Source organism: Elephas maximus, chromosome 21, assembly GCF_024166365.1.
Source record: "Elephas maximus indicus isolate mEleMax1 chromosome 21, mEleMax1 primary haplotype, whole genome shotgun sequence".
NCBI classification, from domain to species: domain Eukaryota; kingdom Metazoa; phylum Chordata; class Mammalia; order Proboscidea; family Elephantidae; genus Elephas; species Elephas maximus.
The window spans coordinates 55,541,608-55,613,696 of record NC_064839.1 but is presented as its reverse complement, the minus strand read 5'-3'; the positions used below and the strand labels follow the sequence as shown (position 1 = coordinate 55,613,696).

Sequence of the window (72,089 nt, the reverse complement as noted above, 5' to 3'; positions counted from 1 at the left end):
TCTCTCCAGTAGAAATGAAATTCATGTTGTTGAAGGATTGAATAGTAACTATACGCCCTTCCACAACGATTACAAACATAGAAATTCTTTCCTATGTGAATTCTTACATGTTGTCCGAGATGAGAACTTTGAATAAATGCTTTCCCACATTGTTGACATTTATGGTGTCTCTCTATTGTGAAAGTGTTCATGTTGTTGAAGATTTGTATAGTTGCTGAAGTATCTAACATAGTGATTACTGACATAGGGTTTCTCTCGAGTGTGAGTTCTTTCATGTTGTCTAAGGTCACAATATTCTCTAATAGCTTTGATACCTGGCTCACCTTTATATGATTTAATTCCCCTGTGAGTAATTTCCTATTCTATAATGTTAGAGCATTGTCTAAATACTTTCCCATAATGATGACATTTTTATTGCTTCTGGGTCGGTAGGAATTAGCATATGTGAACTAAACGATGAATGAAAACTGAAGGCTTTTCAATATTCATTGCAAATAAATGGTTTCTCTCCTATGTGAGTTAAACCTATTGAATAGCAGGGGAACAATCTCAGGCTGAGTTAGCTGGGCAAATCCCAATTGTAAGAAACCCTGGGGTAGTGCAGGTGAGATGTGGGAGTGCTGTTTGGATAAAGAGATGAGAGATGGAGACCTGAGTCAGGGGTTGAGATCAGATGAGACAACTAGCAGGTAAGTGGAGATTCCATTAAAAAAAAAAGTTGTATTTGGATGGGCTTCTGGAAGGAAGGCCCGAGCCGAAGAAAAAGAAGTTGAAGGAGTTTCCATCTGCACTCAGGCTCTCTGGTCAGGAATAGGCCCTGGGATCTCAGGCTTTCTTCCCAGCCTCTCAAGATCAGTGGTGGAGACCCTGCACACATTACAAAGTGACCTTGAATACACTAGCTCATCTTCATCTGTACTCCATCCTGGAGACCACATAGTGAGATACATCTTAACCCATACCACGTTGGACCTATCAGCCGCAGCCTTTTTACGTTTCACCTCCCAGTGGACTCCACCCCCCCACCTGTGATGTGTTCCCAGTCAGGAAGAATGGGATGTATCCAACAAACGCCATAGACACAGAAATAGCTGCCTGACGAAGCCTTCCCCACCATCCTAATATCAAGTTGAAAGGAAGTACAGATGCTAGAAAGCCAACTCAGTGTCCATGCCACCACTGTTATAATCTGGGTTTCTGATCTTTGATGCCAGCCAAGAGGTGGACTCTCCTTTGGCCCACTGCGACCTCAGACTTCTTGCAACATCTAGGAAAATCAAGAACTGACATAGCTACTAACAGAAGAAATCCAATGGAAGAAGGGAGATAAAGCATGAATGGAGGGACACAAACACTCATGTGAGATAAAGGTGGTAGAGCCAGATATGGGTGAGGAAGGTGCAAGGTCCTCCCCACCAAAGTCGTAGCATCCACACTTCTTCCCAGACATGTAACACTGGACACAAGAGTACTGACAATCTGCCTTCCTCAGACTTTCTGAGACACAAGTTCCCAAGGTATCTGACTTTACACGATCTACGCAGATGTCACAGTTAGGCACTGAGCCACAGGGAAAAATTTATGGAAGTTGTGTGCATGATGAAGAGTCAAAGGGGAGATAAATTCAGGCCACCTTGCAATTGAATCCCCACCCCCCTCGCACCTTTGATCTCTCTCTGGATGGGTAGAATCAGGACATGTAGCACAAAAGTCACAGACACAGGACCAGTTGAGTGACAAAGGCTTGCCCATCATCATAATGTCACTCCGAAGGGAACTGCAGAACCTAGCAAGCTGACTGAGTGACCCTGCCACAACTGTCATAATCTGGGTTTCTGATCTGCATTGCTTTCTTCTCGCTTGTACTAATTCCAGAGGCCTCGGTGAAAGGTGACTCCAGAGCTCGAAATGCATGCAATGCGGCATGTTGATGGTAAACAAGCCGAGACGGATACTTACTGGATAGAGCACTCAGTTCTTAGCCACCTTTACCACATGTCAGGTGATCCAAAAAAATGTATACAGGTTCCTAGGTGTAAACAACTTGAACCTGGTGGAAAGAAACCTGTCTGGGGCCCCATCCCAGGCAACAGGTGGCCTGCCCATTGAGACTTGAGACTACTCTGGCAATGTCTAGGAAAATTAGGAACACAAATCAGCTACTACAGAAGAAGTAATTCAGTGGAAGAAGGGAGGTAAAGCATGAATGAACGGGCCAAAACAATCATGTGTTTCCAAGGTGGGAAAGCTTTATGTGGGTAGGGACAGGGCCCGGTACTGACCAACAAGGTCTTAGGGTCTAGACTTCTTCCCAGACATATAACACTGGGCACAAGAGTACTGATATTTCTACCACCCTCACACCATCGAGGACACAAGTTTTCAAGGCACCTGACAGTACAGAGTCTACTGGGATCTCACACATAGTCACCGTGTGATGGGGGGATGTGGACGGAACTTGGGTGTATAAAGACAAGTTAAGGGGAAAATGAACTAATACTCAGTTAAATATTCAGAGACCATTCAGAGAGGACAGCAGGGTAGGGTGGTGGGTGACTGTGTGCTGTGAGACTGAAGAAATGAGAAGATGGAGTCTGAGTTAAAGACACAGGGGAGGGAACCGGCAAGTAAGTTCCGATTCCTAAGTTGAGTTAGCTTGGATGTGTTTCCTGAAGTAAGTGTCCAGTGCAAGGAACAGGGGCTGAAGGGCCTCCTATCTTAGCTCAGGCTCTTTCTGGCCAGGATCAGGACATGGAGTCTTCCCCTTTCCTCCTGGACAAACAGGAACCACGGTGGAGACCCTGGGCACATCACAAAAGGAATTCCATGCCACATTCTCTACTTCCATTTTGAATCCAACCCCAGAGACCATCTAAAAAGGTGTCCTCCTAGTTAATGCCCATTTAGGACTTATTTAGACTCAGCCGTTCCCGGTTCCACCTCCAAACTCTGCAGTCACCCACCAAATCGTGACTGTTAGTTCTGATAGGTGAAAAAGGACAATGTCCCAAACAGGACAGAATGACTGAAGCACTTGAGATTAATTTCCTCCATGCTAATACCACGTGGAAGGAGGTACAGCGTTTAGTAAGCTGACAGCAGTCCCTGGGTTCCCAGTTGTAATCCAAGTTTCCTCCTTTATTGCTTTGGAACTCTGTGCTGAACTCCAGAGATCTATGTGAGATAAAAATGATAGAATTTTAAAAGACCAAAGACTTCCTCATTGCACATACCTTTTTCACCAACATAAATGGCAACTATACATGGGGACCTCACCAGATGGAGTAAGAAGGAATGAAATCGACTACATCTGTGGAGAAAGATGATGGAAAAGTTCAGTATCATCGGTCAGAAGAAAGCCAGGGGCCAACTGTGGAACAGACCATCAAGTGCTCATACGCAAGTCCAAGTTAAAACTGAGAAAATTAGAACAAGCTTATAAGAGCCAAAATATACTATTCAGCATATCCCCCCGAATTTGGAGATCATTTCAAGAATAGACTTGATGCATTGAAGACTAATGATCGAAGACCAGACAAGTTGTGGAATGACATCAAAGACATCATAAATGAACAAAGAAAAAGGCCATTAAATAGACAAGAGAGAAAGAAAAGACCAAAATGGATGTCAGAAGAGACTCTGAAACTTGCTCTTCAACATCAAGCAGCTAAAGCAAAAGGAAGAAATGATGAAGAAAAAGAACTGAACAGAAGATTTCAAAGGGCAGCTGGAGAAAACAAAGTATTATACTGACACATGCAAAGAGCTGGAGATATAAAACCAAAAGGGAAGAACACACTCGGCATTTCTGAAGCACAAAGAACTGAAGAAAAAATTCAAGCCTCAAGTTCCGACAGTAAGGAATTCTATGGGGAAAGATTAATCGAAACAGGAAGAATCAAAAGAAGATAGAAGGAATACACAGAATCATGATACCAAAAAGAATTGGTCTATGTTCAGCCACTTCCAGAGTTATCATATGTTCGGGAACCCATGATACAGAAGGAAGAAGTCCAAGCTACACCAAAGGCATTGGTGAAAAACAAGGCCCCAGGAGGTGAAAGAATATCAATTGAAATGTTTCAAGAAATGGATGCAGCACTGGAAGTGCTGGCTCCTCTACACCAAGAAATTTGGAGGACAGCTACCTGGTCAACTGGCTGGAAGAGATCCATATTTATGCCTATACCCAAGAAAAGTCATCCAACAGAATGAGAAAAGTATTGAAAACTATCACGTTAAGCATTAATATCACATGCAAGGAAAATTTTGCTGAAAATCATTCCAAAGCAGCTGCAGCCATGTATCAACAGACAACTGCAAGAAATTCGGGCCAGATTCAGAAAAATACATGAACCCAGGGGTATCATTGCTCATGTCAGATGGATCCTGGTTGAAAGCAAACAGTACCAGAAGGATGTTTACCTGTGTTTTATTGACTATGTAAAGGCATTTGACTGTGTGAATCATAACAAATAATGGAGAACATTGTAAAGAATGGGAATTCCAGAACACTTAATTGGGCTCATGAGGAACCTCTACATACATCAGGAGGCAGTTGTTCTGACAGAACAAGGGGATACTGCATGGTATAAAGTCAGGAAAGGTGTGCATCAGGGTTGTATACTTTCACCTTACCTGTTCAATCTGTATGCTGAGCAGATAATCCAAGAAACCCGACTATATGAAGAAAACAGGGGCATCAGAATTGGAGGAAGACTCATTAACAGCCTGCGTTATGTGAATGACAAAACCTTGCCTGCTGAAAGTGAAAAGGAGTTGAAACACTTATTGATGAAGACTGAAGACCACAGCCTTCAGTATGGATTACACCTCAACTCAAGAAAACAAAAACCCTCACAACTGTATCAATAAGCCACATTATAATAAAAGGAAGAAAGATTGAAGCTGTCAAGAATTTCATTACACTTGGACCCACAATCAACACCCATGGAAGCAGCAGTCAAGAAATCAAAAGATGCATTGCATTCAGCAAATCCGCTGAAAAAACCTTTTTAAAGGGTTGAAAACCAAAGATTTCACCCTGAAGACTAAGGTGCACCTGACCCAAGCCATGGTAGTGTCAATCGCACCATATGCATGTGAAAGCTGGACAATGAATATGGAAGACCTAAAATTGACTCTTTTGAATGGTGGTATGGCGAAGACTATTGAATATACGATGGACTGCCAAAAGAACAAACAAATCTGTCTTGGAAGAAATACAGCCAGAATGCTCCTTAGAAGCAAGGATGGCAAGACTGCATCTTACATAATCTGGACGTGTTGTCAGGAAGGATCAGTCCCTGGAGAAGGACATCATGCTTCGTAAAGTACAGAGTCAGCAGAAAAGAGGAAGGCCCTCAACGAGATGGATTGACACAATGGCTGCAACAATGGGCTCACCCATAACAATGATTGTGAGGATGGTGCAAGACTGGGCAGTGTTTTGTTCTGTGCTAAATAGCGTCGCTATGAATTGGAACTGACTCAAGGGCACCTAACCACAACAACATGCAAGAGATGGAGCCTTCGTGGGGCTTGCAGATTATCAGGTTCTTTGCAAACACCCTGATCCCGTTCTGGGCTTCTTCCCACGTCCACCTCCCAGTAATGGCAGCCAGAGGTGGATGTAGGGGCGCCAAGGACACACATAAAGTTAAATCTCTGAGCACTATCTTCCCAATTGTGTATGAAATCTCAGTATCCAATGCTCTGCTGGTCATCAGAAATTATGAGGTTACTGTTGTCTGTGTCAGCATCTAAGGTCATATCCACTTGGTACTCCGGCATCCTTTTGTCCATACGTAGAATAGGTCCCAGCTGAGGCTCCAGTTCCTTGATACTAGAAATCACCTCATGCTGGTGGAAATCCTGTCTGATGTCTTTGTTCTTAGTAACCTCAGGGAAGAAAGGACACAATAAACCTTCCCACGAGGCTGCATCGCAGTGTATGAAAGGAGTAAAGCAGCAGGCATATCCACATTTCAGCTACATGGGGATTTGAAGATAACCCCAGCATATAGGACATCTGCTTGCTTTTGACATTCTTCAGCCATGGACACTTTCTATCAGCAGGTTCTTCTCTGGCCTCCGGTGTCTTCTACCAACAGTCAGTTCTGGAATCATGTCCACAGAATTGGAGCTTTTATAAAGAGAGTCCCTCCTCCCGCCTACCAACATACTGACTCTTTAACTCAATCAGACTTTGATTAAGTTCTGGCATAAATGAGATTTTTATTGATGCAATAGAGAAGTCACCACAACCAAAGTAGATAATTTTATCTTGAGAGTGATTTCTTTTAAATATGAAAAAATTGCTATAGTATCATCTAGACAAGATCCTGAATATTAAGTCTGTTCACCTGGATTGAGAACTGAAACATTTAAAATAAAGTATTTGGTATCAGTTGTAATCCCTTAAGAATGGAGCTAGTTTGAAATACTTCTTGTTCACAAAAGTAAAACCTCAGCTTTGGATAAAGGAATTAAAACCATATCAGAAGCTTTTTTAGAAATCACATTCATCACACCACAGTCATTTTTAAAAGGACTTTTTCTCCAGATTTTAAAGATCCTCTCTTAAAAGCATAGTAAAAATCTCCAAAACCGTTCCCCAATACTCCAGGTCAAGACAGTCAAGGTCCGGGATTTTTGTTGACTCAACAGGCACGACCACCAGATTAACAACAACATATATCTTTTGAGCCCTGGTGGCACAGTGGATGAGAGCTCAGCTGCCAATATTTAGACAGAGAGAAAGATCAAGCCCTGGTTAAGCAGGGTTCAGCACTTCGCTGCTAACAGAGATCGGAGGTCCAACCATGTGGAAATCAGCTTCCAAAAAGATGGCAGCCTTGGAAATCCTATGGGGCAGCTCTATTCTGTCCTATAGAGTCACATGCAAATCAAAACTAACTCTTCAGCAGCAGGTTTCGGTATTTTTGTTTACGTATGTATGAAAGTGTGCATGTATGCAAAAATGAATGTGCATACGTGTATACATAATGTTTATCTTTTTATCTCAGTAAATGTTATTTATTTTACAGCCAATTTACAAAGGTCTTCCATCGTAGATTTACGTCACACCGGAAAATCACATCAGATGACAAAATGGTAGACAATCACACAATACTGGAAATCACAGCCTAGCCATGTTGACACACTGTAGGGGGACACGAGTCAATCCATAACAAAGACCTTTGACTGTATTTTTTAATGGGGTTGTTTGTATATTTGTGGTTAAGTTGCAAAACTTGTTTTCTTTCTTTTTGAAATTTGGTTTTAAAACCCTTATTAGATGTGGCTCCTGATTATTTTCTCCCATTCTGTACTTTGTCTCTTCAATTTCTCGATATCTCCACATCTTTCTTATGCACCTTATCGCCCAACTAGTAGGTAGCTATGCTAAAGGAGTGAGGTCCCGGAGAAATAAAAAAGCATTCTAGAAACAGGTGCTGCACATGGAAGGAGAAGCAAGTTATTTGCTGTTCCTAAGGGAATCAAACTCCCTAAAAGGCCAGCCTCTTTCTCTTGACCAGGGTGGAAAATGTAGATAGCAAAACCTTGAAGAGTTAGCTTTGCCCACCATCACCCAGTGCTTCTCACACTCTGGGGAACATTTGATTCGTCTGCAGAATCTTTAACAATCCCCTTGCCCATGCCTCACGCAACACACAGTCAATTTCTATTTCTGGGCTGAGCACCCATGGAAATTAAAGTTCACCAAGTGACTCATATGAGACAAATCAGTCCACAAGAAGTGCTTCTCACAAATTAATCTGCACATGAATCAATTGAGAATATTGCTATTTTGATGCAGTAGGGAGGGGTTGCACCTGAAAGTCTGCGTTTCTGGCAAATTCTAGGTCCAAGAATAAACTGTGGGTATGGAAGTTTTGTTTTCTCTATCGTTAATCAAATGAGTAAACGTTATATGGACCTTTTTTGCTTAGATTCTGTGCAAATAAAAATACCGACATAAAATGTCATATTTGTGAATTTTATTCATATTGCAGAAAATGTACAATACACCTTTACAGTAAACGTTAAGAACAAAAGATCAATAGACTATTCCCAATAATGGTTTCCACTTAAACATTCCCACAGACTCAGTACAGGGCACTGCTTAAATGAGACAGATCCCACTGATGGGTTCTTTAAGTCTTTCCAAAATCTAGTCACTTTCACACCAAATACACTTAATTGCATAGCTTCCAGTGACATTATACTTGAATATTTACTCCCATATTAACTTAGTTTCTTACAAAATAACTAAATTACGAAAGCTATTATAAGCCTGTTGCATACAGTCTCTTTTATATACAACTTAATCTACAAAATTAAAATAGGCAGTCTCGGCATGTCTGTCTTTCGATATTGCCTACGATTCCACCATAGCACTCACACCACAACTGAGGATGTCATTCAACAAATACACCCTGCTCCCTGCACCTTTCTCCTCTTGGGTCATTTAGTCACAACCAATTCATTTGAGGCTTCAGGCTGAGGGTTCCAACCATAGATGTCTCACTCCCAGTCACTCTCCTTAAAAGGAGGCCAGAAGCCTCACTAGAATCCGGGAACTGTGTCTCTCACACTTCTCAAGAACACAAGGGCTCTCAACAAGAGGTGAAGACTACTCAGGAGGGAGAGAGGTGGGAGATGTTCTGAACCTGGAGCTCCACTGTCCATTGTCCAGTCTTGTGAAGACAATTCTGAGCGGCTGTCGTGGAACATGGTTAGAAAGTGCAGGTGGAAGGATAGGGCTGGCTTCGACAGTATTCAGTAGAGATGTGCTGTGTGGAGGCTGGAGGTCTGTCATCCTGGTGACTTGGGGTGGCCCTTGGGGTCCAAATTCAGTTGTATTGGACAGAGGCTGGCCACTTCGCATTTTAGGTTTCTGACTGTTCTGCTGCAGGATCTGGAGGGTCGTGAGTTTTGCTTTCTTTGCAGGATTCCACCAATTCTGTTCAGGAGTCTGGGCAGATCTTTTTCCTGGTGCCTGGATGCTGAGTGGAGAGTCCTGGCCCCTTCTACCTCTGGCAGGCTGTGAACTGGATTTGGAGATCCTATCAGGACCCTCGGCTTGTGCCTGGGGGCTCAGGACATGGCCCAGGGCAAGGATTTTTGAGGCCTCCTGGGAAACATAATAAGCACAAGCATCACATCTGTTGTCTGTTGTGTTCGCCATGAGGGTAGAGTCCTGGCCAAAGTGTTTGGTTGCTGGCTGAGAAAAGCCAGTGATATCCACCTCTTCTTCTTCAGTTTGTCCATGACATGAGAAGAAACTTGGAACATGATCTTCCATAGGAGACCATGCAGGGAAGATGGATTTCCGGTCAGGTTTCCTTACAGGTGGCCAGTTTCTGAGAGCAGAGTCCAGGACAGATCCCATCTTGGTAGTGTGAACGGGCATGGGCCTGCAAGGGTGCTGTGGGAGAAGACACCACAGGATATATATTAGGATTTCCTCCAAGTCAAGTGGAAAAGAAAAATCAACCAAACATAAAGGCGTGGAAGTTACCAACTTCTCTCTAACAGTAGAAGAAATACAGGCAGTCTCTTTGTATAGGAAGAGGTACCCGAACTCAGTTAGGCTCAGGGGAAATAAACTACAATATCAGCTGGATATATTGTTCCCATCAGGTTGAAAACTATAAACTTTTGTACTATCCTGTCTTGCTCAATAATATAGAATAAGCCCTTTCCTACAAACTTCTATGGAGTAGACATGGCTACAGGTCTTTTGAAGACGGATGGATGGCTAGTGTGTTTTCAAGAGATATTGGGAAATACGTAACACAACTTAAAAGATGCAGATTTTCCCATGTGCGAGACTACCTCTTGGAAGGCATCTGACTAAATCACTTACACCTATGCACGGAAATGCTCCCACTAGCGTGTTTTTGGTAGGAATGCAAGAAATATTACAAAAACAAAGAAGCAAAGGGAAAATGGCCCCTGAAATGTATACAGAAAATTTGGAATCCTGTGGGCCAGAATAGAATTGTAAAACACTTGTCACAGAAGGGGCATGGGAGTGAAGAAAATCAAGCCTACATAGAAGAGAAATAGAGTGGGAAACCCAGTTGACTCACCCTCAAGTAGTCACAAGATTCTGTCGATTCCTTCCAATTTTGCTGCTCTTTCTCCTTGGGTCTCTTGGGAAATTTCTGGAGTAGAGCTTTCCTCTCATGCTCTTCTTCCCTGATTGGAAAACAGAAAAAAACCTGTTAAGTGGACATGCCCCAACTTATTGTCCCAACCTAGGATTAGTATTCCAGGGGCCCAGTCCTATTCATGGTTTTGGGATGAGGGAGGTATTGAATCACTGTGATCTTTTCCAAGGCTGCCTATTCCCTCACCTCAGATTCATCCTCCAAACTCATTCAGCCCCCTAGATTTGTCCGTTCTGTACTTCAAGATAGAGTCTGCTGTTTTGTCCCTACCATGTGCAAACTTCCAAGATATGCCCCAGCCCCAACCCTTAGTGATTGTCCAGGACTAGAATTATCTCCTGAAAGTGGACACCTGGAGAGTATTGAGCTCTTGGCTATTTCTCTCCAGTTACCCTGTCCTTCTCTGGAGATGGCTGGGCACACACCATAGACATGAAAACACATCATCTACTTTAATACCCAAGGACTTTCCATGTTCCTCACCTTTGTCTTTGTTCCTTCTCTCTTTCCAAGTTGTTAAAGGGCCAAAGGGTCTGAGACTTCTGGGGCTTCTTTGGCTCCAGGTTCTCCTTCTTCATCTTTTCTGAACCCAAGGTCTGGGGTACTGTGGCCCCACTCCAGCACTTTATGGGGCACCACTTACTTCTTGTTGTGTGCCCAGAGGCTCCACAGTTCTTGCACTTCCTCTGTGGGTAGAGAAGAAGGGTGCTTGGTGACTCAGCAAAAATAACAGGCAGCTTTCAAAGGTCAAGATACTATCATATTTTAATAGTTAGGTCTTGTTTTGCTGGAGGGAACATCTGCACATGGCCCGATAAGTGTAAGGAATTTCAGGGGATTATGGTCCTGCTCATGTCAGAGCAGGGAACTGGGAGGAACAACTGGAGAGTCTAAGGGTGAGGATTATGAGTCAGATTTCAAGAAACTGAACAAACACTAGGCTGGAAAGGACACTAAATAGGGAGAAAGATAGCCCCTCAAAAACTACGAATGGGCTAATTAACCAGGTGAGAATGTCACAAACCAGACCAGCCTTGAATGAGAAAGAACAACTGAGTTAAGAACATAGACGGTTATATGTTCCAAACATCTCTCTAGAATGCATGCAGCCCTTCTGGTTCCTGGGAGGTCCAAGCCTCCACTTACCCTGGGGTCCTCCTGCTCTGGTTGGGGAGCCCTCTGGGCCACCAGTCCTCTCCGTTGCCTCTTCATGGTCTGGGCTTTATGGGGGGGGTCTGTGGGGCTGACGCTATGTGTAATCAACTGCCGTCTGCCTCAGCTCCTTCAAGCTTCAGGCCAGTCTTCCTCAGAAATTGATTTTTGGTTTCCTGAGTCACAAGATAAGGAAAATATCTTCTATAAATGGAGACGAAATTCCTCATGGACCTTCTTCTCCCAATGGGTATGAAGGTGCCTCTCTGCTCACTAAGTCAAACCTAAATCATCTTCCTCTGCTTGCAACATGATCTCATTCTCTGCCATGATTACCTCCTCCCACAAAGGGAGCCTCCCTCAGACAAAACTCTTGACACATAATTAGTGAATTAGGATTTGTGCCATTGAATGCCTGATTCTGATTTTTATAGTTTAGCATAATCATCTGTGTTAGGAAAAAACAGCCAAAGTTTCCCCAGACTTACAAAAGGATAGAAGGCTATGGGAATACTATGTCTGTATAGAAAAGTCTGGGAAAAAATGTTCTCTTCTTAAAAGCTAAAATTTCTACCTCTTACATGTTGCAGTTGAGTCGATTCCAACTCATAGTGACCCTATAGGACAGAGTAGACCTGCCCCATAGGGTTGCCAAGGAACAGCTGGTGGATGCCAACTGCCCACCTTGGGGTTAGCTGCCCAATGCTTACCTACTGCAATACCAGGACTCTGCCTTTTACTTGAGAGGAGGCAATTTCCAATGACAAATTAACACATAAATTATTGTCTCCCTTAGTAGATTGGGACCTTCCGAGTTTATGGCCTGGACTGTCTTGTTTAGCAGTTTATCTTTATCATCTCACTTTATAACTCGTTTCTAATAAATGCTCAATGAATTTACATTAACTAAGAACTTACGATTAAATTATTTAGTCTGTTAATTACTTTGCCAAAACTACAAGGACTCTACACCTGCTCATCCACTATCCCAGACAGGGCATTGGAATATCATTAATCTGAAACTCAAATCTTAAATGTAATAATTAGAATTCAGAATGATGCATTTCATCAGTCTTTAAAATGCTAAAGAATGCTTACCTCAATACCAAGAGTCAAACCACTGTAGATTTTCACAAGTACTATTCCTCTGAGCATTGAAAAGAACTAAAATTTAAAAAAAGAAAAAAGACTAACCTGAAGCCCAGCTGTCTTTGGCTGTCTGTCAATGGATCCTCAATAGATAGATACTGGGACGGCTCTGTGGTGCAGTTTCCAGGACTTCTGAGGAAAGGTCACTCTGAGGGTGTTTCAAAAATAGGGAGTAAGATTCCTTCCCAAAGAATCTGGATGGGCTAGTTAGCCAGGAGACGAGGCCACAAACCTGAAGAGAAGATCAGTCGCAACTGACCCAGAATGACAGACTGGTAAGCTTTTATGTTGTTTCAACGTCATGTGATTTATAAGCTCTTTAATTCAATCAGTCCAATCCAATCACATTCAATGAATCCAACATAACCAAATCTCACTTGATCTAATTAAATCTTGAGATGGGATCCCTTGTAATGTAATTCACTCAATCTAATGCAATCAGTCAATAAGTCAGTTTAACTTAATCCAATCACTTTTACCTGCTCAACTTAATCTAATACAATTACCATTATTTAATCATCTATTTGTTGTTTAAGATTTCCAATGTAAAAAAAAACAAACAAACAGAAATCTGGAACCTGAAGCAGCTACTAGCTAGAGAAGGAATCCAAAGGAAAAAGGGAGGGAAAGTGTGAAAGGAAGCGCCCAGACATTCACTTGAGACCAAGATGGTAGAGCTGGATGTTCGTGGGGAAAGTGTCAGGTCCTGACCACCAAGGTCATAGGGTCCAGGCTTCTTCCCAGACAAGTAACACTGGGCACAAAAGTACTGACCATCTGCCCTCCTCGGACCTTCAAGGACCCAAGTTCTCAAGGCACCTGACCCTGCACAGTCTATTCGAATCTCATAGATAGGCACCTGGCCACAGCAGGATACGGACATGAGTTGAGTACTTGATAAGGAACCAAAAACGAGATGGATTCAGGCTGAGTTGGAAGGGCAGAGGCCTTTGAGAGGGAACAGTGGGGTAGGGTGGGTAGGTTCTTGGGCTTTGCCAGGCTGAAGAAACGAGAAGATGGAGTCCGAGTTAAAGAGAGTTCAAATCCACCAGCTGCTCTTTGGAAACCCTATGGGGCAGTTATCCAATATCCTATAGGGTCACTATGATTCGGAACTGACTCCACTCCATGGCTTTGATTGTTTTCTTTACTTTTTTCATTTGGTTTGGTTTGGTTTGGTTTTTTAATCCAGAGGTAATGGCTGAGTTCCAGTCTCAGGTGATCTAATCATACCTTTAGATCCCCTCCCATGTAAACCATTCACTCTAAGGCAATCAATCTAATTAAATTCAATTTAAGTTAATCCAATGACATTTACCTAATCTTGTCAATCTAATTTGATCACAGTAATCTAAGCATGTAATTTGTCAATTTGTTCTTTAAGATTTCCAGTTTAATATTAGGAGTTGAAGTTTTTATTTATAATTTTAAAAAAATCTTCCAAGCCCTGAACTCATGAAACTTTTACTCTAAATTTTCTAGTGCATGTCTATATTTTTCCAATTCTACCATAAGTAGCCATTGATACATTTCAGGTATATATTTACAAATTATGAAAGACAGGCATATGATTACATTTGTTCTCATCCAAGATTAACAACCAAAAAAACCAAACCCGTTGCCGCCCAGTCCATTCCTACTCATAGCCAACGTATACGACAGAATAGAACTGCTCCATAGAATTTCCAAGGAGTGGCTGGTAGATTCCAACTGCTGACACTTGGATAACAGCCGAGCTATTAAAACCGCGCCACCAGAGCACCCATCCAACATTAGGGAGTAGTTATTACCTTACTGATGTGCAAAACTAACTCTGACATTTCAGAATTTACTATACGTGAAGCTCTGCTTAGGGGCAATATATTCTATTCATTAGTCTCTGGTTTTCAAACGGACAAACACTCTATGATCTCACTTATGCGAAAAAAGCAAATACTTGTTCCCATTGTGGTTAGGTGCTGTCAAGTCAGTTCCAACTCATAGTCACCCCATATACAACAGAGTGGAGAAGTGCCCCATCCTGCACCACGCTCACAATTCTTGCATACTTGAGTCCATTGTGGTAAGCACTGTATCTATCCATTTCCTTGAATGTCTTTTTCCCTGACCCTCCACTTTATCAACCATCATGTCTTTTCCAGGCACTACTTCCTCCTGATGGTATGTTCAAACTATGTGAGACAAAGTCTTGAAATCCTTGCTTCTGGCTGTGCTTCTTCCAAGACAAATTTCTTGCAATTCTGTCAGTTCATGATATATTTGAAATTCAACGCCAATTCAAAGGCATCAATTCTCCTTCCATCTTTCTTATTCATTCTGCAGCTTTCCCATGCATGTGAGATGATTGAAGCACCATGGCTTGGGTCAGGTGCACCTTAGTCCTCAAAGGGACATCTTTGTTTTTTAACACTTTCAAGAGGTCATTTACAGCAGATTTGTCCAATACAATGTGTCGTTTCAGTTCTTGACTGCTGTTTCCATGGGCGTTGATTCTGGATCCAAGTTAAATGAAATGCTTCACAACTTCAATATTTTCTCTGTTTATCAGGATGTTGCTTATTGGTCTAGTTGTGAGGATTTCTGTTTTCTTCATGTTGAGGCGTTGTCTTAGGCTGGATTCTCTAGAGACGCAAAACCAGTAAAACATAAAAATAGAGAGAGAGAGACAGAGAGATTTTTAACAAGGAAATGGCGCATACGTTTGTTAGAAATTGTAATGTCCCAAGTCCGTGAGGCTGGAAAGAGATTTCCTCTGACTCATGTAACACAAGGGGCTTGAGAACCCAAGATTGCCAGGCTGGAAAGCAGGACTACTGTAGGCTTCTCCTGACTAACATAGTCTAAATCACTTAGCACGCAGATAACCGTCCACGCCTTTGCCACCTGAATTAGGTAGAACTCTTTTTTTTCCTTTTTTTTTCCTTAGTAACATACGGTCGAGGGCACCATGGGGAAGTTAAATTTTACCCCATTCTTATAGCAATACAGAACAAAATGGAACAAGTCAGAGCTAATAAAAGCACCAGGTTTCTCCCATCTGTCATCACTAAGGAACCCCAAGAATTTGAACCTCCACACCCACCCAGCAGCAATGAATTTGAACATGGCACTGCAAAACAGGTCTACAATTTCATTTCTTCCATGAGTCAGAGACGGTTGCTGGGCATTTGAGCATCTGCCCCCACCTACCATCAACAAAGTAGATCACAATGGACCCAGGAAAGGTGATTTCGTCTGCTTTCCCCTCTCTTGGTATCAGGGTGGCACAGTGAGAATGAAGCACCAACCCACCCTGCTATAATGAGGAAGTGTGAGTCAGACTTCCACTTCATTCCTCCCTGGGGGCACTGGCACCCAGTAGAAAACTGACCTTGTACTCACACCTAGAGGCAACAAGCTAGTACGACGCTGTGCCCCATTTTCACCAGTAATTCACCAGCACTCCTTGTCACCTCAGGCTCCAAAGTACATCCCAAACCTGCTTACTTTTCCCATCTGGACTGGACCATTAATCCTCCCCTTCACTCCTTCAGAAGCATCATGAGCAGTCCTCTCTATTCACTGTTCTCATTCTATATTGGCCACAGGCGATTCCTTGGACATAAATTCTTTCTGCTCTGAAGACTTGAGAACAAAATCAACTTCCTCAAACAATGATTTTTCCTCTGCATGAAAAGAGTTCAATCACACACATCTTTGCATTAAAAAAATACCTTATGTTAGATGGGCCAAGTGTCTATCATTTTTGCAGATCTCTCCTGGTAGTCACCATTACAACAGCTAGATTATTGCTTGTGTCACACATTTAAACAATCTGTAATAATTTATCCACTTTAACCTTTCAATATCAGACATTTTATTTTGCAATTTACTCTTTTTGCCTATACTAGAAGGTAAGTTCTCTGAAGATAGAGACATTGTATCATTTCTACTTAAGCACCACATAAAAGTCATGGTCTGAAACATCAAAGACCTCAACAAATAGCTTCTAACAAATTGAACATTTGATGAGTAAGTTAATAAGATACCTTAGATAAAATACAAAATAAAGATAAACTGCAAAATAAAATTTGTGGTATTCACTCATGATGCAGGATTGTAGGGAAATTTCCTCCCCAGTTTCCTACAATATTCTTGACCTCACACCTTGCTTGGCAGCAGCATCTGTAACACTTGCTGAAGAACCTGTCTTGCAACCTACGCTACACCCATGATGCTTCTCCTACATGAATCATTAATGCCAAGGATTCCTAAACATACCTGAGTCACAATCCCCTTTAGGATCACATGATGCTATAGTTTGCAGCCTAGTTGAAGTGCTTTGTAAGTCCTCGAAAGTCATATCTCAAACAATTTATTCCTTAATAGGTCTCAAGGTTATAAGAAATACTACAGCAAAGGAAGGAAAGGAATTATTCTGAGAGGGGCAAGAACGTATGATGCAGCTCCAACCCTCTCCCTGGCCAGCTTTCATGAAAGTAACTTACAGAATGGAATCTACCCTTTCAAATATTTATTTCCTCAGGATATTCTTTTTCAGGTTCATTTCATTCAGTGCAAACAGTGGGCATTTGTAGAAAATGTTTGCATAATAGATATCAAAGGAGCACAGCTGCATGATTCAATACACCTGAGTTACTGTATTCAGCCCCAGCAGTTCTGTGGCATCCAGAAAACAAGACCCTCTCCATGTCTGCAAAGGTCTCCCACGTATTCATTCTATTCCCTGGAAAACAAATCTGAATGTAGAAAATGACCCATTTTCTGACCCCGAATTCTGGTGATGTTTCTGCCAAGGTGCTCAAAATCCATCAGGGCTGACAAAGGTGTTTCCTCTTAAAGATGAAACTTTCGTTCCCTTTTAAATTACGAGGGCAATATCAGAGGACATTTTAAGCATAAGAAGTAAATGCATCATGAGGATTTAGTCACAGAACATTTATTTTTCCACGTATCCATTCATCTTTCCCATGTATGTACACTTTGAAAACTAGGAAAATAGAGGACATGCATCACATTTTGTTCTCAGCCTTTCACCTAGCATCTACATTTATTTTCTGACTGACCCCAATCTTTGCAATTATGTTTAGATATGCATCAAAATAAAAAGTGTCCAAGAGATCAACAATGACAGCAAGAACATTGAAAGAAAAATTGCCCATTAATACTCAACACAATGTTTCCTCTTTTTTAAGATATCTACCAACATAATCCATTTTTCAAGAACTGCGAGTGTCTACGTATCTGCAAGTACTCATCTGTTGAAGTGGTTTACTTTGTTTTTGCAGTTTTTTTTACCAAGTACTATATTCATGATTTCTAAAAGCATTTTACCATTCTGTATCTTTATGGTATGTATTTATAATAATTAGGCATTGGACAGAGATCTGATTTCTTACCTCAACTGCATGCTGAAAATTCTTGTTGAGGATTTTCCTAGTATGAGCTTTCTTTATATTGCCTCAATGTTGGTGCCTGCTGATCCCAGCCTGCAGGGTACCAGTTCAAGCCAGGTCAGGTCTGGCAAATCCTTACTGCTTGTGAACCCTCTCTCCCTCCTCCCGTCTCTCAGTCCAATTCCACAACGTTGCCTTTATGTTCAGGTTTCCTAGATTGTCATATATAATCGATACACTTGTTTTTTTCAGATCTTTGTCGTAAGAGGGACCACAGGAAGCGTCTGACTACTCCACCATCTTGGACCCGCCTCTCCCAGTATGAGTTTTCTAAGTTGAACTCCAGATGAAGGCTTTTTCACTTGGACTGTAGAATTAGGATCTCATCAATGTGACATCTTTAGTGTTGACTTAGGGATGAGTGATCCCTGTAGACTTGCATTCATTCATTGCACTGACAGTGTTTTGTACATGTGGGAATCCGCTCATCTCCCAAACGTGTTGTTCCATGAGTAATGAGATTTCCATGTTTATTTCATAGAATTTTCTTTGTGGTATGAATTATCTGGTGCTCCCCAAGCAGCTTGTTTCTCCTGGCAAAGCCTTTCCTGCCTTCTTTATTTTCTCAAGATTTATTCCTACTCTGAGTTTCTTCTGTATTCCAATGCTGGAATACGCAAGATGAAGGTTATTCCACAGTTATTACAGAAGTAAGGTTTCTCTCCATGTGAATTCTCTGGGAGGTAAAATGGAAACTTTCTGGTAAAGGCTCAACGTCTTCTATTACAAAAATAGGATGTCTATATTGTATGAGTTTTCCAGTGTGTATAAAGGTGAGAGACAATGATAAATATAGTGTATCAACCCTGTGTGAGTTCTCTGTGTATATAAACTTTGGAGCCTTGTCTAAAGCCTTCTTCACATTCACTGTATTTATAGGTTCCTCTCCAGGGTGACTTCTCACACATTCTTGAAAGCCAGCACTTTTATTAAATGCTCTACCCCATACCTGACATTTATATGATTTCTCCCAGTATAAATGAATTCATGTTGTTGAAGGATTGAATAGTAACTATACACCCTTCCACAATGATTACAAACATAGAGTTTCTATCCTGTATGAGTTTTTCATGTTGTGCAAGATGAAAACTTTGAATAAGTGCTTTCCTACATGGCTGACATTTATGGTTTCTCTCTATTGTGAAAGTGTATAGTCACTGAAGTCTCTTCCACGGTGATTACTAACATAGAGTTTCTGTCGAGTGTGAGTTCTTTCATGTTGTCTAAGGTCACAATATTGTCTAATAGCTTTCATACATGGCTCACTTTTATCTGATTTTATTCCCATGTGAGTAATTTCATATTCTCTAATGTGAGCGCATTGTCTAAAGACTTTCCCATATTGATGACGTTTGTATTACTTCTGGTCAGTATGAACTAGCATATGTTGGCTAAATGATGAATGAAAACTGAAGGCTCTTCAACAGTCATTGCAAGTATATGGTTTCTCTCCCATGTGAGTTAAACCTGTTGAATAGGAGGAGAACAACCTCAGGCTCTGTTAGTGGGCAGAGCCTGTCTGTGAGTTAGAAACCCTAGGATAGTGCAGGTGTGAAGTGCAAGTGCTGTTTGGCTGAAGACATGAGAGATGGAGACCTGAGTCAGAGGCTGAGATCAGGTGAGAGAGCAGGCAGGTAAGTGGAGAGTCTTAAAAACAATAGTTGGATTTGAATGGGCTTCTGGAAGGAAGGGCCCAGCAGAAGAAACGGAAGTTGAATGGGATCCCGTCTGCACTCAGGCTCTCTGGCCAGAAACAGGCCCTGGAATCCTGGACTTCCTTCCCAGTCTCTCAAGATCACTGGTGGAAACCCTGCACACATTGCAAAGTGACCTTGAATAGACTCCCTTGCCTTCATCTGTTCTCCACCCTGGAGACCACCTAGTGTGATACCTCATAACCCATACCACATTGGACCTATCAGCCATAGCCTTTCCACATTCTACCTCCCAATTGAATCTCCCCATCCACCTCTGATCTGTTTCCAGATGAGTAGAATTGGAGGTATCCAAAAAAGGCCACAGACACAGGAACAGCTGAATGACAAAGACTTGCATACCATCCTAATACCAGGTTGAAAGGAACTACAGAGCCTACCAAGACGACTCTGTGTCCCTACCAAGACTGTCATGACCTGGGCTCCAGACCTTTGATGCTAACCAAGAAGTGGACTCTCCTTAAGCCCTTCAGGGCCTCAGAATGCTGGCAACATCTAAGAAAATAGAGAACTGACATACCTACTAGCAGAAGGAATCCAATGGAAGAAGGGAGATAAAGCATGAATGGAGGGACCCAAACAGTCATGGGAGATCAAGATGGTAGAGCCAGATGTGGGTGGGGAAGGTGCCAGGGCCTGGCCACAAAAGTTGTAGGATCCATGCTTCCTCCAAGACGCGTAACGCTGGGTTCAAGAGTACCGAGAATCTGCCTTCCTCAGAATTTCTGGGACACAAGCTGCCAAGCCATCTGACCTTACACAGTCCACTCAGATCTCACATATGGGCACTGGGCCACAGGGAAGAATGTATGGGAGTTGTGTGCATGCTGAAGAGTCAAAGGGGAGATAGAATCAGGCCACCTCCCAACAGAATCCTGACCCTCTCTCCCACGTGTAATCTGTCTCCAGATGGGTACAATCAATACATGTCCCACAAGAGACACAGACACAGGAGGAACTGAGTGACAAAGGCTTGCCTATCGTCATAATATCAGTTTGAAGGGAACTGTAGAACCTAGCAAGCTGGTTGAGTGACCCTGCCACAACTGTCATGATCTGGGTTTCTGATCTGTCATGCTTTCTTCTCAAGTGTACTAAATTCCACAGTCCTCGATGAGAGGTGACTTCAGGCTTAAAATGCATGCAATAGAGCTCTTGAGAATTGCTGGGCTGTATCCCAGTCCCAGATTCCCCCATCATTTGCCAGTGCCCCTTTCCAAGCTCTGCCAGTGGTATCTGGGGAGATTGCCATGAGGGTAAACAAGCAGAGACTGAGCCTTCCTGTATACAGCAGTCAGTTCTTCACCACCCTTGCCACATGTCTGGTGATCCAAAAAGGTATGCACATGTAATCAACTTGAACCTGGGGGAAAGAAGCCTGCCTGGGACCCCAACCCAGGCAACACGTGGCCTGCCTTCTGCCCATAGACACCTGAGACTATGCTGGCAATGTCTAGGAAAATTAGGAACCCAAAGCAGCTACTAGGAAAGAAGAAATTCAATGAAAGAGGGAAGTAAAGTAAAATGAAAGGGCCAAAACATTCTTATGGGACCAAAGTGGTAGAGCTTGATGTGGGCACAGACAGTGCCAGGTACTAACCAACAAAGTCTTACAGTCAAGGCTTCTTCCCGGACATGTAGCACTGGGTACAACAATGCTGTCATTTCTACCACTCTCAGACCATCAAGGCCACAAGTTCACAATGCATCAAACCATACACAGTCTACTGGGATCTCACAGATAGTCTCTGTGTAGTGGGGGGATGCGGAGGCGAGTTAAGTGCATGAAGAGAAGTGAAAGGGAAAATGAACTCAGACTGAGTTAAATAGGCAGAGACCATTCAGAAAGGACAACAGAGTAGGGTGGGAGGTCCTTGTGTGCTGTGAGACTGAAGAGATGAGAAGATGGAGCATGAGTCAAAGACACAGAGGAGGGCACTGGCAAGTACGCTGGGATTCGTAAGTTGAGTTGGCTTGAATGTGTTTTCTGAAGTAAGTATCCAACCTAAGGAACAGGAGCTGAAGGGCCTCCTATCTCAGCTCAGGCTCTCTCTGGCCAAGATCAGAACATGGAGTCCTGGCCTTTCCTCCTGGACCCACAGGAGCCAGGATGGAGGCCCTGGATGGCTTGCAAAAGGACCTCCAAGCCACATCCTCTACTCCCATTTTGAATCCATCCCTAGAAACCATCTCAAAAGGCATCCTCCTGGTTCCTCCTCATTTGGGACTTATTTAGACACAGTCCTTCCCTGTTCTGCCTTCAAATGCCACTGCCACCCACAAATTGCGACTCTTATTTCTTTTAGGTAGAAAGGGACAATGTCACAAACAAGACAGAACGACTCAAGCACTTCATTGAGAATTGCTTTCCCCCCACCCTAAAACCAGGTGGAAGGATTTGCAGAGTTTAGCAAGCTGACAGTGGGCCCTGGGATTCAAGTTGTGATCTGAGTTTCCTTCTGCATTGCTTTCTCACTAAGTGTGCTGATTTCCAGAGATCTATGCAAGATTCTGTGATAAAATTTTGAAAGACCCACAACTTCTTCATTGCAAATCCCTTTTTTCACCAACATCAATGGCTACTATATATGGGGACATCACCAGGTGGAGTAAAAAGGGATCAACTCGACTACATCTATGGAAAGAGATGATGGAAAAGTTTAGTACCATCAGTCAGAAGAAGGCCACGGGCCAGCTGTGGAACACGCCATCAATTGCTCAAACGCAAGTTCAAGTTGAAACTGAAGAAAATTAGAAGAAGCCCACAAGAGCCAAAGTACAACCTTGAGTATATCCCACCTGAATTTACAGATCATTTCAAGACTAGATTTGATGCATGACTACTAATGATCGAAGACCAGACAAGTTGTGGAGGGACATCATATATAACCAAAATAAGAGGTCATTAAATAGACAGGAAGGAAAGAAACAACCAAAATGAATGTAAGAAGAGACTCGGATACTTGCTCTTCAACATTGAGCAGCTAAAACAAAAGGAAGAAATGATGAAGTAAAAGAACTGAACAGGAGATTTCAAAAGGCGGCTGGAGAAGAAAAAGGAAAGTATTATAGTGACATATGCAAAGAGCTGGAGATACAAAACCAAAAGGCAAAAACACACTCGGCATTTCTGAAGCTGAAAGGACTGAAGAAAAAATTCAAGCCTCAATTTCCAACAGTGACGAATTCCGTGGGGAAAATATTAAACGACCCTGGAAGTATCAGAAGAAGATGGAAGGAATACACAGTCATTATACCAAAAAGAATTGGTCAACATTCAACCACTTCATGAGGTAGGATATGATAAGGAGCCAATAATACTGAAGGAAGAAGTCCAAGCTGCACTGAAGGCATTGGTGAAAAACAAGGCTCCAGGAGTTGACGGAATAGCAGTTGAAATATTTCAGCATATGGATGCTGCACTCGAAGTGCTCACTCTTCTATGGCAAGAAATTTGGAAGACAACTACTTGGCCAACTGACTGGAAGAGATCCATATTTATGCCTACTCCCAAGAAAGGTGATCCAACAGAATGCACAAATTAATGAATACTATCATTAATATCACATGCAAGCAAAATTTTGCTGAAGATCATTGAAAAGCAGCTGCAGCACTGTCCCAAAGGTTAATTGCAAGGAATTCAGGCCGGATTCAGAAGAGGACATGGAACCAGGGGTAACATTGCTGATGTCAGATGGATCCTGGCTGAAAGCAGACAATACCAGAAGGATGTTTATCTGTGTTTTATTGACTATGTAAAGGTATTTGACTGTGTGAATCATAATAAATTATAAAAAACATTGCGAAGAATCAGAACTGCAGAGCACTTAACTGTGCTCATGAGGAACATGTACATACATCAACAGCCAGTTTTTCACACAGAAAAAGGGGAAACCGCATGCTATAACGTAAGAAAAGGTGTGCGTCAGGGTTGCATCCTTTCACCTTACCTATTCAATGTCTATGCTGAGCACATAATCCAAGAAACTGGACTACATGAAGAAGAATGGGGCATCAGGAGTGGAGGAAGACTCATTAACAACCTGTGTTGTGCAGATGACACACCCTTGCTTGCTGAAAGTGAAGAGGAGTTGAAACACTTATTGATGAAGAATGAAGACCAAAGACTTCTGCGTGGATTACATCTCAACATCAAGAAAACAAAAATTCTCACAACTGTACCAATAAGCCCCATCATAAAAAATGGAGAAAAGATCGAAGTTGTCAAGAATTTCATTTTACAATCAAGAAATCAAAAGACCCATTGCATTGGGCAAATCTGATATAAAGCACCTCTTTGAAGCGTTGAAAACCAACGATGTCACCTTGAAGACCACGGTGCACCTGACCCAAAGCATGGTATTCTCAATCGCATCATATGCATGTGAAAGCTGGACAATGAATAAGGAACACCGAAGAATTAATGTTTTAAAACTGTTGTGTTAGTGAAGAGTATTCAATATACCATGGACTGCCACAAGAACAAAGAAGTCTGTCTTGGAACAAGGACAACCAGAATGCTCCTTAGAAGCCAAGATGGCGGGACTGCTCCTTACATACTATAGACATGATGTCAGGAGAGATCAGTCCCTGGAGAAGGACATCCTGCTTGGGAAAGCACAGGGTCAGCAGAAAAGAAGAAGACCCTCAATGAGATCAATTGACATGATGGCTACAAGGATGGGCTCAAGTAGAAGAATACTTGTTAGGATGGTGTGATACTGGGCAGTGCTTTGTTCTGTGGTACATAGGACAGCTATGAGTTAGAACTGACTCAAGGGCACCTAACAACAACATGCAAGAGGTGGGGACCTGGTGGGGCTTCCAGATTATCTGCTTCTTTACAAACACCCTGATCCTATTCTGGGCTTGTTTCCACGTCCACCTCCCAGTAACGGCTGCCAGAGGTGAACAGAGGGGAGCCAAAGACACACACGAAGTTAAATCTCTCAGCACAATCTTCCCAATGGTGGATGAAAATTCATTATCGAACACAGGTTCTCAGAAATTATGAGATTATTGTTGTCTGTGTCAACATCTAAGGTCATATCCACTTGAAACTTCAGCATCCTTTCGTCCACAGAATAGGTGCCAGCTGGGGTTCCAGTTCCTTGATCCTGGAAACCACCTCATGCTGCTAGAAATTCTGTCTGATGTCTTTCTTCCTAGTAATCAGAGGGCAGAATGGACACAATAAAATTTCCCACGAGGCTGCATCTGCAGTGAATTGAAGCAGGAAAGCAGCAGGCATTGCCACATTTCAGGTACATGGGGTTTTCAGGATAACACCAGCATATAGGACATCTGCTTGCTTTTTACACTGCTAACCCATGGACACTTTCTATCAGCAGGTTCTTCTCTGGCTTCCAGTGTCTTCTACTAACAGTCAGTTCTGGCATGATGTCCACAGACTCAGAGCTTTTATAAAGAGTCCCTCCTCCGACCTACTGACATCCGGACTCTCTTTAATTCAATCAAACATTGATTATATTCTGACATCAATGATATTTTTACTCATACAATAGAGAAGTTACAACAACCTAAGTAGATAATTTTATCTTGAGAGTGATTTATTTTAAATATGAAACAATTGGGAGAGTATCATCTAGACAGGGTCCTGTATATTAAGTCTGTTCATCTGGCTTTAGAATTGAAACATTTAAAATGAAATATTTGGCATCAATTGTAATCCTTAAGAATGGAGCTAGTTTGAAATACTTCTTGCTCACAAAAGTAAAACCTCAGCTTTAGATAAAGGAATTAAAACCATATCAGAAGGCTTTTTAGGAATTGCATTCATCACACCACAGTAATTTCTGAAAGGATTTTTTCTGCAGAGTCCAAAGATCCTGTCTTAAAAGCATAGTAAAAAAAAAAAAAAAAAAAAAAAAAACCCAAAACCATTCCGAAATACTCCAGGTCAAACCAGGCAAGATCCTGGTTTTTGGTTGACTCAGCAGGTACCACCACCAGATCAACAACCCTACGTTTATTTGGAGTCCTGGTGGCGTAGAGGATGAGAGCTCACCTGCTAATGTTTAGACAGAGAGAGGTCAACCTCTGGCTAAGCAGGATTCAGCACTTGGCTGCTAACAGACCTCAGAGGTCCAACCACGTGGAAATCAGCTTCCAAAAAGATGACGGCCTTGGAAAGCCTATGGGGCAGATCTGTAGAGTCGCATCTGAATTAAAATCAACACCTCAACAAGGGGTTTGGGTTTTTTTCCTTTTGTATGTATGAAGGTATGTATGTATGCAAATATGCACATTCATACATGTATACATAATGTTTATGTTACTATCTCAGTAAATTTTATTTATTCTACAACCAGTTTACAATGTTCTTCCATTTTGTGAGTTTTCTTGCTTCTTGTAGATTGCGTCTTGCCTCATCAATATAACTGCCTCAAACACTACTTCATTAACATCGTTGTTTTACATCGCACAGGAAAATCCCATCAGATGGCACAATGGGGGAAAAGCACACAATACTGCGAATCGGCCTAGCCACATTTTAAGGGGACACAATTCAATCCATAACAAAGTCCTTTGCCCACTTTTTTAATTGGGTTCTTTGTATATTTGTGCTTTGGTTGCAAAAGTTCTTCTCTTTGTTGTTTTGAATTTGGATATGAGACCCTTATTAGATAGGGTTCCTGATAACTTTCTCCTCATGTGTACGTTGTGTCTTTACTTTCTTCATATCTCCACATCTTTCTTATGCACCTAATCGCACAACTAGCACGTAGCTATGCTAAAGGAATGAGGTCCCGGAGAAATAAAAAAGCACTCTAGAAACAGGTGCTGCATGTGGAGGGAGAAGCAAGTTATTTGCTATTCCGAAGGAAATCAAACTCCCTAAAAAGCCAGCCCCTTTTTCTTGATCAGGTTAGCAAATGTAGATAGCAACACAGTAAATTTCTATTTCTGGGCTAAGCACCCATGTAAATTAAAGTTCACCAAGTGACTCATTTGAGACAAGTCAGTCCCCAAGTAGGGCTTCTCACAACTTAATCTGCACATGAATCAATTGAGAATATTGCTATTTGGATGCAGTAGGGCTGGGTTGCACCTGAAAATGCGTATTTCAAGGAAATTCTAGGTCCAAGAATAAACTGTGTGTATGGAAGTTCTTTTTACTATCCAGTTAATCAAACAAATGCATATTTATATGGGCCTTTGGGGTTTAGAGTATGTGCAAATAAAAATACCCACACAAAATGTCGTAATAGTGAACATTTTATTAACATTGAAGAAAATTTACAATACAACTTTCCAGTAAATGTAAATAACAAAAAAGATCAATAGAATATTCCCAATGCTGGTTTCCACTTAAACGTTCCCACAGACTCAAAACCTTAGCCTCAGTACAGGGCACTGCTTAAATCAGACAGAACCCACTGATGGGTTCGTTAAGTCTTTCCAAAACCTACTCATTTTCACACCACATACAATTAATTACATAGCTTCCAGTGACAGTATACTTGAATATTTACTCCCATGTTGACTTAGTTCCTATCAAAATAACTAAATTACAACAACTACTATAGGCCTGTTGCATAAGGTCCATATTATATTCAACTTAATATGCAAAATTAAAATAGGCAGTCTCAGCATGTCTGTCTTTTGACAATACCTGAGAGTCCACCATTGCACTCCCACCACATCTGAGGATGTGATTCAACAAATATACCCTGCTCTCTGCATCTTTCCCCTCTGTGCTCATTTAGTCACAATCCATTCATGTGAGGCTTGAGGCTGAGGGTCCCTACCATAGAGGTCTCACTCCCAGTCACTCCCCTTAAAAGGAGGCCAGAAGCCTCACTAGAATCTGGGAACTGTGTCTCTCACAATTCTCAAGAACCTAAGGGCTCCCTACAACAGGTGTAGGCTACTCAGGAGGGAGAGAGGTGGGAGATGTTCTGAACCTGGAGCTCCACTGTCCATTTTCCATTCTTGTGAAGACAATTCTGAGTGGCTGTCGTGGAACACAACTAGAAAGTGGGGGTGGAAGGATAGGGCTGGTTTCAACAGTATTCAGTTGAGGTCTACTGTGTGGCGGCTGGAGGTCAGTCATCCTGGTGACTTGGGGTGTCCCGTTGGGTCCAAATTCAGTTGAATTGAAGAGAGGCTGGCCAGCTCCCACATCAGGTCTCTTTCTGCTCTGTTGCACAATCTGGAGGGTTGTGAGTTTTGCTTTCTTCGCAGGATTCAAGCAGTTCTGTTTGGGGGTCTGGGTAGATTTTTTTCCTGGTTCCTGAATGCTGAGTGGAGAGTCCTGGCCCCTTCTACCTCTGACAAGCTGTGGACTGGATTTTGAGATCCTAACAGGACGCTGGGCTTGTGCCTTGGGGCTGAGGACATGGCCCAGGGCAAGGGTCTTTGAGGCCAGCTGGGAAACATAGTAAGCACAAGCATCACATCTGTTGTCTGTTGTCTTGGCCATGAGGGTAGAGTCCTGGCCAAAGAGTTTGGTTGCTGGCTGAGAAGAGCCAGTGATATCCACTTCTTCTTTACTTTGTCCATGAGATGAGAAGAAACTTGGATCGTGATCTTGGATAGGAGACCTTTCAGGGAAGATGGATTTCTGGTCAGGTTTCCTTACAGGTGGCCAGTTTCTGAGAGAAAGGTCCAGGACAGATTGCATCTTGGTAGTGTCAACGGGCATGGGCCTGCAAGGGTGCTGTGGGAGAAGACACCACAGGACATACATTAGGATTTCCTCCAAGTCAAGTGGAAAAGAAAAATCAACCAACATAAAGCCATGGAAGTTATCGAATTTTCTCTAACAGTGCAAGAAATACAGGCAGTCTCTTTGTATATGAAGAGGTACCCAACCTCAGTTAGGCTCAGGGAAAATAAGCTGCAATATCAGCTAGATACATTGTTCCCATCACACTGAAAACTATCAACTTTTGTACTATCGTGTCTTGCTTACTGATGCGGAACAAGCCCTTTCCTACAGACTTCTATGGGGTGGACATGGCTAAAGGTCTTTTGAATGCAGATGGATGGCTAATGTGTTTCCAAGAGATATTTAGAAATATGTAACACAATTTAAAAGATGCATATTTTCACATGTAGGAGTCGACCTCTTGGAAGGCATCTGACTAAATCACTTATACCTATGCACGAAATGCTCCCACTAGCATGTTTTTGGTAGACACACAAGAAATATTACAAAAACAAAGGGAAAATGGCATCCAAAATGCATACAAAAATTTGAAATTCTATTGACCAGAACAGAATTTTAAAACCTCTTGGCACAGAAGGGGCATGGGAGTGAAGAAAAACTCGCTTACACAGAAGAGAAATAGAGCAGGGAACCTGGTTGACTCACCCTTAAGTAGTCACAAGATTCTGTCGATTCCTTCCAATTTTGCTGCTGCTTCCCTTCGGGTCTCTTGGGAAATTTCTGGAGTAGAGCTTTTCGGTCATACTCTCTTTGCCTGATGGGAAAAAGAAAAACGTGTTAAGAGGACACACCCCAGGTTACTCTCCCAACATAAGATAAGAATTCCAGGGGCCCAGTCCTATTGTTTCAGGATGAGGGAGGTATTGAATCACTGTGGTCTTTTCCAAGGCTGCCCAGTCCCTCATCTCAGATTCATCCTACAACCCATTCAGCCCCCAGATTTTCTCCATTCTCTACCTTAACCTAGATTCTGTTGTATTGTTCCTGCCTTGTTCAAAGCTCCAAGATTTACCCCGGCCCCTCCCCTTAGTGATTATCCGGGACTAGAATGATCTCCTGAACGTGGACACCTGGAGCATACTGAGCTCTTGGCTATTTCTCTCCAGTTACCCTGTCCTATTTCTCTCCAGTTACCCTGATGACAGGACACACGACATAGAGATGAAAACACATCATCTATTTCAATACACAAGGACTTTCCATGTACCTCACCTTTGTCTTTGTTCCTTCTCTCTTTCCAAGTTGTTAAAGGGCCAAAGAGTCTGAGGCTCCTGGGGTTTCTTTGGCTCCATGTTCTCCTTCATCTTTTTTGAGCCCAAGGCTTTGGGCAATACAACCCTACTCCAGCACTTTATGGGGCACCTCTTACTTCTTGCTGCGTGCCCAAAGGCTCCACAATCCTTGCACTTCCTCTGTGCATGGAGAAAGGGCTGGTTGGTGACTCAGCAGAAATAACAGGCAGATTTCAAAGGTCAATATAAGATCAGATTTTAATAGTTAGGTCTTGTTTTGAGGAGGGAACATTTGCACATGACCTGATATGTGCAAGGAATTTCAGGAGATTATGGCCCTGCCCATGTTAGAGCAGGGGACTGGGAGGAACAACTGGGAATCCTAAGGATGAGGATTATGAGCCAGATTTCAAGAAATTCACAAACACTAGGCAGGAAAGGACACTATCTAGGGAGTAAGACTCCTCCTCAAACACTATGAATGGGCTAATTAGCCTGGTGAGAAGGTCGCAAACAGGACCAGCCTTAAATGGAAAGAACAACTGAGTTAAGGACACAAAAGATTACATGTTCAAACCATCTCTCTGGAATCCATTCAGCCCTTCTGGTTCCTGAGAGGTCCAAGCCTCCACTTACCCTGGGATCCTCCTGCTCTGGTTGGGGAACGCCCTGCGCCACCGGTCCTCTCCATTGTCTCTTCATGGTCTGGACTTTGTGGGGTCTGTCAGGCTGACCCTATGTGTAATCAACTGCCATCTGCCTCAGCTCCCTCAAGCTTCAGGCCAGTCTTCCTCAGAAATTGACTTGGTTTCCTGAATCACAAGATAAGGAAAACATTGTATATAGACGGAGACAAAATTCCTCATACGCCTTCATCTCACATTCGGTATGAAGGTGCCTTCCTGCTCACTAAGTCAAATCTAGATCATTTTCCTCTGCTCGCATAGTGATCTCACCCTCTACCACGATTACCTCCTCCCAGAAAGGGAGCTGCCCTCAGATCAAACTCTTGTCACATAATTGGTGAATTAGGATTTGTACCATTGAATGCCTGGTTCTGATTTTGATAGTTTATCATAACCGACTTTACCAGGGGAAAAAAAGCCTGAGTTTCCCCAGACTTACAAAAAAAATAGAAGGCTATGGGAATGCCTATTCTTTCTTAGATGTATATAAAAGTCTGGGGGAAAAATATTTTCTTCTTAAAAGCTAAAACTTCCACCCTTTACATGTTGCAGTCAAGTCGATTCCGACTCATAGCAACCCCATAGGACAGACTAAAACTACCCTATAGGGTTTCCAAGGAGTGGCTGGTACACTCAAACTGCCACCCTTGTGGTTAGCAACCCAGTGCCTAACCACTGCAACACCAGGGCTTCACCTTTTTCATGAGAGGAGGCAATTTCCAATGATGAATGAACACAGAAAATCATTGTCTCCCTTAGTAGATTGGAACCTTCACAGTTGATGACCTGGACTGTTTTATTTACTGGTTTACCTTCATTGTCTCACTTTATAACTCATTTCTAATAAATGCACAATGAATCTACATGAAATAAGAATGCACAATTTAGTTATTTAGTCTTTTAATTAGTTTGGCAAAACCAGCAGGACTCTACAACTACCCATGCACTATCCCACACAAGACAGGGCACTGGGATATAGATACTTTGAAACGCAAATTTCAATGTAATAATTGAATTCAGAATGATGCATTTTATCAGTCTTTAAAATGCTAAACAATGCTTACCTCCATACCAAGAGCCAAACCACTGTAGATTTTCACAAGTACTATATCTCTGAGCATTGAAAAGAAGTAAAATTAAAAAAAAAAAGACTAACCTGAAGCCCAGCTGTCTGTGGCTTTGTCAACAGGTCCTCAATAGATGGATTCTGGGATGGCTCCGTGGTACAGTTTCCAAGATGTGTGATCCCAAAATAGGGAGTAGGATTCCTTCTCAAAGACTCCGAATAGGCTAAATAGCCGGGAGAGGAGCTCACAAACCCGAAGAGAAGACCGGACTGGACTGACTAAGAACAATGGACTCACAAGCTTTTATGTTGTCTCAAAGTCATGTGATATATGTGCTCTTTAAACCAATCGATCCAATCCAATCACATTCAATTAATCCAATAGAACCCAATCACAGTTGACTTAATTAAATCTTCAGATTGGATCCTTTGTAATGTAATTCATTCACTCTAATACAATCAATCAATAATTCGATTTGCTTAATCCAATCACATTTACCTATTCTAGTTAATCTAATACCATCACAGTTATCTAATCAGGTAATTTGTCAATTTGTTGCTTAATATTTCCAGTTTAAAAAATAAATAAATCTGGAACCTGAAGCAGTACTAGCTGAAGAAAGAATCCGATGGAAGACGGGAGGGAAAATGTGAAAAGAAGGGCCCAGACTTCCATGTAGGACCAAGTAGGTAGAGCTGGATGTTGGTGGGGACAGTGCCAGGTCCTGGCCACCAAGGTCGTAGGGTCCAGGCTTCTTCCCATACAAATAACCCTGGGCACAAGAGTACTGACAATCTGCCTTCCTCAGACCTTGAAGGACACAAGTTCTCAAGGCACTTGGCCCTACACAGTCTATTCGGATCTCACAGATAGACACTTGGTTACAGCAGGATGTGGACATGAGTTGGGTGCATGATAAGGAGCCAAAGAGGAAATGGATTCAGGCTGAATTGGAAGGGCAAAGTCCCTTGAGAGGGGCCAGTGGGGTAGGGTTGCAGATGCTTGTGCTTTGCCTGGCTGAAGAGCTGAGAAGATGGAGTCTGAGACCAAGAAAGTTCGAATCCACCAGCTGCTCTTTGGAAACCCTATGAGGCAGTTATCCTAGGTCCCATAGGGTCACCATGAGTAGGAATCGACTCCACCCCAATGGCTTTGATTTTTTTCTTTAGTCTTTTTCTTTAATCCAGAGGTAATTCCTGAGTCCCAGGCTCAGATGACCTAATCAAATCTTTAGATCTGCTCCCAAGGTAATGTAAACCATTCACTCTAAGGCAATCAAATTCAATTTGAGTTAACCCAATCACATTTACCTAATCTAGTATAATATAATCACAATGATCTAATCATCTAATTTGTCAATTTGTTGTTTAAGATTTCTGGTTAAATATTTGCAGTTGTAGTTTTTATAATTTTTAAACATCTTCCAAGCCTTTAAACGCTATCAAGCAGCCATCTATGATACATCAATGGGTCTCAACCAACCTGGAACAAAGGAAAATGAAGAACACCAAAGACACAAGGTAATTCTGAGCCCAAGACACTGAAAGGGCCACATAAACAAGAGACTACATCAGCCTGAGACCAGAAGAACTACATGGTGCCTGGCTATAACCGATGACTGCCCTGACAGGGAACACAACAGAGAAGCCCTGATGGAGCAGGAGAGCAGTGGGATGCAGACCTCAAAATCTCATAAAAGACCAGACTTAATGATCTGACTGAGACTAGAAGGACCCCAGAGGTCATGGTCCCCAGACCTTCTCTTAGTCCAAGACAGGAACCATTCCCAAAGCCAACTCTTCAGACAGGGATTGCACTGGACTATGGGATAGAAAATCATACAGGTGAAGAGTGAACTTCTTGGATCAAGTAGACACATGAACCTAGGTGGGCAGCTCCTGTCTGGAGGAGAGATGAGAGGGCAGAGGGTGTCAGAAGCTGTCCGAATGGACACGAAAATAGAGAGTGCAGGGAAGGAGTGTGCTGTCTCGTTAGGGGGAGAGCAAGTAGAAGTATATAACAAGATGTATATAAATGTTTTGTATGAGAGACTGACTTGATTTGTAAACTTTCGCTTAAAGCACAGTAAAAATTGTTTTAAAAAATCTTCTAAGCCCTGAAATCATGAAATTTCACCCTACATTTTCTAATGTATCTCTATATTTTTCTAATTCTATACATAGCACTTCATACATTTCACGTATATATTAAAAATTATGGGAGATGGGCATATGATTACATTTGTTTTCATCCAAGAATAACAACCAAAAAAACCAAACCTGTTGCCGTCCAGTCCTTTCCGACTCATAGCGGCCCTGCAGCACAGAATAGAACTGCCCTATAGAGTTTCCAGTGAGTGGCTGGTGGGTTCCAACTGCTGACGTTTCGAAAGCATCCGAGCTCTTAACAACTGCACCACCAGAGGTTCCATCCAGCATTGTTGTTGTTGTTAGGTGCCGTCGAGTCAGTTCCGACTCATAGCGACCCTATGCACAACAGAACAAAACACTGCCCAGTCCTGAGCCATCCTTGCAATCGTTGTTACGCTTGAGCTCATTGTTACGGCCCCTGTATCAATCCACCTCGTTGAGGGTCTTCCACTTTTCCAACGTTCCCCAAATCAAACGAAACCCTGTTTACCCAAACCAAATGAAACCTTGTTGCCGTTGAGTCGATTCTGAATTACAGAGACCCTATAAAAAAAAAAAAAAATTTTTTTTTTTATAGGACAGAGTAGAACTGCCCCATGGAGTTTCAAAGGATTGACTGGAGAATTGAACTGCCAACCTTTAGGTTAGCAGCCATAGCACTTAACCACTATGCGACCAGTGTTTCCTTGAGACCAATGTCTCCTTTCCAACATTAGGGAGTAATTATTTCCTTACTGATGTGCAAAACCAACTCTGACAATTCAGAATTCATTACACGCGAAGGTCTGTTTAGGGGCAACATAGTCTAACCATTAGTCTCTGGTTTTCAAGTGGACAAATACTATACCATCTCACCTATGTAAATAAGCAAACACACGTTGCCATTGTCGTTAGGCGCTGTCAAGTTAGGTCCAACTCATAGCCACCCTATGTAACAGAAAGGAAAAGTGCCCCATCCTGCACCATGCTCACAATTGCTGCATCCTTGAGTCCGTTATGGCAGCCACTATGTCAATCCATCTCCTTGACTGTTTTTTTCCCTGGTTTTTTTTTTTTTTTTTTCCACTTTACCAAGTATGATGTCCTTCTCCAGGGACTGGTCCCTCCTGATAATATGTCCAAACTATGGGAGACAAAGTCTCACAATTCTTGCTCCTGGCTGTAGTTCTTCCAAGACAAATTTGGTCAAAATTCTGTCTCTTCATGGTATATATTTGATACATTCAACACCATAATTCAAAGGCATCAATTCTCTTTCAGTCTTTGCTATTCATTGTGCAGCCCTCTCGTGCATGTCAGGTGACTGAAGCACCATGGCTTGGGTCAAGTGCACCTTAGTCCTCAAAGTGATATTTTTGCTTTTTAACACTTTCAAGAGGTCATTTGCAACAGATTTGTCCAATGCACTGTGTCATTTCATTTCTTGACTGCTGTTTCCATGGGCGTTGATTCTGAATCCAAGTTAAATGAAATGATTAACAGCTTCAATATTTTCTCTGTTTATCATGATGTTGCTTATTGGTCCAGTTGTGAGACTTTTTTTCTTTGTGTAGACACATTGTTTTAGGCTGATTCTCTAGAGAAGCAAAACCAGTAAAGTGTATAAATACATAGAGAGAGAGAAAGAGATTTATAACAAGGAAATGGCTCAGGTGGTTTTTAGAGGTTGTGAAGTCCCAAGTCCACGAGGCAGAAAAGAGGTTTCTCCTGACTCTCACAACCGCAGGGGCTCGCAAACCCAAGATCGGCAGCTGGAAAGCAAGACTGCTATAGGCTTCTCCTGACTCACAGAGTCTAAATCACTTAGCAGGCACCTAATATTCTGTGCTTTTCCACCCAAATCAGGTAGAAGTTCTTTTTTTTTTTTTTTTTGTAGTAACATAAGATCAGGGTGCCTGCATGGAGACCCGAAATTTTACCCCCTTCTTATAGCAATACAAAACAAGATGAAATAAGTCAGGGCTATTAAAAGCACCAGGTATCCCCCTCCCTGTTGTTACTGAGGAAATCCATGAAGCTGAACCTCCACACCCATCCGGCAGCAGTGAATTTGAACATGGCACTGCAAAACAGGTGTAATAGGAATTCATGTCCACAATCTCATTTCTTCTATGTGTCACGGGTGGTTGCTGGGCATCTGAGCATCCACCCCCACTTAGTATCAACAAAGTGAAGCACGATGGAGCCAGGAGAGATGATTTCTTCTTCCTTCCCATTCCTTGGTATCAGGGTGCCACAGTGAGTTTGAAGCACCAACCCACCCTGCAATAAGGATGCAGTGTGACTCAGCCTTCTACTTCACCACTCCCTGGGGTCAGGGGAACCCAGTGGGAAACTGACCTTGCACTCACACTTGGAGGCAACAAGATGCTATGACACAGTGCCCCATTTTCTCCAGCAATCCACCAGCATTCCTTGTCAGCTCAGGCTCCAAAGTATATCACAAACCTGCCCACTTTTCCTATCTCCACGGGACCCTTAATCTTCACCTTGACTCCTTCGGAAGCATCATCAGCCGTCCTCTCTATTCACCATCCTCACTCTATACTGCCCACAGGCACTTCCTAGGACATAAATTCATTCTCGTTTGAAGACTTGAGAACAAAATCAACTTCTGCTCAGAATGCGTTTTCCTCCTCTTGGAAAGAGCTCAATCACACACATCTCTGCATGAAGAAATGCCTTCCATTAGATAGGACCTGTGTCTATCATTTTACAGATCTCTCCTGCATTCACGATTACAACAGCTGGATTGTTACTTATGCCACGCAAACCATCTGTAAGAATTTATTCACTTTAGTCTTTCATTATCAAACATTGTATTCTGCAATTTGTTTTTATTGCCTACACTAGAATGTAAATTACCTGAAGATAGAAACATTGTATCATTTCTACTTAAGCAGCAGAAGAAAGTCATGGTCTGAAACATCAGAGACCCTCACCAAATACCTGTTAACTAATTGAACACTTGATGAGAAAGTTAATAACATACTTTAGATGAAATACAATATAAAAATAAACCACCAAATAAAAATTGTGGTATCCACTCATGGCACAAGATTGTGGGGAATTTTTCACACCTTGCTTGAAAGCAGCATCTGTGACACTGGCTGAAACACCTGTCTTCCAACCTACACTAGATACCTGATGCTTCTCCTACATGACTCATTTATCGCAAAGATGCCTAAACATTTCTGAGTCACAATCCCCTTTAGGATCAGATGATGTTATAGACATACACACATCATATATGTTGCAAGCTATTTGAAGTGCTTTATGGGCCCTGGAATGTCATACCTCTACCACCTTATTTTTAATAGCTCTCAAGGTTATCATACACACTATAGACAAGAAAGAAAAAGGAATTATTCTGAGAGGGGCTACAGCTTATTATGCAGCTCTCCCTGGCCATCTTTCATGAAAGTTTACCTTAGAAAATGGAATCTACCCTTGCAAATATTTATTTCCTCAAAATTTTCTTTTTCAGGGTCATTTTATCCAGAACAAACAAGGGGAATTTGTAGAAAATGTTTGCATAATAGATATCAAAGCTGCCGTGCTTTGTGACTCAATATGTGTGAGTTAGTGTACTCACACCCAGCCGTCCTGTGGCATTCAGAAAATGAGACTCTCTCCCTGTCTGCAAAGATCTCCCGACTCTTCATTCTCTCAGATACCTCCGTGTTCTTGAGGGGGAAATTATTCCCTGGAAACCAAATCTGAATGTAGAAAATGACCCATTTTCTGACCTCGAATTCTGGTGATGTTTCCACCAAGGTGCTCAAAATCCCCCACGGCTCACAAATGTGTTTCCTCATAAAGATGAAACTTTCATTCCCTGTTAAGTTACGAGGACAATAACAGATGACATTTTAAGCCTAAGAAATAAATGCATCATGAGTATTTCGTCACAAAACATTTATATTTCCATGTTTCCATTCATCTTTCCAATGCATGTACATATTGAAAACTAATAAAATAGACAACATCCTTCAAATTGTGTTCTAAGTCTTTCACCTACCATCTACATTTATTTTCTGATTGACCCCGATCTTTGTAATTATGTTTAGATATGCATAAAAATAGAAAGTTTTCAAGTCATCAACAATAACAACAGGAACATTAAAAGAAAAATTGCCCATTATTACTCAACACAATGTTTCCTGTTGTTTAAGATATGTACCAATGTAAATACATTTTTTCAAGAACTGTTAGTGTCTACGTATCTGCAACTCCTGATCTGCTGAAGTGGTTTGCTTTGTTTTTGCTATTTGTTATCAAATATTATATTCCTAATTTCTAAAACCATTTCACAATTCTGTATCTTTATGGTAAGTGTTTATACTAATTAGGCATTGGACAGAGATATGATTTCTTATCTCAATTGCATGCTAAAAATTCTTTGTTGAGGGTTTTCCTACTGTGAGTTTTTTTTTATATTGCCTCAATGCTGGTGCCAGCTGATCGCGGCCCGCAGGGTGCCAGTTAAAGGCAGGTCAGGTGTGGCAAATCCTCACTACTTCTGAACTCTCTCTCCCTGCCCGTGCCGCTCAGTCCTGAACATTGCCTTTAATGTTCAGAGCTCCTAGACTGTCATGTATAATCAATACACTTGTTTTTTTGGATCTTGTTGTAAGAGGGACCACAGGAAGCATCTGATTACTCAAACATCTTGGCCCCGCCTCTCCCAGTATGAGTTTTCTAAGGTGAACTCCAGGTGAAGGCTTTTTAACTTTAGCTTTAGAATTAGTATTTCATCAATGTGACATCTTTAATGCTGACTTAGGTATGAGTGATCACTGTAGAAGTTCATTCATGCACTGCACTGAAAGTGTTTTGTACACATGGGAATCCTCTCAGGTCCAAAACGTGGTGTTCCATGAGTAATGAGATTTGCATGTTTATTTCATGGAATTTTCTCTGCATTATGAATTATCTGGCGCTCCCCAAGCAGCTTGCTACTCCTAGCAAAGGCTTTCCTGCCTTTTTGACTTTTTCAAGATTTATTCCTACTCTGAGTTTTCTTGAGTATTCCAGTGCTCAAAATCCAGGTGAAGATTCTTCCACAGTTATTACAGCAGTAGGATTTATCTCCATGTGAATTCTCTGGTAGATTAAAATGGGAAATTTCTGGTAAAAGCTCACCCCATGTGTCATGAAAATAGGATATCTACATCATATGGGTTCTCTGGTCTGTATAAAGGTGAGAGCTGATGACAGATATAGTGTATCACCCCTGTGTGGGCTCTCTGTGTATATAAACTTGGCAGCTAAGTCTAAAGGCTTCTACACATTCATTGTATTTATAAGTTACTTTCCAGCATGACTTCTCACAAGTTCTTGAAGACTAGCACTTTTATTAAATGCTTTCCCACATGGCTGACATTTATATGGTTTCTCTCCAGTATAAAGGAATTCATGTTGTTGAAGGATTGAACAGTAACTATACACCCTTCCACAATGATTACAAACATAGAGTTTCCTTCCTATGTGAGCTCTTACATGTTGTCCGAGATGAGAACTTTGAATAAATCCTTTCCCACATTGTTGACATTTATGGTGTCTCTCTATTGTGAAAGTGTTCATGTTGTTGAAGATTTGTATAGTTATTGAAGTATCTAACACAGTGATTACTGACATAGGGTTTCTCTACAGTGTGAGTTCTTTCATGTTGTCTAAGGTTACAATATTTTCTAATAGCTTTAATACATGGCTCACTTTTATATGATTTTATTCCCGTATGAGTAATTTCCTATTCTATAAGGTTAGAGCATTGTCTAAATACTTTCCCATAATGATGACATTTTTATTGCTTCTGGGTCGGTAGGAATTAGCATATGTCACTTAATGATGAATGAAAACTGAAGGTTTTCAACATTCATTGCAAACACATGGTTTCTCTCCTATGTGAGTTAAACCTATCAAAAGGGAGGGGAACAGCTTAAGGCTGAGTTATCTGGGCAGATCCCAATTGTTAGAAACCCTGGGGTAGTGCAGGTGAGATGTGGGAGTGCTGTTTGGCTAAAGAGACGAGAGATGGAGACCTGAGTCAGGGGCTGAGATCAGATGAGACAACTAGCAGGTAAGTGGAGATCCCTAAAAAAAAAAAAAAAAAAAAAAAAACGTTGGATTTGGATGGGCTTCTGGAAGGAAGGCCCCAGCCGAAGAAATACAAGTTGAAAGAGTTTCTGTCTGCACTCAGGGTCTCTGGTCAGGAACAGGCCCTGGGATCCTGGGCTTTCTTCCCAGCCTCTCAAGATCGGTGGTGGAGACCCTGCACACATTGCAAAGTGACCTTGAATATATTCCCTCATCTTCATCTGAACTCCATCCTGGAGACCACGTAGTGAGAACGCCATAACCCATACCACGTTGGACCTTTCAACCACAGCCTTTCCACGTTCCACCTCCCAGTTGACTCTACCCCACTCCCCACCTGTGATGTGTTCCCAGACAGGAATAATTGGATGTATCCAACACAGGCCATAGACACAGGAACAGCTGCGTGACAAAGCCTTGCCCAAAATCCTAATATCAAGTTGAAAGGAAGTGCAGATCCTAGAGAGACAACTCAGTGTCCATGCCATCACTGTCATAATCTGGGTTTCTGACCTTTGATGCCAGCCAAGGGGTGGACTCTCCTTTGGCCCACTGGGACCTCAGCCTTCTGGCAACATCTAGGAAAATCGAGAACTGACATACCTACTAGCAGAAGAAATCCAGTGGAAGAAGGGAGGTAAAGCGTGAATGGAGGGACCCAAACATTCATGTGAGATCAAGGTGGTAGAGGTGGATGTGGGTGAGGAAGGTGCAAGGTCGTCCCCGCCAAAGTCGTAGCATCCACACTTCTTCCCAGACATGTAACATTGAGCACAAGAGTACTGACAATCTGCCTTCCCCAGACTTTCTGAGACACAAGTTCCCAAGGTATCTGACTTTACACCATCTACACAGATCTCACAGTTAGTCACTGAGCCACAGGGAAAAAATGTATGGGAGTTGTGTGCATGATGAAGAGTCAAAGGGGAGATAAACACAGGCCACCTCGCAACTGAATCCCCACTACCCTCCCACCCTTGATCTCTCTCTGGGTGGGTAGAACCAGGACATATCCCACAAAAGTCACAGACTCAGGACCAGTTGAGTGACAAAGGCTTGCCCATCATCATAATGTCACTCCGAAGGCAACTGCAGAACCTAGCAAGCTGACTGAGTGACCCTGCCACAACTGTCATAATCTGGGTTTCTGATCTGCATTGCTTTCTTCTCACTTGTACTAATTCCAGAGACCTCAGTGAGAGGTGACTCCAGAGCTCAAAATGCATGCAATGCGGCATGTTGATGGTAAACAAGCCAAGACGGATCCTTCCTGGATAGAGCACTCAGTTCTTAGCCACCTTGACCACATGTCAGGTGATCCAAAACATGTATACAGGTTGCTAGGTGTAATCAACTTGAACCTGGTTGAAAGAAGCCTGCCTGGGCACCCATCCCAGGCAACAGGTGGCCTGCCCTTCTGCCCATTAGGACTTGAGACTATTCTGGCAATGTCTAGGAAAATTAGGAATCCAAATCAGCTACTAGAGAAGAAGTAAGTCAATGGAAGAAGGGAGGTAAAGCATGAATGAATGGGCCAAAACAATCATGCGTTACCAAGGTGGGAAAGCTTTATGTGGGTAGGGATAGGATCAGGTACTGACCAACAAGGTCTTAGGGTCTAGACTTCTTCCCAGACATGTAACACTGGGCACAAGAGTACTGATATTTCTACCACCCTCACACCATCGAGGACACAAGTTTTCAAGGCACCTGACAGTACAGAGTCTACTGGGATCTCACACATAGTCACCGTGTGATGGGGGGATGTGGACGGGACTTGGGTGTACAAAGAAAAGTTAAAGGGAAAATGAACTAATACTCAGTTAAATATTCAGAGACCATTCAGAGAGGACAGCAGGGTAGGGTGGTAGGTGATTATGTGTTGTGAGACTGAAGAAATGAGAAGATGGAGTCTGATTTAAGACACAGGGGAGGGAACTGGCAAGTGAGTTCCGATTCCTAAATTGAGTTAGCCTGCATGTGTTTCCTGAAGTAAGTGTCCAGCCCAAAGAACAGGGGCTGAAGGGCCTCCTATATTAGCTCAGGCTCTCTCTGGCCAGGATCAGGACATGGCCTCTTGCCCTTTCCTCCTGGACACACAGAAACAACGGTGGAGACCCTGGGCACATCACAAAAGGAACTCCATGCCACATTCTCTACGTTCATTTAGAATCCAACCACAGAGACCATCTAAAAAGGTGTCCCCCTAGTTCCTGCCCATTTGGGACTTATTTAGACACAGCCCTTCCCGGTTCCACCTCCAAACTCTGCAGCCACCCACCAAATCGTGACTCTTACTTCTGATAGGTAAAAAAAGGACAATGTCCCAAACAGGACAGAATGACTGAAGCACTTGAGATTAATTTCCGCCATGCTAATACCACGTGCAAGGAGGTACAGAGTTTAGCAAGCTGACAGTGGTCCCTGGGTTCCCAGTTGTAATCCAAGTTTCCTTCTTTATTGCTTTGATACTGTGTGCTGAATTCCAGAGATCTATGTGAGATACTATGATAGAATTTTGAAGACCAACGACTTCTTCACTGCACATACCTTTTTCACCAACATAAATGGCAACTATACATGGGGTCCTCACCAGATGGAGTGAAAAGGAATGAAATCGACTACAATATCTGTTGGAAATGATGATGGAAAAGTTCAGTATCATCAGCCAGAAGAAGGCCAGGGGCCAACTGTGGAACAGACCATCAAGTGCTCATAAGCAAGTTCAAGTTAAAACTGAGAAAATTAGAACAAGCCCATAAGAGCCAAAATACAATATTGAGTATATCCTACCTGAATTTAGAGATCATTTCAAGAATAGATTTGATGCGTTGAAGACTAATGATCGAAGACCAGACAAGTTGTGGAATGACATCAAAGACATCAGAAATGAACAAAGAAAGAGGCCATTAAATAGACAAGAGAGAAAGAAAAGACCAAAATGGATGTCAGAAGAGACTCTGAAACTTGCTCTTCAACATCGAGCAGCTGCAGCAAAAGGAAGGAATGATAAAGAAAAAGAACTGAACAGAAGATTTCAAAGGGCGGCTGGAGAAAACAAAGTAAACTACTATACTGACATGTGCAAAGAGCTGGAGATATAAAACCAAAAGGGAAGAACACACTCAGCATTTCTGAAGCTCAAAGAACTGAAAAAAAAATTCAAGCCTCAAGTTCCAACAGTAAGGAATTCTATGGGGAAAATATTAAATGAAACAGAAAGAACCAAAAGAGGATAGAAGGAATACACAGAGTCATTATACCAAAAAGAATTGGTCTATGTTCAACCACTACCAGGTTTATCATATGATCAGGAACCCATGATACAGAAGGAAGAAGTCCAAGCTGCACTGAAGGCGTTGGTGAAAAACAAGGCCCCAGGAGTTGACAGAATATCAGTTGAAATGTTTCAACAAATGGATGCAGAACTGGAAGTGCTGGCTACTCTACGCCAAGAAATTTGGAGGACAGCTACCGGGTCAACTGGCTGGAAGAGATCCATATTTATGCCTATTCCCAAGAAAAGTGATCCAACAGAATGCACAAATTAAAGAAAATTATCGTTAATATCACATGCAAGAAAAATTTTGCTGAAAATCATTTCAAAGCAGCTGCAGCCATGTATCAACAGATAACTGCAAGAAATTCGGGCCAGATTCAGAAAAGGACATGAATCCAGGGGTGTCATTGCTGGTGTGAGATGGATCCTGGATGAAAGCAGACAATACCAGAAGGATGTTTACGTGTGTTTTATTGACTATGTAAAGGCATTTGACTGTGTGAATCATAACAATAATGGAGAGCATTGCAAAGAATGGGAATTCCAGAACACTTAATTGGGCTCATGAGGAACCTCTACATACATCAAGAGGCAGTTGTTCTGACAGAACAAGGGGATACTGAATGGTATAAAGTGAGGATAGGTGTGCATCAGGGTTGTATACTTTCACCTTACCTGTTCAATCTGTATGCTGAGCAGATAATCCGAGAAACCCGACTATATGAAGAAGAAAGGGGCATCAGAATTGGAGGAAGACTCATTAACAACCTGCGTTATGTGGATGACAAAACCTTGCCTGCTGAAAGTGAAAAGGAGTTGAAACACTTACTGATGAAGACTGAAGGCCACAGCCTTCTGTATGGATTACACCTCGACTCAGGAAAACAAAAATCCTCACAACAGTATCAATAAGCCACATTATAATAAAGGGAAGAAAGATTGAAGCTGTCAAGAATTTCATTATACTCGGACCCACAATCAACACCCAAGGACGCAGCAGTCAAGAAATCAAAAGATGCATTGCATTCGGCAAATCTCCTGAAAGAACCTCTTTACAGTGTTGAAAACCAAAGACATCACCTTGAAACCTAAGGTGCACCTGAATTAACTCTTTTGAATTGTGGTGTTGGCAAAGAATATTGAATATACCATGGACTGCCAAAAGAATGAACAAATCTCTCTTGGAACAAGTACAACCAGAATGTTCCTTAGAAGCAAGCATGGCGAGACTGCTTCTTACATACTTTGGACATGTTGTCAGGAGGGATCAGTCTCGGGAGAAGGACACCATGCTTGGTAAAGTACAGGGTCAGCAGAAAAGAGAGAGGCCCTCAACGAGATGGACTGTCACAATGGCTGCAACAATGGGCTCAACCATAACAACGATTGTGAGGATGGTGCAAGACTGGGCAGTGTTTCATTCTGTGGTACCATAGCGTCACTATGAGGTGGAACTGACTCAAGAGCACCTGACAACAACAACATGCAAGAGGTGGAGTTTTGGTGGGGCTCACAGATTATCTGGTTCTTTGGAAACACCCTGATCCCATTCTGGGCTTCTTCCCAGGTCCATCTCCCAGTAATGGCAGCCAGAGGTGAATGTAGGGGAGCCAAGGACACACATAAAGTTAAATCTCACAGCACTGTTTTCGCAATTGTGTATGAAATCTCACTATCCAATACTCTGCAGGTCCTCAGAAATTATGAGGTTATTGTTGTCTGTGTCAACATCTAAGGTCATATCCACTTCGAACTTCAGCATCCTTTTGTCCATATGTAGAATAGGTCCCCGCTGAGGCTCCAGTTCCTTGATACTAGAAATCACCTCATGCTGGTGGAAATCCTGTCTGAAGTCTTTCTTCTTAGTAATCTCAGGGAAGAAAGGACACAATAAACCTTCCCACGAGGCTGCATCACAGTGTATGAAAGGAGTAAAGCAGCAGGCATATCCGCATTTCAGCTACATGGGGATTTGAAGATAACCCCAGCATATAGGACATCTGCTTGCTTTTTACATTGTTCAGCCATGGACACTTTCTATCAGCAGGTTCTTCTCTGGCCTCCGGTGTCTTCTACCAACAGTCAGTTCTAGAATCATGTCCACAGAATTGGAGCTTTTATAAGGAGAGTTCCTCCTCTCACCTACCTACATACTGACTCTCTTTAACTCAATCAGACTTGATTAAGTTCTGGCATAAATGAGATTTTTATTGATACAATAGAGAGCTCACCACAACCAAAGTAGATAATTTTATCTTGAGAGTGATTTCTTTTAAATATGAAAAAATTGCTGTAGTATCATCTAGACAAGATCCTGAATATTAAGTCTGTTCACCTGGATTGAGAACTGAAACATTTAAAAGAAAATATTTGGTATTAGTTGTAATCCTTAAGAATGGAGCTAGTTTGAAATACTTCTTGTTCACAAAAGTAAAACCTCAGCTCTGGGAAAAGGAATTAAAACCATATCAGAAGCTTTTTGAGAAATCACATTCATCACACCACAGCCATTTCTGAAAGGACTTTTTCTCCAGATTGTAAAGATCCTCTCTTAAAAGCATAGTCAAAAACTCCAAAACTGTTCCCCAATACTCCAGGTCAAGACAGTCAAGGCCCGGGATTTTTGTTGACTCAACAGGCACAACCACCCGATTAACAACAACATATATATTTCGAGCCCTGGTGGCACAGTGGATGAGAGCTCAGCTGCCAATATTTAGACAGAGAGAGAGATCAAGGCCTGGTTAAGCAGGGTTCATTCAGCACTTCGCTGCTAACAGAGATCGGAGGTCCAACCATGTGGAAATCAGCTTCCAAAAAGATGGCAGCCTTGGAAATCCTATGGGGCAGCTCTATTCTGTCCTATAGAGTCACATGCAAATCAAAACTAACTCTTCAGCAGCAGGTTTCGGTATTTTTGTTTACGTATGTATGAAAGTGTGCATGTATGCAAAAATGAATGTGCATACGTGTATATATATAATGTTTATTTATCTTATCATCTCAGTAAATGTTATTTATATTACAGCCAATTTACAAAGGTCTTCCATCATAGATTTACATCACACAGGAAAATCACATCAGATGACAAAATGGTAGACAATCACACAATACTGGAAATCACAGCCTAGCCATGTTGACACACTGTAGGGGGACACAAGTCAATCCGTAACAAAGACCTTTGACTGTATTTTTTAATGGGGTTGTTTGTATATTTGCGGTTAAGTTGCAAAACTTGTTTTCTTTCTTTTTTAAATTTGGATTTTAAACCCTTATTAGATGTGGCTCCTGATTGTTTTCTCCCAATCTGTACTTTGTCTCTTCACTTTCTCGATATCTCCACATCTTTCTTATGCACCTTATCGCCCAACTAGTAGGTAGCTATGCTAAAGGAACGAGGCCCTGGAGAAATAAAAAAGCACTCTAGAAACAGGTGCTGCATATGGAGGGAGAAGCAAGTTATTTGCTGTTCCTAAGGAAATCAAACTCCCTAAAAGGCCAGCCTCTTTCTCTTGATCAGGGTGGAAAATGTAGACAGCAAAACCTTGAAGAGTTAGCTTTGCCCACCATCACCCAGTGCTTCTCACACTCTGGGGAACATTTGATTCGTCTGCAGAATCTTTAACAATCCCCTTGCCCATGCCTCACGCAACACACAGTCAATTTCTCTTTCTGGGCTGAGCACCCATATAAATTAAAGTTCACCAAGTGACTCATATGAGACAAATCACTCAACAAGACGTGCTTCTCACAAATTAATCTGCACATGAATCAATTGAGAACATTGCTATTTTGATGCAGTAGGGCTGGGTTGCACCTGAAAGTCTACATTTCTGGCAAATTCTAGGTCCAAGAATAAACTGTGGGTGTGGAAGTTTTGTTTACTCTAAAGTTAATCAAATGAATAAATATTATATGGACCTTTGGTGTTTAGATTATGTGCAAATAAAAATACCGACATAAAATGTCATATTTGTGAATTTTATTCATATTGAAGAAAATGTACAGTACAGCTTTACAGTAAACGTTAAGAACAAAAGATCCATGGACTGTTCCCAATAATGGTTTCCACTTAAACATTCCCACAGACTCAGTACAGGGCACTGCTTAAATGAGACAGATCCTACTGATGGGTTCTTTAAGTCTTTCCAAAATCTAGTCACCTTCACACCAAATACACTTAATTGCATAGCTTCCAGTGACATTATACTTGAATATTTACTCCCATATTAACTTAGTTTCTTACAAAATAACTAAATTACAAAAACTATTATAGGCCTGTTGCATACGGTCTCTTTTATATACAACTTAATCTACAAAATTAAAATAGGCAGTCTCGGCATGTCTGTCTTTCGATATTGCCTAAGATTCCACCATAGCACTCACACCACAACTGAGGATGTCATTCAACAAATACACCCTGCTCCCTGCATCTTTCTCCTCTTGGGTCATTTAGTCACAACCAATTCATGCGAGGCTTGAGGCTGAGGGTTCCAACCATAGATGTCTCACTCCCAGTCACTCTCCTTAAAAGGAGGCCAGAAGCCTCACTAGAATCCGGAAACTGTGTCTCACACTTCTCAAGAACGCAAGGGCTCTCAACAAGAGGTGTAGACTACTCAGGAGGGAGAGAGGTGGGAGATGTTCTGAACCTGGAGCTCCACTGTCCATTGTCCAGTCTTGTGAAGACAATTCTGAGCGGCTGTCGTGGAACATGGTTAGAAAGTGCAGGTGGAAGGATAGGGCTGGCTTCGACAGTATTCAGTAGAGATGTGCTGTGTGGAGGCTGGAGGTCTGTCATCCTGGTGACTTGGGGTGGCCCTTGGGGTCCAAATTCAGTTGTATTGGACAGAGGCTGGCCACTTCGCATTTTAGGTTTCTGACTGTTCTGCTGCAGGATCTGGAGGGTCGTGAGTTTTGCTTTCTTTGCAGGATTCCACCAATTCTGTTCAGGAGTCTGGGCAGATCTTTTTCCTGGTGCCTGGATGCTGAGTGGAGAGTCCTGGCCCCTTCTAACTCTGGCAGGCTGTGGACTTGATTTTGAGATTCTATCAGGACCCTCGACTTGTGCCTGGGGGCTGAGGACATGGCCCAGGGCAAAGGTTTTTGAGGCCGGCTGGGAAACATAGTAAGCATAAGCATCACATCTGTTGTCTGTTGTGTTCGCCATGAGGGTAGAGTCCTGGCCAAAGTGTTTGGTTGCTGGCTGAGAAAAGCCAGTGATATCCACTTCTTCTTCTTTAGTTTGTCCATGACATGAGAAGAAACTTGGAACATGATCTTCCATAGGAGACCATGCAGGGAAGATGGATTTCCCATCAGGTTTCCTTACAGGTGGCCAGTTTCTGAGAGCAGGGTCCAGGACAGATCGCGTCTTGGTAGTGTGAACGGGCATGGGCCTGCAAGGGTGCTGTGGGAGAAGACACCACAGGATATTTATTAGGATTTCCTCCAAGTCAAGTGGAAAAGAAAAATCAACCAAACATAAAGGCGTGGAAGTTACCAACTTCTCTCTAACAGTAGAAGAAATACAGGCAGTTTCTTTGTATAGGAAGAGGTACCCGAACTCAGTTAGGCTCAGGGGAAATAAACTACAACATCAGCTGGATATATTGTTCCCATCAGGCTGAAAACTGTAAATTTTTGTACTATCCTGTCTTGCTTAATAATATAGAATAAGCCCTTTCCTACAGACTTCTATGGAGTGGACATGGCTACAGGTCTTTTGAAGACGGATGGATGGATAATGTGTTTTCAAGAGATATTTGGAAATAAGTAACACAACTTAAAAGATGCAGATTTTCCCATGTGCGAGACTACCTCTTGGAAGGCATCTGACTAAATCACTTACACCTATGCACGGAAATGCTCCCACTAGCGTGTTTTTGGTAGGCATGCAAGAAATACTACAAAAACAAAGAAGCAAAGGAAAAATGGCCCCTGAAATGTATGCAGAAAATTTGGAACCCTGTGGGCCAGAATAGAATTACAAAGCACTTGTCACAGAAGGCGCATGGGAGTGAAGAAAATCAAGCCTACACAGAAGAGAAATAGAGTGGGAAACCCAGTTGACTCACCCTCAAGTAGTCACAAGATTCTGTCGATTCCTTCCAATTTTGCTGCTCTTTCTCCTTGGGTCTCTTGGGAAATTTCTGGAGTAGAGCTTTCCTCTCATGCTCTTCTTCCCTGATTGGAAAACAGAAAAAAACCTGTTAAGTGGACATGCCCCAACTTATTGTCCCAACCTACGATTAGTATTCCAGGGGCCAAGTCCTATTCATGGATTCATGGTTTTGGGACGAGGGGGGTATTGAATCACTGTGATCTTTTCCAAGGCTGCCTATTCCCTCACCTCAGATTCATCCTCCAAACTCATTCAGCCCCCTAGATTTGTCCGTTCTGTACTTCAAGATAGAGTCTGCTGTTTTGTCCCTACCATGCGCAAACTTCCAAGATATGCCCCAGCCCCAACCCTTAGTGATTGTCCAGGACTAGAATTATCTCCTGAAAGTGGACACCTGGAGAGTATTGAGCTCTTGGCTATTTCTCTCCAGTTACCCTGTCCTTCTCTGGAGATGGCTGGGCACACACCATAGACATGAAAACACATCATCTACTTTAATATTCAAGGACTTTCCGTGTTTCTCACCTTTGTCTTTGTTCCTTCTCTCTTTCCAAGTTGTTAAAGGGGCAAAGGGTCTGAGGCTCCTGGGGCTTCTTCGGCTCCAGGTTCTCCTTCTTCATTTTTTCCAAGCCCAAGGCCTGGGGTACTGTGGCCGCACTCCAGCACTTTATGGGGCACCACTTACTTCTTCTTGTGTGCCCAAAGGCTCCACAGTTCTTGCACTTCCTCTGTGGGGAGAGAAGAAGGGTGCTTGGTGACTCAGCAAAAATAACAGGCAGCTTTCAAAGGTCAAGATAATATCATATTTTAATAGTTAGGTCTTGTTTTGCTGGAGGGAACATCTGCACATGGCCTGATAAGTGTAAGGAATTTCAGGGGATTATGGTCCTGCTCATGTCAGAGCAGGGAACTGGGAGGAACAACTGGAGAGTCTAAGGATGAGGTTTATGAGCCAGATTTCCAGAAACTGAAAGAACACTAGGCTGGAAAGGACACTAAATAGGGAGAAAGATTGCCCCTGAAAAACTACAAATGGGCTAATTAACCAGGTGAGAATGTCACAAACCAGACCAGCCTTGAATGAGAAAGAACAATTGAGTTAAGAACATAGACGGTTATGTGTTCCAAACATCTCTCTAGAATCCATGCAGCCCTTCTGGTTCCTGGGAGGTCCAAGCCTCCACTTACCCTGGGATCCTCCTGCTCTGGTTGGGGAGCCCTCTGCGCCACTGGTCCTCTCCATTGCCTCCTCGTGGTTTGGGCTTTATGGGGTCTGTGGGGCTGATGCTATGTGTAATTAACTGCTGTCTGCCTCAGCTCCTTGAAGCTTCAGGCCAGTCTTCCTCAGAAATTGATTTTTGGTTTCCTGAGTCACAAGATAAGGAAAATATCTTGCATGAATGCAGACAAAATTCCTCATGGACCTTCTTCTCCCAGTGGGTATGAAGGTGCCTCTCTGCTCTCTAAGTCAAACCTAAATCATCTTTCTCTGCTTGCAACGTGATCTCATTCTCTGCCATGATTACCTCCTCCCACAAAGGGAGCCTCCCTCAGACAAAACTCTTGACACATAATTAGTGAATTAGGATTTGCACCATTGAATGCCTGATTCTGATTTTTATACCTCAGCATAATCAACTGTATTAGGAAAAAACAGCCAAAGTTTCCCCAGACTTACAAAAGGATAGAAGGCTATGGGAATACTATGTCTGTTCTTTGTCAAATGTATAGAAAAGTCTGGGAAATAGTGTTCTTTTCTTAAAAGCTAAAGTTTCCACCTTTTACATGTTGCAGTTGAGTCGATTCCAACTCATAGCGACCCTATAGGACAGAGTAGAACTGCCCCATAGAGTTGCCAAGGAACAGCTGGTGGATGCCAACTGCCCACCTTGGGGTTAGCTGCCCAATGCTTAACTACTGCAATACCAAGACTTCGCCTTTTACATGAGAGGAGGCAATTTCCAATGATGAATGAACACATAAATTATTGTCTCTCCTAGTAGATTGGGATCTTCATGGTTGATGACCTGGACTGTTTTGCTTAGTGGTTTACCTTCATCATCTCACTTTATAACTTGTTTCTAATAAATGCTCAATGAATTTACATTAATTTTTTTTTAAGAACGTATAATAGAATTATTTAGTCTTTTAATTATTTTGGCAAAACTACCAGGACTCTACACCTGCTCATCCACTATCCCAGACAGGGCATTGGAATATCTTTAATTTGAAACTCAAATATTAATGTAATAATTAGAATTCAGAATGATGCATTTTATCAGTCTTTAAAATGCTGAGGAATATTTACTCAACACCAAGAGTCAAACCACTGTAGATTTTCACGAGTACTATTCCTCTGAGCATTGAAAAGAACTAAAATTTAAAAAAAGAAAAAGACTAACCTGAAGCCCAGCTGTCTTTGGCTGTCTGTCGACGGATCCTCAATAGATGGTTACCGGGACGACTCCGTGGTGCAATTTCCAGGACTTCTGAGGAAAGGTCACTCTGAGGGTGTTTCGAAAATAGGGAGTAAGATTCCTTCCCAAAGACTCTGGATGGGCTAGTTAGCCAGGAGACGAGGCCACAAACCTGGAGAGAAGACCAGACGCAACTGACCAAGAATGACAGACTCGCAAGCTTTTATGTTGTCTCAACATCATGTGATTTGTAAGCTCTTTAATCCAATCAATCCAACCCAATCACATTCAATGAGTCCAACGTAACCCAATCTCACTTTATCTAATTAAATCTTGAGATGGGATCCCGTGTAATGTAATTCACTCAATCAAACGCAATCAGTCAATAATTCAATTGGACTTAATCCAATCACTTTTACCTGATCAACTTAACCTAATACAATTACCATTATCTAATCATCTAATTTGTTAATTTGTTGTTTAAGATTCCCAGTGTAAGAAAAAAAAAACAAAAATCTGGAACCCAAAACAGCTACTAGCTAGAGAAGGACTCCAAAGGAAGAAGGGAGGGAAAGTGTGAAAGGAAGCGCCCAGACATTCATTTGGGACCAAGATGGTAGAGCTGGATGTTTGTGGGGACAGTGCCAGGCCCTGTCCACCAAGGTCATAGGGTCCAGGCTTCTTCCCAGACAGGTAACACTGGGCACAAGACTACTGGCAATCTGCCCTCCTCAGACCTTTGAGAACACAAGTTCTCAAGGCACCTGACCCTACAGAGTCTATTCAGAACTCATAGATAGGCACCTGGCCACAGCAGGATATGGACATGAGTTGGGTACATGATAAGGAATCAAAGAGAAGATTGATTCAGGATGAGTTGGAAGGATGGAGGCCTTTGAGAGGGGACAGTGGGGTAGGGTGGGCAGGTTCTTGGGCTTTGCCAGGCTGAAGAGATGAGAAGATGGAGTCCAAGTTAAAGAGAGTTCAAATCCACCAGCTGCTCTTTGGAAACCCTATGGGGCAGTTATCCAATATCCTATATAGTCACTATGAGACGGAACTGACTCCACTCCAATGGCTTTGATTGTTTTCTTTAGTTTTTTCATTCAGTTTTGTTTTGTTTTCTTTTTTAATCCAGAGGTAATTCTTGAGTTCCAGTCTCAAGGGATCTAATCATATCTTTAGATCCCTCCCATGTAATGTAAACCATTCACTCTAAGGCAATCAATCCAATCAAATTCAATATAAATTAATCCAATGACATTTACCTAATCTTGTTAATCTAATTCAATCATGGTAATCTAAGCATGTAATTTGTCAATACGTTCTTTAAGATTTGCAGGTTATTTTAGCAGCTGTAGTTTTTATTTATAATTTTTAAAAATCTTCCAAGCCCTGAACACATGAAATTTTTACTCTAAATTTTCTAATGCATGTCTATATTTTTCCAATTCTATACATAGCCCTTGATACATTTCAGATATATGTTTACAAAACATGAAAGACAGGCATATGATTACATTTGTTCTCGTCCAAGATTAACAACCAAAAAAACCAAACCCGTTGCCACCCAGTCCATTCCTACTCATAGCCAACATATAGGACAGAATAGAACTGTACCATAGAGTTTCCAAGGAGTGGCTGGTAGATTCCAACGGCTGACACTTGGATAACAGCCGAGCTATTAAAACTGTGCCACCAGAGCACCCATCCAACATTAAGGAGTAGTTATTACCTTACTGATGTGCAAAACCAACTCTGACATTTCAGAATTTATTATACGTGAAGGTCTGTTTAGGGGCAGTATATTCTATCCATTAGTCTCTGGCTTTCAAATCGACAAACACTGTATGATCCTACTTATGTGAAATAAGCAAATACATGTTGCCGTTGTGGTTAGGTGTCAAGTCAGTGCCAACTCATAGTCGCCCCATATACAACAAAGTGGAGAAGTGCCCCATCCTGCACCATGCTCACAATTCTTGCATACTTGAGTCCATTGTGGCAAGCACTGTATCAATCCATTTTCTTGAATGTCTTTTTCCCTGACCGTCCGCTTTATCAAGTATCATGTCTTTTCCAGGGACTACTCCCTCCTGATGGTATGTCTAAACTATGTGAGACAAAGTCTTGAAATCCTTGCTTCTGGCTGTGCTTCTTCCAAGACAAATTTGTTAGCAATTCTGTCAGTTCATGGTATATTTGATATTCAATGCCAATTCAAAGGCATCAATTCTCCTTCCATCTTTCTTATTCATTCTGCAGCTTTTCCATGCATGTGAGATGATCGAAGCACCATGGCATGGGTCAGGTGCACCTTAGTCCTCAAAGGGACATCTTTCCTTTTTAACACTTTCAAGAGGTCATTTGCAGCAGATTTGTCTAATACAATGTATCACTTGAGTTCTTGTCTGCTGTTTCCATGGGCTTTGATTCTAGATCCAAGTTAAATGAAATGCTTAACAACTTCCCTATTTTCTCTGTTTATCAGGATGTTGCTTATTGGTCTACTTGTGAGAATTTTTACTTTCTTTATGTTGAGGTGTTCTCTTAGGCTAGATTCTCTAGAGAAGCAAAACCAGGAAAACATATAAATAGAGAGAGAGAGAGAAAGAGATTTTTAACAAGGAAATGGCTCACACAGTTGTTAGAGATTGTAATGTCCCAAGTCCATGAGGCATGAAAGAGATTTCTCCTGACTCATGTAACACAAGGGTCTTGCGAACCCAAGATCGGCAGGCTGGAAAGCAATGCTACTGTAATGCTTCTCCCGACAAACACAGTCTATTTCAAGTAGCAGGCAGGTAATCTTCCATGCCTTTGCCATCTGAATCAGGTAGAAGTCTTTTTTTTTTTTTTCTTTAGTCACATAGGGTCAGGGGGCTCCACGGGGAACTTAAATTCTACCCCATTCTTATAGCAATACAGAACAAAATGGAACAAGTCAGGGCTAATAAAAGTACCAGGTTTCTCCCATCTGTCATCGCTAAGGAACTCCATGAAGTTGAACCTCCACACCCAACCAGCAGCAATTAATTTGAACATGGCACTGCAAAACAGGTCTACAATCCCATTTCTTCCATGAGTCAGAGACGGTTGCTGGGCATTTGAGCATCCGTCCCCACCTACCATCAACAACGTAAATCACGATGGACCCAGGAAAGGTGCTTTCTTCTGCTTTCCCCTCTCTTGGTATGAGGGTGGCACAGTGAGAATGAAGCACCAACCCACCCTGCTATAACAAGGCAGTGTGAGTCGGACTTCCACTTCATCCCTCCCTGGGGGCAGGGGCACCCAATTGGAAACTGACCTTGCACTCACACCTACAGGCAACAAGATGGTATGACGCTATATGCCCCATTTTCACCAGTAATCCACCAGCACTCCTTGTCACCTCAGGCTCCAAAGTACATCACAAACCTGCCCACTTTTCCCATCTGCACTGGACCATTAATCCTCCCCTTCACTCCTTCAGAAGCATCATGAGCAGTCCTCTCTATTCACTGTTCTCATTCTATATTGGCCACAGGCAATTCCTTGGACATAAATTCTTTCTGCTCTGAAGATTTGAGAACAAAATCAACTTCCTCAAAGAATGATTTTTCCTCCGCATGAAAAGAGTTCAATCACACACATCTTTGCATAAAAAAATGCCTTATGTTAGATAGGCCATGTATCTATCATTTTTACAGATCTCTCCTGGTAGTCACCATTACAACAGCTAGATTATTACCTTTGACACACATTTAAACAATCTGTAATAATTTATCCACTTTAACCTTTCAATATCAGACATTTTATTTTGCAATTTACTTTTATTGCCCATACTAGAATGTAAGTTCTCTGAACATAGAGACATTGTATCATTTCTACTTAAGCACCACAAAAAAGTCATGGTCTGAAATATCAAAGACCCTCAACAAATACCTGCTAACAAATTGAACATTTGATGAGTAAGTTAATAAGATACTTTAGATAAAGTACAAAATAAAAATAAACTGCAAAATAAAATTTGTGGTATTCACTCATGACTCAGGATTGTAGGGAAATTTCCTCCCCAGTTTCCTACAATATTCTTGACCTCACACCTTGCTTGGCAGCAGCATTTGTAACACTTGCTGAAGAACCTGTCTTGCAGCCTGCGCTAGATCCATGATACTTCTCCTACATGAATCATTTATGCCAAGGATTCCTCAACATACCTGTGTCACAATCCCCTTTCGGATCACATGATGCTATAGATATGCACACATCATATACGTTGCAACCTACTTGAAGTGCTTTGTAAGTCCTCGAAAGTCATATCTCAAACAATTTATTCCTTAATAGGTCTCAAGGGTATAATAAATACTACAGCAAAGCAAGAAAAGGAATTATTCTGAGAGGGGCAAGAACTTATGATGCAGCTCCAACCCTCTCCCTGGCCAGCTTTCATGAAAGTTTCACTTACAGAATGGAATCTACCCTTTCAAATATTTACTGCCTCAGAATGTTCTTTTTCAGGTTCATTTCATCCAGTGCAAACAGTGGGCATTTGTAGAAAATGTTTGCTTAATAGATATCAAAGGAGTACAGCTGCGTGATTCAATACACCTGAGTTACTGTATTCAGCCCCAGCAGTTCTGTGGCATTCAGAAAATGAGACTCTCTCCATGTCTGCAAAGGTCTCCCACGTATTCATTCTCTCAGTCACCTCTGTGTTTTTGAGGGAGAAAATATTCCATGGAAAACAAATCTAAACGTAGAAAATGACCCATTTTCTGACCCCAAATTCTGGTGATGTTTCCGCCAAGGTGCTCAAAATCCATCAGGGCTGACAAATGTGTTTCCTCTTAAAGATGGAACTTTCATTCCCTTTTAAGTTACGAGGGCAATATCAGAGGACATTTTAAGCATCATAAATAAATGCAACATGGGTATTTAGTCACAGAACATTTATTTTTCCATGTATCCATTCATCTTTCCCATGCATGTACACTTTTAAAACTATTAAAATAGAGGACATGCATCACATTGTGTTCTCAGCCTTTCACCTAGCATCTACATTTATTTTCTGACTGACCCCAATCTTTGTAATTATGTTTAGATATGCATAAAAACTAAAATTGTCCATGAAATCAACAATGACAGCAAGAACATTAGAAGAAAAATTGCCCATTATTACTCAACACACTATTTCCTCTTTTTTAAGATATCTACCAACATAATCCATTTTTCAAGAACTGCTAGTGTCTACGTATCTGCAAGTACTTGAAGTGGTTTACTTTGTTTTTGCTGTTTTTTTACCAAGTACTATATTCATGATTTCTAAAAGCATTTTACCATTCTGTATCTTTATAGTACGTATTTATAATAATTAGGCATTGGACAGAGATCTGATTTCTTACCTCAATTGCATGCTGAAAATTCTTGTTGAGGATTTTCCTAGCATGAGCTTTCTTTGTATTGCCTCAATGTTGGTGCCTGCTGATCCCAGCCTGCAGGGTACCAGTTCAAGCCAGGTCAGGTCTGGCAAATCCTTACTGCTTCTGTACCCCCTCTCTCTCCCCCTGTCTCTGAGTACAATTCCACAATGTTGCCTTTGATGTTCAGGTTTCCTAGATTGTCATATATAATCGATACACTTGTTTTTTCAGATCTTTGTCGTAAGAGGGACCACAGGAAGCGTCTGACTACTCCACCATCTTGAATCCACCTCTCCCAGTATGAGTTTTCTAAAGTGAACTCCGGGATGAAGGCTTTTTCACTTGGACTGTAGAATTAGTATCTCATCAATGTGACATCTTAAGTGCTGACTTAGGGAAGAGTGATTACTGTAGACTTTCATTCATTCATTGCACTGACAGTCTTTTGTACATCTGGGGATTCTCTCATGTCCCAAACGTGTTGTTCCGTGAGTAATGAGAATTCCACGTTTATTTCATAGCATTTTCTTTGCAGTATGAATTATCTGCTGCTCCCCAAGCAGCTTGTTACTCCTCGCAAAGACTTTCCTGCCTTCTTTACTTTTTCAAGATTTATTCCTACTCTGAGTTTCTTGTGTATGCCAATGCTGGAACTCCAGATGAAGATTCTTCCACAGGTCTTACAGAAGTAGGGTTTCTCTCCATGTGAATTCTCTGGGAGGTAAAATGGAAACTTTCTGGTAAAGGTTCAACCTCTTCTATTACAAAAATAGGATGTCTGTATTGTATGAGTAGTCTGGCGTGTATAAAGGTGAGAGCTGATGACAGATATAGTGTGTTACCCCTGTGTGAGTTCTCTGTGTATACAAACTTGGGAGCTTTGTCTAAGGGCTTCTTCACATTCATTGTATTCATAGGTACCTCTCCAGCATGACTTCTCACACATTCTTGAAAGCTAGCACTTTTATTAAATGCTGTACCCCATGGCTGACATTTTTATGGTTTCTCCCCACTATAAATCAATTCATGTTGTTGAAGGATTGAAGAGTAACTATACACCCTTCCACAACGATTACAAACATAGAGCTTCTCTCCTATATGAGTTCTTTCCTATTCTCCAAGATGAAAACTTGAATAAGTGCTTTCACACATGGCTGACATTTATGGTTTCTCTCTATTGTGAAAGTGTTTGTATAGTCACTGAACTCTCTTTCACAGTGATTACTAACATAGAGTTTCTGTCGAGTGTGAGTTCTTCCATGTTGTCTAAGGTCACAATATTCTCTTATAGCTTTCGTACATGGCTCACTTTTTTATGATTTTATTCCCGTGTGAGTAAATTTCATATTCTCTAATGTGAGAGCATTGCCTAAAGAGTTTCCTATATTGATGACATTTATATTACTTCTGGTCAGTATGAATTAGCATATGTTGCCTAAATCATGAATGAAATCTGAAGGCCCTTCAATGGCCATTACAAATATATGGTTTCTCTCCTATGTGAGTTAAACATGTTGAATAGGAGGGGAACAACCTCAGGTTCAGTTAGTGGGCAGAGCCTCTTTGTAAGTTAGAATCCCTACGATGGAGCAGGTGTGAAGTGTAAGTGGTGTTTGGCTGAAGACATGAGAGATGGAAATCTGAGTCAGAGGCTGAGATCAGGTGAGAGAGCTGGTAGGTAAGTGGAGAGTCCTAAAAAAAACAGTTGGGTTTGAATGGGCTTCTGGAAGGAAGGGCCCAGCTGAAGTAATGGAAGTTGAATGGGTTCCCAACTGCACTCAGGCTCTCTGGCCAGAAATAGGCCCTGGGATCCTGGGCTTTCTTCCCAGCCTCTCAAGATCAGTGGCGGAATCCCTGCACACATTGCAAAGTGACCTTCAATACAGGCCATCGCCTTCATCTGTTCTCCACCCTGGAGACCACCTAGTATGATACCTCATAACCCACACCACATTGGACCTATCAGCCATAGCCTTTCCACGTTCTACCTCCCAATTGACTCTCCCGTCCACATCTGATGTGTTCCCAGATGGGAACGATTGGATGTGTCCAACAAAGGCCACAGACACAGGAACAACTGAATGACAAAGGCTTGCATACCATCCTAATATTAGGTTGAAAGGAACTACAGAGCCTACCAAGACGACTCTGTGTCCCCACCAAGACTGTCATGTCCTGTGCTCCAGGCCTTTGATGCTAACCAAGAAGCGGACTCTCCTTAAGCCCTTCAGAACCTCAGAATGCTGGAAACATCTAGGAAAATAGAGAACTGACATACCTACTAGCAGAAGGAAACCAGTGGAAGAAGGGAGATAAAGCATGAATGGAGGGACCCAAACATTCCTATGAGATCAAGGTGGTAGAGCCAGATGTGGGTGGGGAAGGTGCCAGGGCCTGGCAACAAAACCTGTAGGATCCATGCTTATTCCAAGACATGTAACACTGGACATTAGAGAACTGGCAATCTGCCTTCCTCAGAATTTCTGGGATACAAGTTCCCCAGCCATCTGAAATTACACAGTCCACTCAGATCTCACAGATGGGCACTGGGCCACAAGGAAAAATGTATGGGAGTTGTGTGCATGCCGAAGAGTCAAAGGGGAGAGAGAATCAGGCCACCTCCCAACAGAATCCTGACCCCTACTCTCACCTATAATCGGTCTCTGGATGAGTAAAATCAGGACATGTCCCACAAAAGACACAGACACAGGAGGAACTCAGTGACAAAGGTTTGCTCATCATCTTAACCACTTGGAAGGGAACTGTAGAACCCAGCAAGCTGGCTGAGTGACCCTGCCACAACTGTCATAATCTGGGTTTCTGATCTGTCTTGCTTTCTTCTCAAGTGTACTAAATTCCAGAGTCCTTGATAAGAGGTGACTTCAGAGCTTAAAATGCATGCAATAGTGCACTTTAGAATTGCTGGGCCATCTCCCAGTCCCAGATTCCCCCATCATTTGCCAGTGCCCCTTTCCAAGCTCTGCCAATGGTTTCTGGGGGGATTTCCATGGTGATGGTAAACAAGCTGAGACTGAGCCTTCCTGTGTTCAACAGACGGTTCTTCACCACCCTCGCCACGTGTCCAGTGATCCAAATGGTATATAAAGGTTCCTAGGTGTAATCAAATTGAACCTGGGGGAAAGAAGCCTGCCTTGGACCCCACCCCAGGCAACACGTGGCCTGCCTTCTGCCCATAGACACCTGAGACTATGCTGGCAATGTCTAGGAAAATTAGGAACCCAAAATAGCTACTAGGGAAGAAGAAATTCAATGAAAGAGGGCAGTAAAGTAAAATGAAAGGGCCAAAACATTCTTATGGGACCAAAGTGGTAGAGCTTGATGTGGGTACAGACAGTGCCCTGTACTAACCAACAAGGTCTTACACTCAACACTTCTTCCCAGACATGAAGCACTGGGTACAACAGTACTGATATTTCTACCACTCTCAGACCATCAAGGACACAAGTTTGCAATGCATCTGACCATACACAGTCTACTGGGATCTCACAGATACTCACTGTGTAATGGGGGGATGTGGACGGGAGTTGAGTGCATGAAGAGAAGTTAAAGGGAAAATGAACTCAGACTGCATTAAATAGGCAGAGACCATTCATGAAGGACAACAGAGTAGGGTGGGAGGTGCTTGTGTGTTGTGAGACTGAAGAGATGAGAAGATGGAGTATGAGTCAAAGACACAGAGGAGGGCACTGGCAAGTAAGCTGGGATTCCTAAATTGAGTTGGCTTGAATGTGTTTCCTGAAGTAAGTGTCCAATCTAAGGAACAGGAGCTGAAGGGCCTCCTATCTTAGCTCAGGCTCTCTCTGGCCAGGATCAGAACATGGAGTCCTCACCTTTCCTCCTGGACCCACAGGAGACAAGATGGAGACCCTGGATGGGTCGCAAAAGGACCTCCAAGCCACATCCTCTACTCCCATTCTGAATCCACCCCTAGAAACCATCTCAAAAGGCATCCTCCTGGTTCCTCCTCATTTGGGACTTATTTAGACACAGTCCTTCCCTGTTCTGCCTTCAAATGCCACTGCCACCCACAAATTGCGACTCTTACTGCTTTTAGGTAGAAAGGGACAATGTCACAAACAAGACAGAACGACTGAAGCACTTCATTGAGAATTGCTTTCCCGCCACCCTAAAACCAGGTGGAAGGAGGTACAGAGTTTAGCAAGCTGACAGTGGGCCCTGGGATTCAAGTTGTGATCTGAATTTCCTTCTGCATTCCTTTCACACTAGCGTGCTGATTTCCAGAGATCTTTGTAAGATTTTATGACAGAATTTTGAAAGACCAACAACTTCTTCATTACAAATACCTTTTTTCACCAACATAAATGGCTACTATATATGGGGACATCACCAGGTGGAGTAAAAAGGGAGCCAATCGACTACATCTATGGAAAAGAAGATGGAAAAGTTTAGTACCATCAGTCAGAAGAAGGCCAGGGGCCAGCTGTAGAACACACCATCAATTGCTCATACGCAAGTTCAAGTTGAAATGGAAGAAAATTAGAACAAGCCCACAAGAGCCAAAGTACAACCTTGAGTATATCCCACGTGAATTTACAGATCATTTCAAGAATAGATTTGAGGAACAACAAACACAGATTTAGAGACAGAGAACGAACTAATACGGGGAAGCAGCGATTGTTTTCAGAGCCTGGAGCCAACGTACCAGTCAGGTACAGCACAAGCACAGACAGCTGCTTCACCCACCTGAACTAACACCGGGAGGGGGCCCAGCCGGTTCGGGCGGACGGCGTGGAGACGCATCCGGTGGGAGAAGTCCCCAGGAGGCAGTGATTGGTCTTGGAGCGGGGAGAGCAGCGTCCCAGCTGGGGAACCGTCCCGCTGGGATTTGGACTGGACACAGGTACGGCATAAACACGGAGAGCTGCTCCACCCCCCTGAACTAACCCCGGGAGGGGGCCCAGCCGGTTCGCTCAGGAGGCGTGGGATGCAGCTGGTAGGAGAAGTCCCCGGGAGGCAGCGACTGGTATTGGAGCAGGGAGACCAGCATCCCAGCTGGGAAACTCGGTCACGCACAAGCACGGGGAGCTGCTCCACTCACCTGAACTAACCCAGGGAGGGGGCCCATCCGTTTCGCGGGGGCGGCACGGCAGAGTGGCTGGTGGGACGAGAAGTCCCCGGGAGGCAGCGACTGATTTTGGAGTGGAGAGTTAACCGTCCCAGCAGGGGAGCCTTGACCCTGGGCGTGTGGCTGGAAGCGGAGGATCTGACCGTGACTCCAGCGGGCCAGACCCCCCGGGGGAAATCTCCACACAGCCAGCATACATAGGCGACGCGCCCCGTGGGAATCGCAGATATAATAGTCATTCCAAGCAAGACAAGGAACTCTGGCTGTATTCTGAGGTGCTACTCTCCTATCTCTCTGTTCCCTCCCCCACTCTCCCCAGGCAGCTTCATTAACATCCGAATAGCCTAAGCCAGAGGAAGAACTCTGATAGGGATCTGACTGCATTTTTTTTTAGCGGATTTTCTGGAAAAACTAGTTTCCCAGTGATGGCTCGGAGACAACAATCCATATCAAACCACTTAAAGAAGCAGACCATGACAGCTTCTCCAACCCCCCAAACAAAAGAATCAAAATCTTTCCCAAATGAAGATACAATCCTGGAATTATCAGATACAGAATATAAAAAACTAATTTACAGAATGCTTCAAGACATCACAAATGAAATAAGGCAAACTGCAGAAAAAGCCAAGGAAGACACTGATAAAACTGTTGAAGAACTCAAAAAGATTATTCAAGAACATAGTGGAAAAATTAATAAGTTACAAGAATCCATAGAGAGATAGCATGTAGAAATCCAAAAGATTAACAATAAAATTACAGAATTAGACAACGCAATAGAAAGTCAGAGGAGCAGACTCGAGAAATTAGAATGCAGACTGGGACATCTGGAGGGCCAGGGAATCAACACGAACATAGCTGAAAAAAATCAGATAAAAGAATTAAAAAAAATGAAGAAACCCTAAGAATCATGTGGGACTCTATCAAAAAGGATAACCTGCGGGTGACTGGAGTCCCAGAACAGGGAGGGGGGACAGAAAACACAGAGAAAATAGTTGAAGAACTCCTGACACAAAACTTCCCTGACATCATGAAAGACGAAAGGATATCTATCCAAGATGCTCATTGAACCCCATTTAAGACTGATTCAAAAGGAAAAACACCAAGACATATTATCAAACTCGCCCAAACCAAAGACAAACAGAAAATTTTAAAAGCAGCCAGGGAGAAAAGAAAGGTTTCCTTCAAGGGAGAATCAATAAGAATAAGTTCAGACTACTCAGCAGAAACCATGCAGGCAAGAAGGGAATGGGACGACATATACAGAACACTGAAGGAGAAAAACTGCCAGCCAAGGATCATATATCCAGCAAAACTCTCTCTGAAATATGAAGGCGAAATTAAGATATTTACAGATAAACGCAAGTTTAGAGAATTTGCAAAAACCAAACCAAAAAAAACCAAAGCTACAAGAAATACTAAAAGGTATTGTTTGGTCAGAAAACCAATAATATCAGATATCAGCACAACACAAGGACACAAAACAGAACATCCTGATATCAACTCAAATAGGGAAATCACAAAAACAAACAAACTAAGATTAATTAAAAAAAATACACATAACAGGGAATCATGGAAGTCAATAGGTAAAAGATCACAATAATCAAAAAGAGGGACTAAATATAGGAGGCATTGAACTGCCAGATGGAGAGTGATACAAGGCGATATAGAACAATACAAGTTAGGTTTTTACTTAGAAAAATAGGGGTAAATAATAAGGCAACCACAAAAGGATATAACAACTCTATAACTCAAGATAAAAGCCAAGAAAAATGTAACGACTCAACTAACGTAAAGCCAAACACTATGAAAATGAGGATCTCACAATTTACTAAGAAAAACGCCTCAGCACAAAAAAGTATGTGGAAAAATGAAATTGTCAACAACACACATAAAAAGGCATCAAAATGACAGCACTAAAAACTTATTTATCTATAATTACCCTGAATGTAAATGGACTAAATGCACCAATAAAGAGACAGAGAGTCACAGACTGGATAAAGAAACACTATCTGTCTATATGCTGCCTACAAGAGCCACACCTTAGACTTAGAGACACAAACAAACTAAAACTCAAAGGATGGAAAAAAGTATATCAAGCAAACAATAAGCAAAAAAAGAAGAGGAGTAGCAATATTAATTTCTGACAAAATAGACTTTAGACTTAAATCCACCACAAAGGATAAAGAAGGACACTATATAATGATAAAAGGGACAATTGATCAGGAAGACATAACCATATTAAATATTTATGCACCCAATGGCAGGGATGCAAGATACATAAATCAAATTTTAACAGAATTGAAAAGTGAGATAGATACCTCCACAATTATAGTAGGAGACTTCAACACACCACTTTCGGAGAAGGACAGGACATCCAGTAAGAAGCTCAACAGAGACACGGAAGATCTACTTACAACAATCAACCAACTTGACCTCATAGACTTATACAGAACTCTCCACCCAACTGCTGTAAAGTATACTTTTTTTTCTAGCGCACATGGAACATTCTCTAGAATAGACCACATATTAGGTCATAAAACAAACCTTTGCAGAGTCCAAAACATCGAAATATTACAAAGCATCTTCTCAGACCACAAGGCAATAAAACTAGAGATCAATAACAGAAAAACTAGGGAAAAGAAATCAAATACTTGGAAAATGAACAATACCCTCCTGAAAAAAGACTGGGTTATAGAAGACATCAAGGAGGGAATAAGGAAATTCATAGAAAGCAACGAGAATGAAAATACTTCCTATCAAAACCTCTGGGACACAGCAAAAGCAGTGCTCAGAGTCCAATTTCAATCGATAAAGGCACACATACAAAAAGAAGAAAGAGCCAAAATCAGAGAACTGTGCCTACAACTTGAACAAATAGAAAGTGAGCAACAAAAGAATCCATCAGGCACCAGAAGAAAACAAATAATAAAAATTAGAGCTGAACTAAATGAATTAGAGAACAGAAAAACAATTGAAAGAATTAACAAAGCCAAAAGCTGGTTCTTTGAAGAAATTAACAAAATTGATAAACCATTGGCTAGACTGACTAAAGAAAAACAGGAAAGGAAACAAATAACCCGAATAAGGAACGAGAAGGACCACATCACAACAGAACCAAATGAAATTAAAAGAATCATATCAGATTATTATGAAAAATTGTACTCTAACAAATTTGAAAACCTAGAAGAAATGGATGAATTCCTGGAAAAACACTACTTACCTAAACTAACACATTCAGAAGTAGAACAACTAAATAGACCCGTAACAGAAAAAGAGATTGAAACGGTAATCAAAAAACTCCCAACAAAAAAAAGCCCTGGCCCGGACTGCTTCACTGCAGAGTTCTACCAAACTTTCAGAGAAGAGTTAACACCACTACTTCTGAAGGTATTCCAAAGCATAGAAAATGACGGAATACTACCCAACTCATTCTATGAAGCCACCATCTCCCTGATACCAAAACCAGGTAAAGACATTATAAAAAAAAAAAAAATTATACACCTATATCCCTCATGAACATAGATGCAAAAATCCTCAACAAAATTCTAGCCAATAGAATCCAACAACACATTAAAAAAATAATTCACCCTGATCAAGTGGGATTTCTACCAGGTATGCAAGGCTGGTTTAATATCAGAAAAACCATTAATGTAATCCATCACATAAATAAAACAAAAGGTAAAAACTACATGATCTTATCAATAGATGCAGAAAAGGCATTTGACAAAGTTCAACACCCATTTATGGTAAACACTCTTACCAAAATAGGAATTGAAGGAAAATTCCTCAACATAATAAAGGGCATCTATGGAAAGCCAACAGCCAATATCACTCTAAATGGAGAGAACCTGAAAGCATTTCCCTTGAGAACGGGAACCAGACAAGGATGCCCTTTATCACCACTCTTATTCAACATCGTGCTGGAAGTCCTAGCCGGGGCAATTAGGCTAGACAAAGAAATAAAAGGTATCCGGATTGGCAAGGAGGAAGTAAAGTTATCACTATTTGCAGATGACATGATTATATACACAGAAAACCCTAAGGAATCCTGCAGAAAACTACTGAAACTAATAGAAGAGTTTGGCAGAGTCTCAGGTTATAAAATAAACATACAAAAATCACTTGGATTCCTCTACATCAACAAAAAGAACACCGAAGAGGAAATAACCAAATCAATACCATTCACAGTAGCCCCCAAGAAGATAAGATACTTCGGAATAAATCTTACCAAGGATGTAAAAGACCTATACAAAGAAAACTACAAAGCTCTACTACAAGAAATTCAAAAGGACATACTTAAGTGGAAAAACATACCTTGCTCATGGATAGGAACACTTAACATAGTAAAAATATCTATTCTACCAAAAGCCATCTATACATACAATGCACTTCCAATCCAAATTCCAATATCATTTTTTAATGTGTTGGAGAAACAAATCACTGACTTCATATGCAAGGGAAAGAAGCCTCGGATAAGTAAAGCATTACTGAAAAAGAAGAAGAAAGTGGGAGGTCTCACTCTACCTGATTTCAGAACCTATTATACAGCCACAGTAGTCAAAACAGCCTGGCACTGGTACAACAACAGGCACATAGATCAATCGAACAGAATTGAGAACCCAGATATAGACCCATCCACGTATGAGCAGCTGATATTTGACAAAGGACCAGAGTCAGTTAGTTGGGGAAAAGATAGCCTTTTTAACAAATGGTGCTGGCATAACTGGATATCCATTTGCAAAAAAATGAAACAGGACCCATACCTTACACCATGCACAAAAACTAACTCCAAGTGGATCAAAGACCTAAACATAAAGACTAAAAGGATAAAGATCATGGAAGAAAAAATAGGGACAACCCTAGGAGCCCTAATACAAGGCATAAACAGAATACAAAACATTACCAAAAACGATGAAGAGAAATCCGATAACTGGGAGCTCCTAAAAATCAAACACCTATGCTCATCTAAAGATTTCACCAAAAGAGTAAAAAGACCACCTACAGACTGGGAAAGAATTTTCAGCTATGGCATCTCCGACCAGCGCCTGATCTCTAAAATCTACATGATTCTGTCAAAACTCAACCACAAAAAGACAAACAACCCAATCAAAAAGTGGGCAAAGGATATGAACACACATTTCACTAAAGAAGATATTCAGGCAGCCAACAGATACATGAGAAAATGCTCTCGATCATTAGCCATTAGAGAAATGCAAATTAAAACTACGATGAGATTCCATCTCACACCAACAAGGCTGGCATTAATCCAAAAAACACAAAATAATAAATGTTGGAGAGGCTGCGGAGAGATTGGAACTCTCATACACTGCTGGTGGGAATGTCAAATGGTACAACCACTTTGGAAATCTATCTGGCGTTATCTTAAACAGTTAGAAATAGAACTACCATACAACCCAGAAATCCCACTCCTCGGAATATACCCTAGAGATACAAGAGCCTTCACACAAACAGATACATGCACACCCATGTTTATTGCAGCTCTGTTTACAATAGCAAAAAGTTGGAAGCAACCAAGGTGTCCATCAACGGATGAATGGTTAAATAAATTGTGGTATATTCACACAATGGAATACTACGCATCGATAAAGAACAGTGACGAATCTGTGAAACATTTCATAACATGGAGGAACCTGGAAGGCATTATGCTGAGCGAAATTAGTCAGAGGCAAAAGGACAAATATTGTATAAGACCACTATTATAAGATCTTGAGAAATAGTAAACCTGAGAAGAACACATACTTTTGTGGTTACGAGGTGGGGAGGGAGGGAGGGTGGGAGAGGGTTTTTTATTGAATAATTAGTAGATAAGAACAGCTTTAGGTGAAGGGAAAGACAACACTCAATACATGGAATGTCAGCCCAATTGGACTGGACCAAAAGCAAAGAAGTTTCTGGGATAAAATCAATGCTTCAAAGGTCAGCGGAGCAGGGGCGGGGGTCTGGGGAACATGGTTTGCGGGGACTTCTAAGTCAATTGGCAAAATAATTCTATTATGAAATCATTCTGCATCCCACTTTGAAATGTGGCATCTGGCGTCTTAAATGCTAACAAGCGGCCATCTAAGATGCATCAATTGGTCTCAACCCACCTGGAGCAAAGGAAAATGAAGAATACCAAGGCCACACGACAACTAAGAACCCAAGAGACAGAAAGGGCCACATGAACCAGAGACCTACATCACCCTGAGACCAGAAGAACTAGTTGGTGCCCGGCCACAACCGATGACTGCCCTGACAGGGAGCACAGCAGAGGACCCCTGAGGGAGCAGGAGATCAGTGGGATGCAGACCCCAAATTCTCATAAAAAGACCAAACTTAATGGTCTGACTGAGACTAGAGGAATCCCGGCGGCCATGGTCCCCAGACCTTCTGTTGACACAGGACAGGAACCATCCCCGAAGACAACTCATCAGACATGAAAGGGACTGGTCAGCGGGTGGGAGAGAGACGCTGATGAAGAGTGAGCTAATTATATCAGGTGGACACTTGAGAGTGTGTTGGCAACTCTTGTCTGGAGGGGGGATGGGAGGATAGAGAGAGAGGGAAGTCGGCAAAATTGTCACGAAAGGAGAGACTGAAAGGGCTTACTCAAGAGGGGGAGAGCAAGTGGGAGTACGGAATAAGATGTATGTAAACTTATATGTGACAGACCGACTGGATTTGTAAACGTTCACTTGAAGCTTAATAAAAGTTAATAATAATAAAAAAGAATATATTTGATGCATTGAACACTAATGATCGAAGACCATGCAAGTTGTGGAGGAACATCAAGGACATGATATATAAACAAAGTAAGAAGTCATTAAATAGACAGGAAGGAAAGAAATGACCAAAATGAATGTAAAAAGAGACTCTGAAACTTGCTCTTCGGCATTGAGCAACTAAAGCAAAAGGAAGAAATGATGAAGTAAAAGAACTGAGCAGGAGATTTCAAAGGATGGCTGGAGAAGACAAAGGAAAGTAGTATAATCACATGTGCAAAGAGCTGGAGATACAAATCCAAGAGGCAAAGACACTCGGCATTTCTGAAGCTGAAAGAACTAAAGAAAAAAATCAAGCCTCAATTTCCAACAGTGGCAAACTCCATGGGGAAAATACTAAAAGATACAACAAGTATCAGAAGACGATGGAAGGAATACACTGTCATTACACCAAAAAGAATTCGTCAACATTCAACCACTTCATGAGATAGCATGTGATAAGGAGCCAATAATACTGAAGGAAGACGTCCAAGCTGCACTGAAGGCATTGGTGAAAAACAAGGCTCCAGGAGTTGACGGAATATCAGTTGAAGTATTTCAGCATATGGATGCTGCACTGGAAGTGCTCACTCCTCTATGCCAAGAAATTTGGAAGACAGCTACTTGGTCAACCGACTGGAACAGATCCATATTTATGCCTACTCCCAAGAAAGGTGATCCAACAGAATGCAGAAGTTAATGAAAACTATCGTTAATATCACATGCAAGCAAAATGTAGCTGAAGATCATTCGAAAGCAGCTGTGGCAGTGTACAAACAGATAATTGCAAGAAATTCAGGCAGGATTCAGAAGAGGACATGGAACCAGGGGTATCATTGCTGAAGACAGATGGGTCCTGGCTGAAAGCAGACAATAACAGAAGGCTGTTTCCTGTGTTTTATTGACTATGTAAAGGTATTTGACTGTGTGAATCATAACAAATTATGAAAAACATTGAGAAGATCAGGAATTGCAGGGCACTTAACTGTGCTCATGAGGAACATGTACATACATCAAGAGGCAGTTTTTCATACAGAAAAAGGGGATACAGCATGGTATAAAGTCAGAAAATGTGTGCGTCAGGGTTGCATCCTTTCACCTTACCTATTCAATCTCTATGCTGAGCACATAATCCAAGAAACTGGACTATATGAAGAAGAACGGGACATCAGGATTGGAGGAAGACTCATTAACAACCTGTGTTGTGCAGATGACACACCCTTGCTTGCTGAAAGTGAAGAGGAGTTGAAACACTTATTGATGAAGACTGAAGACCAAAGCCTTCTGTGTGGATTACATCTCAACTCAAGAAAACAAAAATCCTCACAACTGTACCAATAAGCCCCATCATAATAAATGGAGAAAAGATCGAAGTTGTCAAGAATTTCATATTACAATCAAGAAATCAAAAGACTCATCGCATTGGGCAAATCTGCTACAAGGGACCTCTTTGAAGCATTGAAAACCAAAGATGTCACCTTGAAGACTAAGGTGCACCTGACCCAAGCCGTGGTATTCTCAATCGCATCATATGCATGTGAAAGCTGGACAATGAATAAGGAACACCGAAGAATTAATCTTTTTAAATTGTTGTTTTGGTGAAGAATATTGAATATACACAGAATGCCACAAGAACAAAGAAATCTGTCTCGGAACGAGTACAACCAGAATGCTCCTTAGAAGCAAAGATGGCAGGACTGCTTCTTACATACTATAAACATGTTGTCAGGAGAGATCAGTCCCTGGAGAAGGACATCGTGCTTAGTAAAGTAGAGGGTCAGCAGAAAAGAAGACCCTCAATGAGATCAATTGACACGATGGCTGCAATGATGGGCTCAAGCATAACAATACTTGTGAGGATGGTGCAAGACTGGGCAGTGCTTTGTTCTGTGGTACATAGGGTAGCTATGAGTTGGAACTGACTCAAGGGCACCTAACATACAACATGCAAGTGGTGGAGACCTGGTGGGGCTTACAGATAATCTGGTTCTTTGCAAACACCCTGATCCCATTCTGGGCTTGTTTCCACATCCACCTCCCAGTAATGGCTGCCAGAGGTGAACAGAGGGGAGCCAAAGACACACACGAAGTTAAATCTTTCAGCATGATCTTCCCAATTGTGGATGAAATCTGAGTATCCATCACAGCTTGGACTGGGAGGTTATTGTTGTCTGTGCAACATCTAAGGTCATATCCACTTGGAACTTCAGCATCCTTTCGACCATACATAGAAGAGGTCCTAGCTGGGGCTCCAGTTCCTGATACTGGAAACCACCTCATACAGCTGGAAAATCTCTCTGATGTCTTTCTTCCTAGTAATCAGAGGGCAGAATGGACACAATAAAGTTTCCCACGAGCCTGCATCTGCAGTGAATTGAAGCAGGAAAGCAGCAGGCATTGCCACATTTCAGGTACGTGGGGTTTTCAAGATAACCCCAGCATATAGGACATCTGCTTGCTTTGTACATTGCTAAGCCATGGATGCTTTCTTTCTATCAGCAGGTTCTTCTCTGGCTTCCAGTGTCTTCTACCAACAGTCAGTTCTGGAATGATGTCCACAGACTTAGACCTTTTATAAAGAGTCCCTCCTTCTACCTACTGACATCCTGACTCTCTTTAATTCAATGAAACATTGATTATATTCTGACAACAAGGATATTTTTACTCATACAATAGAGAAGTTACAACAACCTAAGTAGATAATTTTATCTTGAGAGTGATTTATTTTAAATATGAAAAAATTGGGACAGTATCATCTAGACAGGATCCTGTATATTAGGTCTGTTCATCTGGATTTAGAACTGAAACATTTAAAATGAAATATTTGGCATCAGTTGTAATCCTTAAGAATGAAGCTATTTTGAAATACTTCTTGCTCACAAAAGTAAAACCTCAGCTTTAGATAAAGGAATTCAAACCATATCAGAAGGCTTCTTAGGAATCACATTCATCACAGCACAGTAATTTCTGAAAGGAATTTTCCTCCAAATTGCAAAAATCCTATCTTAAAAGCATAGTTAAAAAAAAAGAAAAAGAAAAAAACCCACAACCGTTCGGCAATACTCCAGGTCAAGCCAGTCAAGGTCCTGGTTTTTGGTTGACTCAGCGGGTACCACCAACAGATCAACAACGCTATGTTTATTTGGAGACTTGGTGGCAGAGGGGATGAGAGCTCAGATGCTAATGTTTAGACAGAGAGACAGATCAAACTCTGGCTGCGCAGGATTCAGCACTTGGCTGCTAACAGACGTTAGAGGTCCAACCATGTGGAAATCAGCTTCCAAAAAGATGGCAGCCATGGAAAGCCTATGGGCAGATGTGTAGAGTCACATCTGAATCAAAATCAACTCCTCAGCAACGGGTTTGGTTTTTTTTCCTTTTGTATGTATGAAAGTATGTATGTAGGCAAATAT

The 72,089-nt window shown here is 41.9% G+C and overlaps 3 protein-coding genes across 3 annotated transcripts; all 3 read right to left on the bottom strand.

The window, feature by feature from the left end:
• Nucleotides 1-8,638: 8,638 nt before the first annotated feature.
• Nucleotides 8,639-10,759, bottom strand: LOC126064587 (protein FAM90A27P-like). The gene is made up of 3 exons (XM_049863795.1): nt 10,665-10,759; nt 10,101-10,209; nt 8,639-9,433 (listed from the first exon to the last, which is right to left on the bottom strand). The coding sequence occupies exons 1-3, from the start codon at nt 10,757-10,759 to the stop codon at nt 8,639-8,641; spliced, it is 999 nt and encodes a 332-aa protein (XP_049719752.1).
• A 16,785-nt stretch (nt 10,760-27,544) lies between these two features.
• Nucleotides 27,545-29,640, bottom strand: LOC126064586 (protein FAM90A27P-like). Its single transcript, XM_049863794.1, has 3 exons — nt 29,561-29,640; nt 28,994-29,102; nt 27,545-28,336 (listed from the first exon to the last, which is right to left on the bottom strand). The coding sequence occupies exons 1-3, from the start codon at nt 29,638-29,640 to the stop codon at nt 27,545-27,547; spliced, it is 981 nt and encodes a 326-aa protein (XP_049719751.1).
• Nucleotides 29,641-47,477: 17,837 nt separating this feature from the next.
• On the bottom strand, nt 47,478-49,606 carry LOC126064585 (protein FAM90A27P-like). Its single transcript, XM_049863793.1, has 3 exons — nt 49,512-49,606; nt 48,940-49,048; nt 47,478-48,272 (listed from the first exon to the last, which is right to left on the bottom strand). Exons 1-3 carry the CDS (start codon nt 49,604-49,606, stop codon nt 47,478-47,480), a joined length of 999 nt encoding a protein of 332 aa, XP_049719750.1.
• Nucleotides 49,607-72,089: the final 22,483 nt, after the last annotated feature.

Coding starts and splice junctions, on each gene's coding strand:
- LOC126064587 (XM_049863795.1), bottom strand. CDS start 10,759: ATGAAGAAGGAGAACCTGGAGCCAAAGAAGCCCCAGAAGTCTCAGACC. Junction 10,210..10,664: donor GAGAAGGAACAAAGACAAAG/GTGAGGAACATG, acceptor TTTTCCAATCAG/GGAAGAAGAGCATGAGAGGA. Junction 9,434..10,100: donor AATCTTGTGACTACTTGAGG/GTGAGTCAACTG, acceptor CTTCTCCCACAG/CACCCTTGCAGGCCCATGCC.
- LOC126064586 (XM_049863794.1), bottom strand. CDS start 29,640: ATGGAGCCAAAGAAACCCCAGGAGCCTCAGACTCTTTGGCCCTTTAAC. Junction 29,103..29,560: donor GAGAAGGAACAAAGACAAAG/GTGAGGTACATG, acceptor TTTTCCCATCAG/GCAAAGAGAGTATGACCGAA. Junction 28,337..28,993: donor AATCTTGTGACTACTTAAGG/GTGAGTCAACCA, acceptor CTTCTCCCACAG/CACCCTTGCAGGCCCATGCC.
- LOC126064585 (XM_049863793.1), bottom strand. CDS start 49,606: ATGAAGAAGGAGAACCTGGAGCCGAAGAAGCCCCAGGAGCCTCAGACC. Junction 49,049..49,511: donor GAGAAGGAACAAAGACAAAG/GTGAGAAACACG, acceptor TTTTCCAATCAG/GGAAGAAGAGCATGAGAGGA. Junction 48,273..48,939: donor AATCTTGTGACTACTTGAGG/GTGAGTCAACTG, acceptor CTTCTCCCACAG/CACCCTTGCAGGCCCATGCC.